This window comes from Falco punctatus (genome assembly GCF_963210335.1).
Source record: "Falco punctatus genome assembly, chromosome: 7".
NCBI classification, from domain to species: Eukaryota; Metazoa; Chordata; class Aves; order Falconiformes; family Falconidae; genus Falco; species Falco punctatus.
The window spans coordinates 24,980,772-25,052,860 of NC_137587.1; the positions used below are offsets into that span (position 1 = coordinate 24,980,772).

Sequence of the window (72,089 nt, forward strand, 5' to 3'; positions counted from 1 at the left end):
TTTTCCCCATTGTTGACATCTTCTGTAAATTAAGAGAATCTGAGAGTTTTGAATTCATAGAACAAACAGCACTGAAAGGGTATGTACCTGCAAGTGAAGCTTTTGTAAACAGGCATAAAATAACAATGCTGCATGAAGACAGTCATGCATCGGAAGGCAAACAAATTCTGACTGCAGACAGGTGCATCATGTAGTTACGCAGTCTATTGTTTAGCTTTTTGATTTTGAAGAGGTTTTAGAAAAATGGAGAGACTTTTATTCATGGTACTCTTTCAAATGTGCACTTTTAAAAAAAATGTTAATACTTGGTACAAATCCTTCAATAATTCATGGTAAATAATTTTCTTGTTCTGAAATTGTATAGACTGTAGTTTTTATACAATCACATTATGTATCTTATTTTGCTTGCTTTAAATCAAGGACTTTGTATTATGAATTGCCATGTTATGAAATTATGTGAACTATGTTAGAAGCTGTGATTCTGGTCTCTCGTATTTTTTTCCTCACAGGAATAATTCTATTCATTTTAAGCAAATCAGCTTTGACTTTTAGTTAGGTAGTTCAGAAAGATTCTAGATATTTACAGAATCCTAATTTCTGACTACACTGAGTTCTGTGCTTTGTCTCACTGCACAGCTTCAAAATTTAATTTTTTTTACTGTGTTACAGTTTCTTAATTCTTGAAACCTGTTTAAAATAAAATTCTTATAAATATTTAGGTTTCCAGCTTTGTATTTCTTGCCAGTTTTTTGACTATGCACATAATTTCATGGTAACAGTCTTACTTTTCATTCAAATTGTGGATGCTTTTCATATTTAGACCATTCTAACAGCCAGACAGCTGATCCAGCCCTGTTCTGGAAGTCAGTCAGTTAAACACAGATGAAGATTACTCTGTCAGTCCCAGCAATTCTTTCAGCACCTTTCCTCATAGGCAACTATTAGATAGAAAACTAAACTAATTTAAAAACAGTTTTATTTAGTCTGTAAATGGCTTTTGCTTCATTTTCAAATACCATCCCAGTGTTTGTTTAAAATCAGCCTTGCACTGCTACATCCATGCTTCTATGTTAAGCCTCTTTACTGGCGTCTAATTTTGGCTCCTTGTCATAGACTCAGCTGCAAAGATTAGTTCCCATCTACCTTTCAGTTCATGATTTGTAGCTTCCCTGTATTCCACTTCAGAAAATCTTTCTTTCTTCCTTGCAATGATATCTCAGGGTCAAAAGACTTATGTAAACCAACTGGTTTGGATGGAATTAATGATGAGCAAATTAAGCTACCTGATTTCCTTGTGCAATCAGGTAATTAGATATCTAATTTCTGGACTTTATATCACCAACTTAGTTCTTTCCTGTTGTAATATCCACCCTGACCTTGAATAAAAAATGATGGATGGGAAAAACAGAACTCATATAAAACAAAAATCCAAGCCCCAGAGAGTTTCCTGGTAAATTAGGATGATTTAACTCTTTTATTCATAAATCTATAATAACTGACTGGTTTTTACTTTCCGTGTAATCCCATTAGGATTGGGATCAGATGAAGACTAATGAGGCCTGTCACCGCTCGTCTTCAGAGTACTGTTTTTAGGTGACTGAATATGGCATAATTTTCAAACAGCTGACCAGCTGCAATTCCTAAGTGTGGGAGATTTTCTGCCTTCTGCATCAAGCTTAATATTGCCCATGATACAAAATGACACATTAGAGAGGATTTAATTAGCACTTTTTCTAGCAGCACTGGGAGAGAGGTCAAGAGGTATGTTTTCAGTGCCCAGCTCTTCGGCTGAAGATGGGCACCCTGAGCCAACGGACAAGGAAATACACAATAACTGCCACCTGAAGGAGGTCCTGCACACCTGCGGTAGTGGCCAGTGTCCTGTTCTTCCTGCATGTGTGTATTGAGAAATCAGACACTTTACAAGGTTATTATCTTGCTCTTTTTAAAGAAAAAATGGGCTTTGGTGTTACAAGTTTCAAAGGTCAAGTAAAGGCACCAAATTGGACTTAGATTTTCAGAGGCTGCTACTCAAGCCCTTCCCTGAAGTTAGCCTTGTTTGAAATGGTATAGGGTAGGAAATCAAATACTGAGGGAGCTATAGCCACCAATCATAAAAGAAAGAAGCCAGTCCTTCTGTCTTTAATAGATTGAGTTTAGCAGTAAATAACGTTACAGATTCCTTTTCAATCTGAATTCAATCTTTTCCTTTTGCTTTGGTCTCCCAGTTGCATTAATTTCCACTCCTTTCAATGGTCTATTGGTACAATGAGTCACTCTGAACTATGACACATGCTTTAGTGCTAACACTAAAGTTTTTGCTGTGCCTTTCCTGTAGATTAATCAGGTACTTCGGTGTCCAAGCACCTTTCAATACCAGTAAAATCCATATATTATTCTCGTAAAAGTTGATAATAACAAAATAGTGTTACTAAAACGTGGCTGGGAACCATGCTGCTGCTGCTTGTGGTTACAAAACACATAGGTCAGTTGGATACAGACACAATAGAGATTTACTTCTGCACTCAAATCTACTTCATTTTATCTTCTAATTCTAACCTGCCTGGGGAAGAAATATCTTGTATTGATTAGCTGGTTTTGAAGACAATCAATGCTCTAACAAGTACATGACTCAAAAGTGTCATCAGAAGTATCAAGGAATTAAGTACTTTCTGCAGTCTTGAATGCTATGTCAAGTGTCTTCTTTACAGGTTGATGTTGATATATCTCTTTATGTTCAAGTCCTCTGGAATATTATATTTAATGTTACTTATGACTTCCTCTCCCTGCAGTAACTACAGTCTCTGAGCTGTGATTTAACGCTGCTTGTACTGCCCTTCACTGCGGTGCTGGGACATGGTTTGACCAAGCAATTTCTCCCTCCTACTCAAATAAACCACACATGGAAAAAAACCCCACAGCTCAAACACGCAATACACTAATGTTATGGGCCTGATGAGGCATATCGTAAAGTCTGACTGTGAATTGCTTTTTTTCATAGCCACAGCCTTAAAGAACCACAACTCAGATAAGAGTTGGAAGGGGCTGCAATGTGTGCTTGTGCTTGCTATATGCTGAGCGTACCTGCTCACAGCTCCTAAGGGCTCAGGGAGTCACTGCAGCTGCATGAGTTGGTTCTGGGAATTCAGACATGCTCCCATCATACTGCAACCACAACACCAGCACCTGGGCCACCAGGCTTTATCACAGGCAAAATGTCACTTCTGCTAGGCAAGTGTGGAGCTCTCCCTTTGGAAAATGTTTCCATCCTTTTATTTGTCTGCACTAGCTGACTAATTTGTCACACAATGTGAGGACTAAGGATTTTGAGATAATGTCAGTAACTGGGAGAGGTAACAGGCAAAAACTTGGACTGGACATTGCCAAGGAGTTCAATAAATAATTGTGGGGAGTCTTTTGATGTTGTAAAATGGTGAAGGAATGAGGGGTGGAGTTTTTTTGTGTGAGTATATTGTTCCCCTTTGTTGGTCTTCTGATGATGTGGCTTTAATTTTGGTGTGGATTTTTTTTGTTGTTGTTGTAAATGAAGTCTATACAAGAGTATGTGATGAATGTATATTTTACTGACAATTCAGCTGAGTAAGACCTATGACTAACCTACAAAAGGGGGTGTTGACTATTGAATTTCACCAGTTTGAAGGGACTTTACATGGACATGATATTCATTTATTCCTTGGAAAAACATATAGCACTATATACTCTGAACTTACATAAAGTAGCATGACAAAGGAAACAGGAAGCTGGCATTGAAATCTATGAATTTATACCAGTATCAGACTGGTGAGAGGGGCGATATACTTCCCGTTTACAAGCTCTACCCAAACTGTAACCTTCCTCAGTACATGAAAAGGTTGGAAACAGAAAGTTTGCGTGGTTGCCCTTTACTTTCCTCTACTGTTGACTTGAGTTGCAAAGGTTTCAAGGGGAGTACTGTGCATACAGGTCTGTGTTGACAAGAATACTATGCTACACATGCTGCTTTGTAAAGTAGTGGCTGCTCAGGGTCTGCATAGTGATCAAATGGCTGACAGCTGCTCCTGGTTTTCTTTTTTATTCAGGGGTCCAGCATGAGAGCTGGACTGTGAATACTGCAGTATTATTGCTGGCTCACAACCGTTGAGCTGATGGTATTGATTTTTTGAAAATATGTTTGGAGCAGTAATAAAAATAAAAAATAAATTCAAGAATGATGAGGCTTTACAAATAGCCAATAAAAGAATCCACCAAAAAACTTAGTAAACTCTTGGGCCATTCAACCTTGACAATGTCCTTTTCAATCCGAATCCAATCTTCCCCGAATGCTCTGAGCAGCCAGCTGCGTTTGTTTCCACACTCACAATGCTCCACTGGCTCAATGAGTCACTTTGAGCTACAGCTTGCACTTTTAAGCTTTCATACTCTACACAGTCAGCCTGGGCAGAGCAGAGAAAGAAATGCATACTGGAGGACCTCAAGTAAATGAAAGTCCTGTTCATCAGAAGGAACTTCTTCTGAAGTGAATGGGAGGTCACAGTATGGGGTGGCTGTGAAGCTAGACCCCTTATCAGATTTCAGATGGACCTCCCAAGCACACATACTGTTCTTTCATTGACTTAGGGATTTGCAGTGTTTGATTTACCCCATGAGCAGGTGAAAAAGATGCAGTCATTTTTATTATTATAAATTTTATTAGCTTACTAGATTTTCAAAAATACAAACACAAAGCAGTTGTTGAGCACAGTAGTTTAAAAAAAGCAATTTGATTTTTGCTATGAGATGATGTTCCACAACTGTAGCCAAAACTGGCATATAATCATTCAATACCTCTCAAAATCAAAAATTAATTATCCAGAATTAAATGCTCCATATGTAAGCTTTCCATAATGGATGTCCCTGAAGAAAAATGACCCTCAGCGTCTGAATATTTCATTACTTCTGACACAAGGGATTTAAGCCACCACTTTCATTTAAAACCAGAATAATTAGTCTAATTTTATTTCATTACACAAACATAAAATTGGAGTAATGCAGCTATAAATTAGGCCAAATACTTCTAAAACTACTCAATAAGATAAAAAATTTAAATCGGTAATAGAATGTCCTTTATGGACAGATGCTAACAGCACTGAGTACATGGGATAATGTCTTATTCTACCAACAGTTCCATTAAACTCACTGGGGATAACTGGGGAGTAAGTTACAGCATAAAATACACCACACAATTACCAGTTACCATTGTTTGTACAATGTCCTCTGTGATGGGGTTCCTATCCAGATATCACAAAAATACACGAGACAAAATAAATTCATGAGCTTTGAAATCTAACTGAAATATTGAGATAATTGAAATGAATTAAATGAAAAGATCTCTTTGAGCTCCAATAATCCATTCTGCTTGAACCATTACTAGCTGTCTTTGAGACTGCATTTCCTCCCAGGTGAATACAAATCATCAGTGTAAATCTATTCAAACAATCTCCGAAGAAAGGACTTTTTTGTTGGCGTTGTTAACTTCATGGTTGTCTTTTTGCGCAATGGTTTCATGGGTTGCTTTTTCAGGTGCACCTTTTTGGGAGTTTGTAGCCCTTTATTAAGGTGAACATGCTCATTACAGAAGTACTTGACATTTGCTTCTGAAAGACGTAGGAGCATGCTCTCTGAGAGATCCATACATTGTGCGTGGACCCAGTGGCCAGTCCCACTGGAACACAGGATCATTGCCGGCTTGTTGAGCTCTGTCGAATAGAAAGGGACCCAGGTGTTAATGTCAATATTGCAACTGGCAGAGCAGGTGATCCAGTAGCCCGTTTCTGATTCATCTTCTTCATCATCTTCATTGTAAGTGTCAGTATCATCAACATCAAAGCTACTGGCTTCAGCACTAAAACAAAACTCTTCCGAATCTTCAAATGGAGTGGAGTCTCCAGGGTCTTCAGTCGATGTTTGACTGCAAATTTCTGTCGTCAGTTCTTCCTCCTTGTCATCTTCTGCTCCTTTGCATCTCAAAATGTAGAAGTAGTGAGCATCTGAGATTAACTGTTTGTTGGCCCCTGGAATGCCCAGCAATACAGACCCTTTGCCCATATCATAGCCAAACCACACCCTGCAGTGTTTAATATCTTGTGTCCAGTCTGGGCCCACCCTTTCAAGAATCTCTATCTTACTGTCTTCCAGAACTATTGTGTTACACGCCAACCGTTTCTGGCTGTCAGACTGGTAGCCCCCAACAAGGACAAATTCAGTATCACTCATTTGAGTCACTATAGCACTTGACACAGATATTCCCCCTGGCAAGATGGTGCAGGTAACAGCTGGGCTGCCCAGTGGGAGATCAACTTTCAGCTTGTACAAGCTGGGGGACCTGGTGTTATTTTGAAGTGAATGACCTCCCAAAATGTAGACTGTATCGTTTCTGGCAACAGAAACATGGAAAGCAAGTCCATCTTGAAGCTCTGGAAGTATGTATGATGTACAGCATCCAAATTCAAAATCAACGAGAAACACAGATGGCAAACAGTCAACTACACTGTTCCATTTTTCAGTGGTTCTTTGTGCAAGAGGAGTGTATGACCTCCCTCCAAATATAACACTCACGCTTTTTCCCCGGCTATGAACTACGTTAATTGTATGACCGTATCTAGCTTCAGGGACATCTCCACCCAGGTCTTTCTCAATGCATTGGAACATGGTTTTCTTGCTGTTTTTGCTTACCAGACTCATAACGTAAGCCTTATCAGAAATGTCATTATTAGGTGTTTTCCCACCATGGATGATATATTGGCAGTCATCAGACTCTGCATTGCCTCTGAGTGTGCAAAGAGCAGGGTAGCGGAGAGGGGGGAGGTAACAGGAGTCTTTAGAGAAGGTGGCTGGTTTCATTTTGAATTCATCCTGCTTTATATCGAGGAGGAAAACACCAGTGGGACAGGACCTCTTTGGCCATCCTTTCTGCCCAAAGAAGAAAACATGCCCATCAAAATTCAGGAGGGAGAAGCCTGGCTGAAGCAAGGATGAATTACTGGAGGCTGACACCACCTGCAGCAACATTTTGTCTGACTGGGCCATAGTGTGGTCAGTGCCTGAGAAAACAAGCGACAAAAGAAACAGATGAAACATGCTTTAGAGCCCACGAGCGTTGTTTAGGAGTACTTAAGACATTGTATTGAAGTTGTATTTCAGTTCGCACTTTGAGACCCCAAAAGAGACCCGCTTCTGCTACTCAAGACACGAATCAAGCCAGAGCTGTGTGTTCGGCGGGATTTTGTACCAGCTACGGCCTGTTAGCGCCTAACGCCCGTACGGCCCCCGGGCCGCTCCCCGCGGCGCTGCGCTGCTGCGGGCCCGGCCGCTGCCATGGGAACGGCGGCCCCGGCGCCTGCTGGGACCGGTAGTTCGCGCTTGGCGCCTCGGCCCGGCCTGGCCCGGCGCGGCGCCCGACCTCCCGGCCGTGGGGCCCCGGGGCGAAGGGGTTCGCGGGCACGGGCAGGCGGCGGGTGAGTGGGGCCGCAGGACCGGGGTCGCCGGCGGTCGGTCGGGGGGGGGTCGGGTGTCCCGGCGGCGGGATTCGGCGCCGGAGGTCCGAGGGCGGAGGGAGCAGCGGCGGGGATGACACAGAGCGGGCAGTTTCCTGCCGGTTTCTCGCCCCGGGGCTGCCGGGCTGGCCGGGCTGCAGCCGCCCGGTGCCGCAGGCCGCCTTAGCTGGCGGCGCGGGGTTTGCAGGGAAGGGCGGGGGTCGCACGGCCCCGGGCCCTGGGGTCAGCCGCGGGCGGGCCGGGCGCCTGCGCCCCCAGACGGCCCCGGGCCCGCCAGCCTGAGGGGCCCGCCTGCTCCCCGAGAGAGCACCCCGGTTGTGGTAAGAGTGGGGGGTCCCCTCCCTTCCAGGCCCCTGAGCCCGGCCCCTGGCCGGGGAATTGCCGTCGTGTCGCGGAGTCGGTGAGCTGAAGTAAGTGCGTACATAGGCGAATGCAAACTCCAGTTGAACATTTTGCAGGTTTACAAAGAAAACATCAAGATTTGTTGGAGACGCGTAGGAGCAGCCGGTGCCAGCTGTATTTCTAACCACGCAGGTATCATTGCAGTGGCAGAGGTGTAGAAGCTGTTAGTGCTGGGGTGAGTCTCGCACACTTGTGCCAGCTTGAGGTAGCTGTGTGGCTTGGGAGTCCAGCTGCCAGAGGTTTTCATACTGTGATCAAATTCTTCACCTCTGATGTTTGCTCATGCTTTCATGAGCAGGTTTCAAGAGGTATCTTTTGCTTTTTTCCCTGGTTTCTACAAAAATTTGAAAGTGTTGCTGTAGTCAGCCTGGATAGTAACACTGAGTGAGCTTTGGGGAGTGCAGACACCAGAAAGGGAAACTGACTGGTTCATTGGCACTGTCCTTGGTGACAGCAGAGCTGTGCCTTTTAGTAAACATGCAAGTTCTCTGTCCCAGACTTTGCCAAATCCCCAAAATGTAAAGGTGTGAACTAGCTTTCAAATACAATATTTGAAAAAACTCAAAACAAACAACCCCATAACCCCCAAACTTCTACATTTTAAAATGTAATTCCCTGTTTTGAAATCTTTAGGATTCATATTTTCCTTGCTCCTGCTTTTCATTTTGCTCTAACAACAAATATCAGACACACAGGGTTTCTTTTATAAAGAGGGATGGGTATCTTCTAGTCATGTGACATCAAAACCTGGGGGCTCTGAAACAGCATATGTACCTAATGAGAGTCACTGTAAAATTACGGGAACTGATGACACTGACTATATCAAATTACCATCTTTGCATGTTCTCATGCACCACAGGAACTGTTATGCCTCACTCCTGTACTGTCTGTGCAGAAACTGGTATGCAAACTGCTGTGCTAAAATGCACATCTGTCATTAAATGCTTTCAAAGGTAGGTAAGCTTGGTCAGATATGCTTAGGCCAGAGCACACAGACAGAGGAGGCATAACCCCTACTGACTCTGTTAAAAAAATAATCTGTGGAATAGCTGTCATGTCTTTTTGCATGTTGTGGAATCACCCAAAGATCATGATCAGGTTCTATTCACTGTGTAGCCAGTCCTTATCTCTCTGCTGTGAAGGTGCTGGTGGTTTTGCACATTTGGATTCCTTTTTGGAAGTACTGGGGTGCAGGTGAAGTTCAGTTATGAGTTAATTAAATTATAGAGAGCCCCATTCTGAGCATGTCAGTATACATAGCAGGTTTTGTTCGTATTATTTGCATGAAGAAAAAATTGCCAAGTTATTTACCTTCAGGCGACAGGCTAAACAGAAATCTCTGCTGCTTGTTTCTTACAACCATTCAAAAATGGTGGTGTTAGAGGAGCTTGTACTAAGTTGAGTTTACTGTGTTAGATTTCCTTTGTCTCTTTCATATTGTGTCGTTACTTAGCTTCTTGGTTTTCATAGGGTCTTCAGAAAAGTATGTCTTCCATACTGAAGATGCCACGGGCACATCTGTAAGTATTCTGTATTTTGTAACAATAGTGTTCTACATTTGTCTGCTGGTTTGCATTTTAAGTCTAACGAGAGTATTAAAAATGGGAAGGAATTTAGTTGAAATGCTGGCATTCAATTTTTATTCTTACATATACTTCAGGCATCTCCAAATGTGACAATTACTGTTGTCCACAATCTCACAAACTATTTCCCAAATATTGAGCAGTACTCAGTTCTGAAGAGTATACTATCTGCAGAGACTGTTGCAGATATAGAGTGGAGAAAAGATATAGAGTGGATGAAAATTATTAAAAGTGAGATTGATAAACACACAGAATTTACTGGTTAAACAAACATACTTAAACACACTTCCTCTGTGTCATTCCTTAATATTTATTGAACTTTACGTAAGCAAGCAGTTCAGTAAGTAACGGAGGGAATATTTATCCTAGATTCTCTGGCAGAAGTAGCTCCTGAGGCACTTGCTGGAATTGCTTTTTCTTTCCAGGTTGTTCATGCTAATTGTGGTGTGTTAATAGAGTGTGGTTGATCTTTGGCTATACTGGCCTCCACCTCTAACCTTCCAACACCACTGATTCCTTTGGGTCAATGCTCATCTGACCCTGAGCAGCTTCAGGGATCCCAAAAGGTAGCAATCTAACTTTATAACCAAAAATTTTAAGGTTTTTTTGTGGCTTTATGCTCAAAACCACGTCACTGTGGAGCTGGATTAGCATCAGTGTTAGTGCGGTGACAAATGCCTTTGTTGTGGGACAGCACAAGATAGAGGGGAAAAGACAGTACGAGAAGTGAAGATGGTTAAATAGAGAAGGGTGGAGTTACACAAACAATTACCAGTTATGGTGACTTGAGTCATACTTCATCATATTTAGCATTTTTTAAAAGATGAAGCTCCAAGGATTATACAAATAAGTGAATCTCAGCATTACTTTTATAACCCCTGTATTTGAGGAGCGAACTGGACAGATCTGACCTAGAAGCTAAACTAACAGAAAGAAGAAAACAAATATTTTCCCCTATTTTATTTTAAAATCAAACATTATTTTTAACTGTTTCCCCCCCCCCCCCCCCCCGTTATTAGTTGTATGTCAACAAGAGATTACAAGGAATTCAGATATAGATAGGTTCGTTGGGAGATGTATTTACAGAAGGATCATAAATGAAGAGAGAAGGTGCTTTCTAAAAGCACTAGCTAATGTAGTTTGAAATGTGCTTAGTATGGAAATAGATGGACATAGTTACAACTTGTATGTGGGGTATTATTTCAGAAACTATATAAAGTATATATCTATATCTATATATATATGAGAAGTATAGGATGAATGTGTTTTAGAAACAAGGGGTAGGATTCAGGTGCCTAAACATCAAGTGGCATTTCACATGCCTTTGGATGTTACTCTTCTCTTCTAGCTTCTGCATGGAAAGTGGCAAGTCTCCCATAGGTCCTTTGTCCTCATAGATCTGGGGTTTATACAATGTCACTAGATCACTGTGTTTAGGCACTGAGTCACTCACAAACACTGTTTACTACTTACTGTTCTCTTTGACCCTATGTAGTAATTGTTCACCTGTGTGCAGTGCCTCTTACTCAAATAGGCAACAAAAACATTTTAAGCAGGAGAACAATGAATAATCAGTACTGTTGTTTAGCATGACGTTTCATATTAATATTTGTCACCATTAAAAAATACCATATTAATAATAATTTCACAGTAATTTGAATGCTACCAAATAATGAATTATTTGATCTTATGAACTGTAGCAAACCCCAAGCACCTTTCATTTACACAAAGATAAGGTATTTGAACAGCATTAATTGGACACTGAGAGAATGGATTGCAGGATAGCATGGAGTCTTAGTTGGTAAGTGCTCATTCCTGACCATTAAATTCTGTCATTAGTTTGCAGCTACTTTTAACTTGGCATGAATACAGATATGCATGGTAGAATTAAATTTATTTTGCAATATTGTATATAGATTTTTTTCTCCGCCTGATCTGCAGAGTCTCCCTTTGCAAAATGAAAAAGCAGAACCCTGAAAAGCAAGTGCTGTTCCCAAATTCTTCACAATCAAGGTCATATCCAGACACCCACAGAGCTTTGAAGTCCTCTATAAACAGGCTTAAGGAAGGAAATTTTATATAATATTGCTCAAAACATTCGTTAAGTGTTTTGCTTTGGGCAAAACAATAAGTTAGACATACCTGGCTGATAGAGGGTTTTTGTGTCTTCCGAAATCTTTCTATGTAATTGGGATTCGAATGTGAGCACTTTGAGGAATCTTCTCTGACAGCACTGGGGGCTTGTGGCATGGAGAGACAGCCTGATGGAGGGGAATCTATCTGCGTAATTTGCAGATGTGCTTCTGAGTCTACTGTGGCTAACCGGCTGTGAAATGTTGTTTCCCCCCTACCCCCAGCCTTAGATGGCACAACAAGAAACCTGCCAGTCTCCAGAAGCTTTAACTCTTTGTAGTAGAACCAGACCAGAGTGACAGTAGATTCCTGTTAGGTTGATTGTAAATGTCTGTAGAATATGCTCCTTTATTTTTTTTACACTGCTAAACCTGCCAACCTCATGAACATTTTTTGGAATTTTTCAGTGCTATTGTAACAGAAAAATGTCATCTAGAGTAATTTTTGAGTTAAAATTAAAAGTAATTTTAATAGCTAGTAAAAGGAAACAGCTACTGCTGATTGGTGTACTACTGCTTTTCCCAGGAATGCTCTGCTGCAAGTAGGTAGTGACATTGAAACAGAGCAAAGGAAATGACAAATGTGTGCAACCCAGTGAGTGAGGGCTGACTAAAAGTCCAATTCAGAGTCCACTGAAGTAATTAGGAATGTCTTTTTTTCTACTTCACGGGCCCTCTGATCAGACCTTAAAAGACTAATAAAACTTTGCACCCTTTTGTGGCATTTTTCATCAGTTTCACAGTGCTTTTCTCCAACAAAGAAATAATTAGACTCTGGGAAGTCCTATGGGAACATATCCTTTCAACTGCTAGCAGTGCTAGGGCACAGAGGATGAGCCACTTGCATAGCATAGCACAGCAAATAAACATAAGAACCTGGGAAACAGTTCACTCTTTGTGGCTCCCTGCTTTTGTTTTGCCGGCCCTACCTTCACTCGCTCCTGAGTTACAATATCTGCAGCGCAGTATTTCAGAAATAGCTTGTCTCCCATTTGGAACTGCTGTGAGAATAGAAAGAGCTTGAAATGGAATTTGATCAGTACAGCAAAGCAAACATACCAAATGTTTGCAAAAACTGTCTTGAGACTTAGAGTAGCTGTAATGCAGATAGGATGTGGTGATGTTTCTCATCTGAAGTACAGCAGCTCTAAGGCACTGGGCCCAGTAGTGTCTATATGGCATATTCTCAACTGAAACAAAGGTAAAAGTAGACTCTACTACAGAATTCAATGCTGAAGAACTGATCTTATCCCAAATGTAAGGGCATTCAGATCACATTTATTTCTATTTTCGGTAGCGTCTAGATACTTGACAGCTTCTTACCCAAGTGCTTGACACAGGCTGACCCTTGTTTGGTTCTGTGATCAAAGATCTACAAAAGCTTAAGAGAAAAATCCAGCCCCCTCCCCGGATCTGTCTCATTTAATATTTTATATTCATTTTATTCTCCTTCTGCCACGTGACATGCCTTATTTTTAGAAATTATTTTCCCAATTATTGTGGCTGAGAAGATGGAAAAATTAAAGTTTGTTGACAACAGCTTGTCAGTGTTGGATGAAGATATGGTCTGTCCAAGCTGGTGTTCTGTAACTGTCAGTGACAAACTGCTTTGGAGGCACTGCAGGAAGTAGCTTCAGAATAATGTATCTACAGGGCAGGAAAATAATGTTCAGAACTGTCCGGGTCATAGCAAGAGCATCTAGGATTTGCATCCTGAATTTATTTGGCAGAGAACCCATGCAAAAATGAATAAATGGACTTTACCTTTGTAATTGCTATTCTTGACATAGGTAGTAGGTTTTCAGCAGATTGCTCACTGTTATGGAAATGTTTTGTTTCACTTGATTTTTTTCTTTTGCAATAAATTACTTAAAATAATATGTGGTTTATATCTTCTTAATCCCAAATCATTCCAAATGGCATTGAGAAATTTCCAGGCTTTTCAGCATATTTTCTGCCAGTAAAACACAATCATCTCTGAGCTGGTATGTAGCTGTCTCCTTGTGGGTTGCAGTAATGGACTCCAGCTCAGCAGGGAGAGGGAGGGCAACCTTACTCGTTTGTGTAGGGTTAGCCAGCCAGAATGCAAATATCCTGGATATTTAGCCAGGACTCACAGGCTGAAACCTATGGAAAAATGGCACAGGGAGTCTAGCATTCTACAGTCTTCAATTTTCTGTCTCATCTAAAACCATCAGTAAACAGTATTTAATGTGAGGGACAGGGCTTTATTTGGAGGCTTCATCTAAAATAGCTGATTGAATCCAGGTGTGCTTTGACTGTCGCATCTAGGATGATCACATTCCAGCGAACAGTAGCTACCGAGTTTTGGAGGGGTGCTTGGTGCACAGGGAATGTTACCTTTGTTGTAGGCCTCCAGGTGGTCTTTAAAGGGAGCAGTGCTCTTGAAGGCATTAGAAATTCATTAAAAAACCCTTCTGATCATGTACGAGACTGACATAATAGCACTGAAATCAAACAGGATCAATGTGCTTGCTTGCAATTAAAGCCCTTAGATATGTCCTTTAAAAGCTCACAGGTGCTGGGCATGAGAGGCATGTGTTTTTGACCATCCTGAAGGTCGCCTCTGAAGCTTAGTATTATGCAAGCAGATGCAGTTCCCATCCACACAAATTGCTGATGCATTAAGTGTGTGCCCTTAAGAACTCCTGCTGAAGGCAGTGGCAAACATCCAGCTGATTTAAACAGGATTAGCTGTTGCAGATCACACTGAATTGAGAGATGCTGCAAGGAACCTCATCTCAAAGTTTGCGTCCTTTGTAATTGAAGCTTTTTCTTTTAGTTTGTTCCCATAGTTCAGTTGACCTGCACCTGCTTGTGGCCAGAGCTTGCTGCTGTCGGGTTTACTCCAGGAACGTTGCTTCCCTGCAGGTGATGGGTAGCGGGGAGGAGGAGGGAGAAAAGTAGGGCAGGACAGTAGAGCAGGGAGGGCTTTCTTTTGCAACTGTAGCTTTACAGATATCTAGACAAGAAGGAAACAGTTGACTGCCTGCAGCCTTCCTGTGCTGCCCCACCAAAAACATTTTATGTCTTTCTCTGGTAGGAGTTCCTGGCATCACTCCTTTCACTTGGTCTGCTTTCAAAGTGCTGTCCTGGGATGCTGGTTAATGGATAGTGATCGCAGTCCATAGCTAACAGACATTTATTGAGGACAGGCTTGAGTTCCAGCTGTGCATGCCGCTTTGCACCATGGGGGCTGATGATCTGCACCCCTCTAGCGGTAGTGCGGGTATGACTTCCTTGGTAACATCTGCTTTTCTAGTGTGGAGGAAGCACAGCTTTCTGGGCCACTTGTGACTGGTGTTTCTGGTGAGGCTGTGCTTTCATGGTTGCATTAACAGCTATGACAGGCTGCCAGAAGGGGCAATCCTGCATGCTTCCCTTGCTCCCACTGCACGTTCCCACTGTCTGGTTGTGCAGGCACTCATGATTTAATGCCTGCAAGGCAGATCAGAAAACATGTATTTAAACAGAAAATAGGTATTTGCTGACTTTATTTTCAGGTTTTATATCAGTATTTTATTTTGTCTGGCCAAGAGATAGGCTGGAAAGAAAAGCAAAGGGGTGAAGAGGGAGAGTGGGTGTTGGTGGCATTTTTGGAAGCAGCCAGCATTTAGGTTTAAATTGATTCTGACTGTAGTCATCTGATACAGGCTTATTCCTTTTGCAAAGGTGTTACCTCATTCTTTATTGCTGTAATAATACTGCAAATCCATACTCCTCTAGAGTCTCCTTGAGTCTGTAAACAGTAGTAAGCAAGGAGTGGAAATCAAGATACTTTTCCTCCAAAAGTACTAATCCCTGCTCTTCAGATTGAGTTTACTTTAGTTGCTAACAATACAGGATCTAGGTTACTCATTTTGTGTGTAATTAAATCAGCTTCCTTTAGCAAGCTTTACACAAACATATATATTACATGGTGTGACTTCTACAGTACTGGTGTCTAGAGGGAAGATTGGGATGTTACCTTTTTTTTGTAAGAGACAGCATGTGTTACATAGCTCCTGGAACAGGTTTGAGAGGAGTCTCTAATGTCCTGAATCACAGTGTGCTTTCGCATTGTCCTTAGGAGGCAGGAAACAGCTTTGGTTCCGTACTTGATCCCTTGACAGCTTACCACACACTTCAGACTTGCATATATGCCTGTAGTATTGCCTAACTACATGAGTGGTCAACACGCAGAGATAATTTCTGTATTGCCTTTACCAGCACACCCCATTGCTAGTGACAGCTTTTATGCTGCCGAACTAGCCAGGCCAAGAGAGTCCCCAGAATCAAGGTCTTTAGTGCAGACTGACATGTAAAACCTTTATTGATGCTCAAGTTCAGTGTTGTGGGTTGTTAAGAGAGTAGCATTGCTTTTATGAGAAGGTAGTTAGATCTGAAGTATCAAAGATTCCTTTGAAAAAAGTTAGTTGTCACAGGTGCAGTTACTGTGCTTGTTCTATAGGGAAAAAAGATCAGGCATTGTCCAGTGGTAACAGAGTATAAGATGTAAAAATAATGTATTTGTGTTGTGATTTTAGCAGACATAGGTTATAAAATCTCTCAAACAGGTGTAATAGTGATGTTTACCATTAACCTATGAGTGATCTATAAATAAAAATTTCTGATTATCCTTTTTTTTTTTCATTAAGAATGACTTTTGGGAGAGCAAAGTGGTGTGGTGTGGAAAAGTCATGGTGTGGAAACCTGACTTTAACTTATGCCAGAAATGCTAGTGAAGTTGGTTTTTTTTTTTCCCCAGAAAAAATTGTGTAAAGTTTTTGTGAGTTTGTAGTGGGTGTACGTATTGCTCTTTCCATTTAAAAATTCAGAATCTTGGTTTTTTTTTCATTGTCTGTATTATATTTAGAAGAAACTTAATAAAGCACTCAAAAATGCAGCATAAAACAGGAAGCCTATATTCTACCACATTTTTTATTGTTTAGTAGAACTAATAACTGCATAATTGAAATCATGCTAATACTCACTTGACCTGCCTCTGTGATTGAATGCAGAGATTTCTGGTTTGACTTAAACAGGTGGGAAGAAGACTGCATTTTGAGAAATAAAATTGATTTTGCACAATCTACTGATGATCAGCAAGACTTAATGAATGATTGCCTCAAGAAACCTCATTACGCTAATTTGGATGGATAAGCAGGAGTGAAATGCCAAAAGAAGAAACTGTAGTTGCTGCTTGGATGCATCACTTTCTCATTTTTGATTCTAAAACTATCCAGAGCCAGTGTGGGGAAAGGATCAGATATTCTTGACTTACTTTCCTTGAAACCTCCAAGTTAGTTTGATGCCTTTTGGGAAAAAGAAGATAAGTTTTTTATTTCAGTAGTAGTTACCCACTAGCAGAACAATGCAGTCATTTCATTTGTAGATGTGTGATTGTAGCCAGTTCATAAATTTTGGGTGATTCCAATCCATTATTGTACATTATTTTTTCTTTTTCATGGCAGTTCAAAGGAGTCATTGCCTTGAGGCTGTGAACTGGATGATTGCTGAAGCCTTTCACCTATGTAGAATCTACTGGTTAGCTCCTTAGCAAAGGTGAGATTCTTCTGGTCAGCCTGTTTTCAGCTGTTCACATCACAAAATTTCTCTGCAGCTGATGCAGTATGGTGTTCATTTACAATAGACTTATGAATAAAGTAGGTGGGAAGCAGCAGAAAACCAAAGTGGAATGAAAATGAAAAATACAAAAACCTTGACAGGTTGAGGTAAGTTTCTGAACACCTCTATTGTACCATTGACCATAACCATATATGTTCAGTTTCAGGTGTAGTAGGTGTTATCCAGATACCATCCTCTGTGCTTGCTTTCATTTGGGGTGATGCAATAGCATCCTGCAGCTCTTCAAAATAATTGGAAACAGGGAGCAACAGGTAGTTCTAGCTGCCAGTCTCTCCTCTCTATTTTTTGAGTGAATGGCTGTTCTTCTGACAGAACCTAGGCTTTTATTAGGACCTAGCTGTTTTTTCCTCTCCACGAGGAGATGATTCTGTAGACGTAAGTAACAGCTGTGTAAGGGAAGATTAGGTCTATGTTCAACTGTCACCTCTGTAGTCCAGTTAGCATTTTATTTCTTGCTTTAGATTTTTGAAGCAAAACTGTGAAGTTCTTATAAAGAGCAGTGGAGGATGGATGCCAAAATGGCAAATAGGGTTTTCTCCCCTCTTTTCCAATTTTGGATTTATTAAAATATGAATAATTTAGTGAACTCATGTTCCAAAATATATTCTTTGGTTTTCCATTGAGAAGAAATAATAAGGAAATGTAGCATATGAATTACAATTTATTATATTTTCTTAACCCAAGATGAATACCTTTGACATAGTTAGTAGGAGATCTCCTATACTAATGCCTGTAATAACTATATTTGCTATGGGAGAGTACTCTGGATTTACTGCTTTGACTTGGGTAAAAATTTGATCCATTTTCTGGTGGAAAAAAAGCCGTTAGTCTTGAGAAAGTAGTCTTTTCCCATGCTTGGAATATCCAGGGAATTTTCTATGCTATATATTTTAAAAATAATACTTCAGTGTTTTGGTGATGTTTCTCCCAATGAATACATATTGAAGTGCATGCTCGATTAAAATACATAGGCTTACTGAAATATATGTTTAAAACTCTTAGGGATAAATTCTTAATCTCTGTATGTCAGGAGATTTCTGGTATTAAATGTTAGATTATATCCTAACAGCATCCAGTGCTTGCTTTTTCATGAGGCTGATGTTCAGGATTTTGCAGTCATTATTTGGCTAAAACTTGGTCAGGCTGAAGTCAGCACTACGTTTCCCAGCTAACTATAATGAGTCAAAACCTGGCGTCGATCCAAAGCCTTGTTGCGCTGTTGCTTCTCTACAGTTTAGGATGTTAAAATCTGAAGTGAAGTTTCCCAAGTTCTGTAGGAAGTAGAGGCTGTGCAGCAGAGTAGAAATGAGCTAAAGTGTTTTAGTAAGGCTTGGTCTGGATGCTTAATCTGCGGCTGATGACTTGGTAGCTGTAGAATATTCACTTAGAAAGCTGCCATTCAGCTTGGTTAGGGATACAACTATTCTCCCAAATTGTTTATTAATTTTCTAGCTTCCTAGAGCATTTTAGAGTAAAGGAATCTAAGCTTTACTGCCAGCCCTTCTCTGATTTGTTTGTAAGTCATTTAAACTCTTGGTGACTCAGTTTTTTGATCTGTTACTTGGAATAATATTAGTTTGCTCTTCTTCATGGGACTATTGTGAAGTTTATTTCATTAGTGTTTATAAAGGACTTGGAGATCCTTGACGCCAGATGCCAAAGAAAAACAAAAGGTAGTTATTACCATTTTCTTGATTAAATATATGCATTTTTTTCTTTGACTCTAGCCTTAAAAATCACCGCAGTCTTTCATAGAATGAAATTTACCTCAATTAATGGCTGTAATAACTGAACAGCAATGATGAGTAGAAGGCATTGCTTCCCTCTGAAACCACTGTAATTTGCATAAGCCACTCTGAGAGTCTGGTAAATTATATTTTGCTTGGCCAGTCCACAGGGAGATTAATACTGTTTTGTTTTTCGTAAAACATTAGAAAACTTAAAACTTTAGGTCATGTGGGTGTGCATGTGTTTTTATATCTTCAGAACATTAGTCTTATTTACAAGCTGGTAATCCAACAAAATTAGAGTTTTACATTAGAAATCATGCTTTATTTTCCTGCTGGGCTCTGAACAATTTTTGTTCGATCTTATTTAACTTTAAAATCAGGTTGCCAGCCTTTGCTTAGTGTAATTGATTTGAAGTTTTGCTGAAGAATTAAGCTTTCATTCCCAAAAGCCGTTTCTTCATGCTGTGGTAAATCAAGAGAAGCAGCACAGGAGCACATGAAAATCAAGCACTTAGTGTATAAGGCATTCTTGCATCTTTATCACATTTATGTATGTAAACTGATCATTTACACTTTTTAGTTAAGTTGCCACTGTGTGAGACAATGAGTCAGTTATGTGTGTCCACACTCTCAGGGGTGTTTTTCTGCTTCTAGTAGTCTGGTCCTATGTATATTAAAAATCAGTAACATTATTAACTATTTGGCATCACACAGCTGTTAAAGTGCCATTTACACAGCTTTTATAAGTGAGAGGCAAAGTTAAGTTCAGCATACTTCAATGAGAGATTTTTCAGGGCCATTACTTCCCTCAGAGTCTGGTGAAGTGATGAAGATGGGCTGGAAGGGTATTGCTGTGTGACTGAAGAGTGGAGATTTCAAGTCCAGAAAAGCCTCTGTTGGGTTTCTTCAGCTCTCAGCACTCTCACCCTTCTCAAGGTGTGGTCCCCGTTTTCCTATGTAGCTGCCCAGTTTCATCATACCTTCCCCATCCTGTGTGTTGTCTCAGCATACACACAGATGTCATCATGATTTAAACATGCTGTCCAAAATCTGGGTTTAGGGGATTTGATGGTACAGTGAGCAGTGTACCTGCAGAATGATGGATTCAGTCCGAATTTTGAATGTACAGGTGTCCCAGATGTTAAATCCAATACGCTAGTGAGTGGTGTCACTTTCTGAAAAGAAGGCAGGGGTTGTAAGACTGAGCAACTTAAAATGAGGGGGAATGAACACCAGCAAGAGAGTTGGACACTTCTGTGGCCCATATTACCCGAGGACATAGATTTCAGGCATAGATGATCACAGTCTCTCCATTTGCACTTAAGATTACTATGTCCACTTGAATTTTGGGGGAATTGTTGTCAGAAGTCCCACTGACAAGATCAGAATTTCACAAGGAGGGAAGAAAAATTTGATGTTCCGGTGTAAATCTATGTGAATTAGTGACTCCTCAGTTAATTTTTCTACAGTTTTCTACCTGCAGATACATGCGGCTCATTCTATTGCAGAAGCAGGCTACTAAAGCAGATACACCCGTTCGACTGTCAAGGTGTGGATCATGGGAGAACAACTGTTAAACAACAGCATCCTTGATCAATTTATTAATAGCCATGAGCAGTCGTATGAAGAATTTCTAAATACATTTACTTACCTTTTGAAAGGTACGTAACTTCCCACATCTCTCATTAGAAATTGCAGCCAGAAAGGAAGGTAAAAAGAGAAGCAGTAGTATTTAGTGTCGTTCTGCTACTCACTTGCTTTTTAACCTTAGGCAAATCATTCTGATGCTTTTTTTTCTCCTATCAGCAGTGGGATCCCTAAGGACAACTTTCCTTATCTTGCTCCACAGACTGCTAAGGTTGTTCTCTACAGGTGGTTAACCACTTTGTGCTTGCTTTAGGGAGGTGAGGGAGCGTGCACTATTTGGAAGGGTAGGCTTTTCCTAAGTATGGCCTGCATTGTTTTGCTGAAGTTTCCATAAAAGAAGTGCCTAAGTACTTAATAGTACAAGATAGCCTAAGATTAGAGGTGTGCAATTTGGATACTTACACAGGTTTACTAACACTAGCTTGCTGTGCTGTGCTGTTGTGTGTGCCAAGCCAACAGATAACTTGGATGAAGGCACATCAGGACATCAGATTAGGATGATTAGGCTGAAAAAGTCTCATGCTTTGCAGATGAAACAAAAGGTGGGGCTTAACCTTGATCTAAGTGTTGCTCAATTGCAGGCGGTTCAGATCTGAATCCAAATGCTGCAGCTCAGGTTCATTTCATTTGGCCATGTTAAGTCAGATGCCATAAAAATAAATGCGAGCTACATGTTACTCGCTTACAATTCTCTTTACCTCAGCTTTGCACTAAAAATGATGTCCTCATATTATTGGAGAAGCACTGTATTTTTCAATTACAGCATGTGGCATGCTCCATTGATTGGCACTCAGAAGTCTGTCCTGTCCTTGTCCTTCAGGCAGAACTAAGTGTCAGTCAGGCACGGAGCAGAAAACCAGTGGGGGAGTCGAAACTGCCATAGAAATAATCTTGTGGCAACCTTCTTTCTCTCCTTCCAGTAAAATATAGAAGAGAAAGGAGACACTGGGGGATGAGATAAGAGGATTGAAAATTAGGCTCTGGTCTTCTTTATGTATGATTGATACACTGGGGATAGCTCCTATCTTAGAAGCACGCAGCATATCATGATGATACTTGCAAAAAGCCTCAGCATGTACTTCAGTGACTTTCATTGTCACTATAGCATCTGCCACTAAAACTGTATAAAATGTAGAGCTTTAGCTGAATCAAATTCTTAGAAATGCTGTTTCCTATGCTGATATAAACAAAACTGCTCAGCTTGTTTTCATCCCACCTTCATTTTCCTTTAAAAATACCCAGAGGTGCTGGTTTGCATTCTAAGCTAGTGAGCTGCAAAAATTCCGTGTAAAGCACAAGGCATGTTACGATCAGAACAGTGCAAAATACTTTTTAAAATATCACATTCTTAGTTTCTTAATTTTGCATTTGAGAAAATGTCATTTGGCTTCAAATTTTTAGTTTTAATTAAAACTTTATTATTTTTTTTAAAAGCAACTGTGATAGTAAGATTGCTAGTAAGATAGGCTTCAGAAATTTTCACTTTTATGTATGAGTTCAGATGTTTACTGTGGGGATATATTTGTGGTTACTGTCAAGCAAAATCTGACAATTTTCAGATTACATTTCCGAATTTGGCCTGACAATGGTGGTGATCCATACACTAAATCTTTGTACAGTGAGAATTAATGTCAGAATTTGCAGTCCTGCTTAATAACCAAGCCCAGACAGTTGTGTGTGTAAATATATAGGAGCGCTTTAAAAATTCCTTGAAAAACATCACCATCTGCTAGATTTGGACTGTCATGACATCAGAAACAGAAGACACACATAGAAGTAATTGGATCCCACTGATTTCACAGGGTACCATATATATATAAGGTGATTTTCACTTTTGCATGAATGTATACTAGCTTTGTAGTTGGCATCGCAAGGATTTTTTCACCAGGAGTTTCTACATTATTCTTGAAAGCATCTCATAAGAAACTAATTTCTTAACTAATGTTGAATTTTTATTCGTTAGTTACATTTCCACACAGTGAAACTAAAAAGAGTATACCTTGAGTACAAAGACCCAAGCATCCTTGACTGTTCTGGCCTACCTAAAAAGAACTCTTTGAGGCTATAAATGTCAGCGTGGAGTAACCTCCTGTGAGCACATTAGGGTCTTCTGCTGACAGAATAGTTCCATTCTTGTAAATATGGGAAACAGTTTTAATGAATTTTTGCATTCCTGACTTTCAATGGCTTTTTAAAAATTGCTAGTATTCTAAACAAGAAAATCACAGTTTTATACTGTTGTCTTTTTGTATCTGAATGAGGGACAGAATGAGAGTTCATAGATTGACAAGTAAATCCTATAGTAAGGCTTTTACCTCACTTTTACCAGAGCTGGTGGGACATGGATAAACATACTTAAATGTCATTTTAAAACTCTGAACTCAGCATTTGTCACATATATACTCCAACAGAACATGACCTATGTATTTAAAATAGATAATATTTAAAAAGTGTGGGAGCACTCCCTCCATAATTGGATTTTTTTTTTAACCCTTTTTATCAATCCTGTAATGGATGGACACTTGAGGGGTGGTTTGAGATTCTAGTAAGTCTCTTACTTTTCCTACTTAGAACATCCACAGTGTATTTTTTGTCAAAAGGATAATATTAACAAGACAAATAGATAGGTGAAAAGACTGGTGAACCAATGGGAATATGATTTTGTAATTAGAGCACAGGTGCAGAAAGGTGAATTTTTTTATGCTTGTTGTAAAGCTGTGCAGAAGTTTTCAGCACCTGGTAAAAAATGACAACCTCTTGTGCAAATCCAAAGCAAAAATAGTGGTAAGAGAAATAATTGTATTAGTCATTTATTTTAATACATTAGTTTGTGCTGCTCTTAGAATCACTGAACCCTCTTATGCTTATGCCAAGTTACATGTTTAGCTTGTAAATATAAAAGCCAGTCTGATAATAAAACAGCTAACTGGCATTTGCTTTGAGATTGAACAACTCCAGTATGCTTTCTAAGTCCAGAATAAAATCTTAAGAATTTCTTGACTGTGCAGTTGAAGATGCCGCGGAAGAGTTTGATTTGCAAAGGAGTTGATGACACAGATTTCTGTGGATCTGGTCAATGAGTCATCTCTTCAGAACTAAACACTTCCTAGAACAACTTTGGACAAAATCTCATGGGAATATACCCAATCCCCACTTTTTAAAAAATTGCCACACAGGGCAAGAGGTCTTTCAAATCTTAGAAAAGAGTGTTTGAAATCTGGTGGAGAGAACTATGATGTCCAAACTTAGAAGGCAGCATCTGCTGATTTTTCTAAACTCAGAGGTGGACTGGGAAATTCAGTGGAGCATAAAGTTTCTCCTTTGACCTGCTAAAAAAAATACAGAAAAAAAAATGGTCCAAGCTTCAAATTTTTAATCTAGGTTTTACATTACTCCTCTCCCACTTCTAAAAGTATGGGATCCTGTATCAGTCAGCTGCATAGAAAAATGCCAAACCAAAGTTTAGATTCATATTTTTGCTATGGCCCTGGGCATTTGACTACTGGGATTAAATTCAGTCCATTCCTGCTGTTAGTTTTGCTGTGTTTCATATACCTCACACAGCCTGGCAGTACACTGAAGTCTGAGCGCTTTGATCAGACCAATCTCGAAGCAAATTCAACCTTGGATATATACTTCATAGCCTCAGTGCTGTTGTTTTGATGCTTCTGTGCCGAGCAAGCTGTCAAGCGGAGGAAGTTGGAAGTGGCTGACCACTTCTCTGCTTCCAGGTGGCATGTCCTATTCTGTGTTGTGATCAGATTAATTTAATTCCCCAGTGAAAGCTGAGTGATGTATTTGGTTCATGGTTCGTTTGACGGTAGTTGTCTGCTTCTTTTTTTTTTGTTAACCACATTTAGGAAAAACAACCACCTTAAACTTCCTATATAAATGTCAGTGGAGGAACTTTACAAATGTGAGTCTCAACAGCAGAAAGCATAGCAGAAAACTATATAAGAAATGACAGTAAATTCACTTTAATTTTAAAAATGGACCAGTAGGACAATGCTAACCCCAAGAGAAATTTGCAGCCTTCTTCCTATGAGTGGATTTGCCAATAAAAGCAACTAGACAGTTCAATAAAACTAATTAAATTAATCTGTCATCCCCAGGGAACTTAAACAGGGCATGAAATAGGGAAACAGCGTCAATTCAGAGCTTTTTATTGATGTGTTGTGCTGGATCATTGGAAGGAATGGGATAGGAGAAAAAATTTGCAATTTTCTATTGATCATAAATTCACTAGCTATCTCTATGTAACCTCCATTCAATACAGTATAAAATCAAATATCATACAGAGCCCCTAAATGTGGAAAAAACCCAGACATAGGGATGCAAACATCATAGATTATTTCTGAAATAATAATAGCTGATCTATTTTATGGATATTTGTTGTTCTTAGATCCCAGTTGTATTTGCTATGCAAAGTATTACATCTACATTTTATAGACAGAAAAAAATTAGGCATGAAGAAGGGAAATGACTCGTGTTTGATTGCATAGTAGCTCATTGGCAGCACCAGATAAGGACAGAGGCACCTGGACTTGTGGAAACTTTGACAGCCCTTGAACAATAGTGCTTCCCTGATAGCAATTTTTTGTTCTTTTCTGTGATACCTTTATTACCAAACGATTTCTAAAGATTGTTTCAGATGGAAAAACAAAAGTATTTTCATTCTGTTGCATAACTTCTATTTTCTAGAACGTAGAAAAGGGGAGTATTAGTAATCTTGCTGTTGATGCATTGATACACCGCTATAGGTGGAATCTGTATTGGCTATGGTTGAGCTCTGTAGTACTGTAAAAAGCGGTTACACAGAATGATCTCTTGCTTTAGCTCCTCACCTTGCCTTGAAAGGTATTGAAGTGTGCTAAATGCAGCTGTTGGCTACGTTTCATGTCATTGCAGTGAGGAAGGCCTCCTTTCCTGATGTGGAAATGACACAAAGCAAATAATGTCAGAGATCAGAACCATATCGTAGCTCAACAGGACAATCAGAAACAGAAATCAATTGACCTCACTTCCAGTTTAGTGCTGAACTCTTTGTAGAATTGTGTGCTTTCAGTGTCCCTTACAAAATCACATAGACATGCCTAATTTCAAGACAGTAGGTATTTGCCTTTAAAAGAAAAATCAGGCCTTTTGAAGATGCCTTAATGTCTTATCTATAATATCCAAAATTAAGCATTTTTAGAACTCTTGGGCTCTCTGACATTTTATTCATTTGGTCCCACCTACTGTAATCTTTTTATAATATTATTTGTTAGGAAAGGAATACTTTGTATGGAGGTGCCAGATGCTTTTAGTTATGTACAATTCACTTTTTTCTTACAGTGCTTATTTAGTTACGTGCCTAGCTCTGGATTCTTCTAGAATGCATACACAGGAGGTTTCCAAAATCAATTCTGTCCTGCTTTATTAGTATATCACTTGCTCTTTTAAAAGTGCTACCAACATGTGTATTTAATGTAGTTTCCTTGTACTGAGGGTGAACTTAAGCACATTTGTGGTTGCTTTGACTGTAAAAAAGAAAATAAACCCAAGTGTTAAAAACACAGTGCTTATTTAAGTAATAAGTTCAAATACATTCTCTTTCTTTTAGCTAAGGTTCAAAGTATGGCTTAATGTAGCCAAGACTTACGAAGAAGTGTGTAGTTCCTGTAGACTGAACTAATACTCTCCCATTAGTTACTATCTAATTTAAAGCTCTCCCTGAACTATCCCTCAAACACAACTTCTGAGATGTAACACTTTTTACATCCTGCAAAGGACAGTATAGAATTTCTGAAGCCATAACAAGTAGGCCTACCTTTATCAACTTCTGGAAGAAGTCTCCCAGCTTTTATATCCTGATACGCTCTCAAATTATAATTGCAAAATACTATCAGTTGTACAGCCTGCCTTTATGAAGCTGTTTTTTGCCCCCACTGCAAAACCACTATTGTTGGAATTAGAAATCTGATCTAGGATGGTGGCATTGCTTGGTAGTGATAGATATCACTTGAGTGCTGGTAGATATTACGAGGTGTAGCTCTCATAACAGGACTGTGCTGGTTAATATCAGCTGAGGATCTGCTCTAAGATTTCTGTCATGTCATTTTTTAAAGATAATTTTTTATCATCATCTGTTGGAAGAAGCAGGATTTTGCTCATGCAGGCTGCTGAAATGGTCAAGTGTACATTTACCTTGTTATTTAACTGACTGCATTATAGTACTCAAATGGGGAAGGTATCCAACAACAGCACTGTTGAACTGTGGAAGAGTAATAATTTTTTTTTAATGATTAGCTGGGGTGAATGTGATATAAACAGGAAATATTACCCCTTTTCTAACACTGACACTATGTAAAGCACAACAGAGATACAGATAAATGCCACATAAAACCAGAATATATAGGTTCCATTAAAGGAAAAAGGGTGAGATACTGATACAGTAAAGAACAGTTAAACTTTTGAAAATTAAGAGGTGAGTTAGTTTTGGAGAAGTATTGCTGTACATTAAGCTAAAGCAGGTATGTGAGATTGACTGAAACGTACTTGAGAGCAGCAGTCATTTGTCTTTCCCCAGAAGGAGCATATACAAGAAAAGGTCCTTTCCTGTCTGGTTTTCAAACATGCTACAGTAAGGGGAGTATCAAAAAATGTCAGTCAGAAGCAGTAATAGGTACTTAAGAATTTACACTTTTAAATCAGGTAGTCCCACTGAAGTTACTTGTCCCAGTCCATGGAATAATGTATTTATCTTAGCTGAGGACATGGTATGGTGAAATTTGCTTAGGAAATTGGCATTACTGAGAAAAGAATCAAACCCATACTACCGATTATAGTAAAAGTTGACCTTTTTTGAAGGAAAAAAAAAAAAAAGGTAAACTACTTTTTGCTGATTATTTGTAATTTAATTGGGGTAAGATCAAAGATGGTAGGGGAAAAGGCTGCACCTGCTGAATCTCTGTTCTGGTGAAAAGAGCAACGAATTCCATAGGCATGAGTGAGTTACATTGGAAAGAGGATTCAGCAGCAAGAATGCCCTTGTTAATTGGAGGTGAAGTACAGAAAGAGAAGACCACAATTTTTGACATATTGGACTTTCAAGAGATGTTAAAAATATTAATTTGCACACTTAGGCAGATAAGTTGTTATTTTCTCTGCTGTATAGATTGTTAATTGGACAGAAGAGTTCTGTTTGCTCGGTGCTACTGTGAGTTCAGCGTTGTTGAAATTAGTGAGGGTTTTTATTGAGTAAGATTAGAATGGGACTCTAGGAATTCAGATATCTAGGGGACAGGCAATTCAGATGCTGTGGGTTGGCAGATATGGTATGGTATATGTAGAACATCCACTGCCTTTTTGAGTGGCAACAGGAGGCTAGGCAGGATGCCCTAAGACTCTTAAAACAGCATGATGAAGTTTAGGGGCCTGAATTATGCCTGGATTGCTCTTACTTACAGACAGGCGTATAGGACCCTGACACTGAAATCCCCCAGCTATGGCTGTATGGGATACTTGGGCTTTTTGTCATGAAAAGGTGGACAAACTGCATTGATTTACAGAGATTTATTCGTTTAAACACATGGAAGCAGGAAGATAGCTTGAGAATGTTAATCAGAGAAGGTTTTGTAGGCTAAGTAACTTTAAAACACTACGTTCTGTTCTCAGCTGGGCAATATACAAGCAGAAGGAGACTGCAAGTTTTGATTGGGGTTACTGCAGAAAATCTGGGAGATGGTTTGATTGAATTATCAAAAAGAAATGAAGGCTTTAAAAATTACCTTCTCAACAGATTTGCTTTTTGGCCTTGAAATTTTTTTTCCCCTGTTACAGCTTGGCATTTAGGGTAAATGAACTCAGCACCATACAATGGTTTACATGTTTGCAAATAAGTAAATACAGGTACTCTACAGTCTGTTACTGATATTTTATGGAAACATTTCAGTGACAGGGTTTGGTCTTGTTTTAAAGTGTGGCTGTTGTGATGATGTGTTTGAAGAATGGAGATAGTGAATGAACATGAAATTCGTACTCATGACCTCTGTACAAGGCGGTTATTGTGCTACTATAAGTAAAATTACTTTCTGTTCAAGAGTCCTGCACAAAGTCACTGTATTATTTGAGTCCCAGGTTTTCCATCAAAACATAACTTGGAAGTGATTTAAGGGATTCACAGGCCTTCTGCTGGCCCTCAGTCCAGCGTTCTGAGGACGAAGAAGTACATTGGAACTTATAATAGTAGCTTTGCTGTGTTTTTTCTTTTGTTGTTTTTTTGGTTTTTTTTAATAGTTAAAGGGGCCCCTTTCTCATTTTTGTTTTTGGAATGAATTCATTCAGTTGAAAAAAGGTGGGAAATACCTGGTAGTTGGTATTGTTTTGTCCAGTGTATTATCCCATGCCAGGTTTTCTACAGTATGTTACTGATTGCTGTGTCTGGTCTGACTTTGAAATGTTTCACACCATGAGACTTTTGTCATTCTTCTGGGGCTACTATTTCATTTTAACAGATTTCTCTGACAGGAAGTTTTTCCTGATAATCCTGGTAGCTCTCCTCTCTGGCTTTGTGATAAGTGATTCCATTATTCTTTGAAATATACAGGGTGATCGGTGGACATTTCCAAAAGATTCCCTTCCAAACTGGAAGACAAAGATAATTTTAAGCAATAGATAGTGAGAGAGAGAAAAAAAAATTATCAAGGTGGATATACTTTCTGATAGAAATATGTTTCTGAAGTCTGCAACATACTTTTCAGTGACACACAATTATGATAGATACTACTCTTGAGAGACTCAGATTTACTTCTCTAGAGACCTAAGCTGGCTTGTTATTTCATTGTTAAGGTATAGACAATGGAATTTCTAAAAAGTTAGACTGAAAAACTGTCTGCAGAGTGAATATGTGAATCTTTCCATCATTTCAGCCTTCTTCTTCTGCTACTTTTTGTTGTGTTTGTACCCCTTATTTTGGACTTTGGTCACATATTGTAATGGCCAGTGTTGTACGTCTGGGTCTTGGCAGGTTGAGAACTGTGACTGTGAATAATGAGTCAATTATCACTTAGTCAGGGGGAAGGCAGAGCTATCCTCTTAGAAGCATATAGTAGCTTGAGTTGGAAGGAACCCATAAGGGTCATCGAGTCCAACTCCCTGCTCCTCACAGGACTACCTAAAACAGTATGTGGTAGATGATCATCTGTCATCCCAGGAAAGAAGAGTTCCATTTTTTGCAGTCTTGCTGGCTTGAATGTGAGCCTTCCTCCTTCCCCATCTCTTTCAAAAGCAAGGACATAAATGGTTGAATTTCAGAACACTGTCAAAGGAATACAGCTGTGATATTTCTCTGCAGATTGTAGTTTCTTTAAATTTAGAACAATTTATGTGTGTTGTTTTTAATATTTTTTAAGATCATGACTGCTACTGCTTCAAGAGAGCCAGTTATGTGATGCATGCATTGAGAAACTATAGGTGTCAGTAGTTATTTTGGACATCTGAAGGTGTATTTTACTGGCCTTGAGGGACTGTGCTTGAAGCGAGAAATGTAATGTTTGATTCACCTCCCTCCCTCCAATTATGTGGCATAGCCTCATTATGCACCTGGTTGCATAGCTGATACTCTGTCTGCAGCATGCATTTCACAGCTGCTTTAGGTTGCTTAGACTTTTTTCTTTTCCTTCTGAATTTTTCACTTGTCACGAATATAGTATCACATTGCAGTTGTGAATGTTTCATCAAGTGTAAGGTTTAGGATTCTATAACCAGTAACTCTGCAATGGTCTTAACCAGGAAAAATTTTCTGACAGAAGTTTATGACTGATCTCTTAGGAGATGGGATAGTGCTTCTTGCTGTAGACTGGGCTTGGTGAATGACACATAAATACTCATTTAATCTATCTAGCTTTTTAACTGTGACAACAGCTCAGCTGTCCAGAAAATAAATAACCTAATAAAATAGGTACAGTACAGTTTGTATGTACTGTTTAATTGTAATTGCCTAACTAGGTGTCATAGGTCTTTTGATGCTAAAAGTGATATTGTTTTGTTTGGAGAATTCAGAACCTGTATTTTGGAGATGATCTGGTATGCATCCCAGAGGAATGACCACAGTGGTATCCAAGATAGGCATGGGCTTGCTCACGAATATCATGTTTATTCAGAGCCTATCAGCTGTATGAATTATGTTGCTGATCATTCCAGTTCATGACACCTTTTGTCTCTCTGTTGATCAGGCTGAGAAAAACGTATGGCTTCCAGAAGCTTTTTCTCAGTTCTCAAAAGGCTTCTGATGTGCACAGGGAGGATACTGGGCCCTGAATCCCTGTTGTTACTCTATAGGTCTGTACATGTTTGGCTGAATAATTTCCTAATACGCACATACCCTAAAATACATTAATATCCTTCATGACTTGTCAGTCTTTAGCATAAAACTTGTAAATTCTTAGTATACAACAGGAAGTCCATCCTGTTTTACCACTGCAGTAACAAAAGATTGAAGCTTTTTGAGCTAGTCATCTAGTTCTTCCTAAAAAGTAGGGTGACAGTAAGAATATCTTCAGATAGTAGGTGACAGTTTTGCCTGTCAAGAGTTTAAGAGGGGGTTTCTTGTGCAGTAGTCCTTCATTTCCATGGCTTGAAAAAGTGTGTAGGAAGAAGAGATTGCCCATATGTACTTCTGTTTCCAAATGTTGCTTTAGGAAAGTATTTGCTAAAAAAGCAGGGAGAAGACACATGTATCAAGAGGCCTGGGATTTAGGAATTATTCAGAGGATCCATCTGTGGTCTGAGCATTAAAATGTTTGCTATATCGGTCTGTTTTGGTGCAATTTACTTTCTATGATCCTTGACTCTTATGAGTGTGGACTTCAGGTTATGTCCAGACTGCCAGCCCTTTCTGTGTGTCATAGTAACTGCAGCACAGAACTGTCCCTGGGGATTAATAACTCTTCGGTGGATGGCTCAATGTAGTAACCCCAAGGGCATCATTAAAACTCTCCACAAGAATTACTTCAATGCTTGTAACGTATAATTATGCTTTAGAAATGCATGACAGCTTTTCTTATTGTCACAACGCAGATTTTTCAAACTAAACCCAAGAAATTCTGTTAAATGAGCATTTATTTTTCATGAAGAACATGTGATGTGAAGTTCATTTGAATTGATTATCCTATAGCTGCTCCATATTTGATAATGGGACTTTTAAAATAAGAAGTCCTGGATTTTTATTTTGGCTATGATTTGCCTATTTTTTGCCGTGTTATAGGAAAAAACCTATTCAACATGGGTCAAAAATCCATACTTCCGTGCACATATTGTCCTGTTCTGTTATCAGCTCCTAGATCCAGTTTGTACTGTTGAGATTTCATTTGATGATCACCTAGCTGTACCCTAATTCTTCTGGCTGCTCTGTGCTCCATGGACCTGGCTGGTAGGACAGTCAGAAGCACTAATAGTTGTCTTTGCTCTTGTTGTCTGAGGAGTTGTTAAAGGTCTGAAAGATGTCACAAGCTATCATTGAAAGATTCAGTTCTGTTTCTGAATACTTCCCTGTTTTCAGTGAGGGCACAATTGGCCATGTCTGATGTATAAAATAAACATGAGAGAAGTTATTCCAATCTTCTGTCAATCCACTGGCAAAATATTTTTCCAATCCGTCTTTCAAGAGCAAAGGAACCCCCTAAGAGAACAACCCTTCTTGAACATTTGTATTTAATTTTTAATCTCAGGACCTAAAATTCTGGCAATTAAATATCACTGGCATACTTCTGTTTATTAGTCTGATCCCAATAAAAAATTATTTACTCACAAAATTTTCTCACCCAGTCAGATTGCTGATACAGGGAGGAAATCAAATTGGTAATAAGCTAAGTCAAGAGCATACTGTAGTTGTTAAACACTGAAAGCAGCAGTACCTAAAGAAATTAGCTCAAATGAGTTTTATTAACTAAAGATACAGGGGCTAGGTTATAGGACCTGTCAGCGCATTTCATCACGTAGTCCTGGACTGGTGGAGATTCTGACTGTGATGCCCTTGGAGATCCAAGAGCTTTGTGGGTGCTGGCCCTGGGCAGATTCGCAGCCACAGTATCAATACCAGTTCTGACAAGAACTACCAAGGCTTACTTCTATACTAGACAACATGGACATTTGCTCTAATGGTTGTGAGGTTCACACATGGGGCACATGTTTGGGCTGATAGTATAAACAGGGTGATACCAAGATACTGAGTTAGAAAATACAAGAATTACTTCAGTTTTGGACCAGATTGTTGCTGTACTATGATCAAAATCAGAGTCCTTCCTTGTGCTTGATAAGAAGGCACAGCATCAGATATGTATGTGAAGGAATATGTGCACTTGAAGTGCTTAAGATAGCAAGCGATTTTGTGAGCACAGATCCCGCATAAGCATAGTTGCTGAACTTTTAAAACTAGACATGCAAGTGTTGGGAGCGTGTGTTAGTGTGTTAGGGAATGTTTTTTTTTTGTTGTTTTAATTCTAAAACTGTACATCTAAAATAGCTCAACTGAGTGCATGCAGTTGCTATGGGTTTATAGTGTGCCACAAAGAAGAGACTCTCTTCATATGTGCAGGTGTTTTCAGTGCCAGATGAAGGCATGGGCACAAATGTGCCATTTTGTGCAGAATTCAGAGAGCATTTAAACAGTTTTAAAATAAAAACTAAGGTGTAATCTCACTTACTGTATTGCTTTATTGGGGTATTTTCACCTCTCAGGTTATTTTATCAAATTTTCTGTATATTGCATAGGCTTTTGAGACAATTAATTCTTCAGTATTGAGGAATAGGTGCACTTAAAGTTCAAACTGCATATTCAGTTTTATGATAAAGATTGCAGTACATGATGTATTATTCATGTATGTCTATGTATATTCATGTATTTCTATGGAGTACATGGAAATGCTGAGCATGAGAGGAAAAGTGAATGTGTAAAATAAGTCAATATTAGATCTAATGAATTTTGCGGTTTTCTTTTTCTTGGATAGTGCATTATGTTATCTGTTCTCCTTGCAGAGGAAGAAGGGAAGACAATTCAAGGAAGTAAAGTGGACTCCTTAAGAAATACTTTTTCTACTCCTGAATTATCAAATGGAAATAAACAAGATGGCCCACCTGAAAGGAGCAAAGACATTTGTGTGTCTCTTCCACCACAGATGCAAAATGAGAATGGGGTAATGAGTTAACATTTGTCCATGTGGACAAGCACCACATTTAAACAGATGAAAATATTGGGCAGTACACTATCCAAATGTTAGAGGCTAGTGGTATTTATCCCATCCAAGGCAAATATTTAAAATACTACCTAAGTGTGTAATGCTTACAGAGGCAACTGCAGGGATCACGTTTGGCAGTAGCATTTACTCTACTGAAGACCTGCCATAATCTGACCGATAAGTAAGGTGCCCTGCAAGGAAAGACCTTTGTAATGCTTTCACTAAAAACTGCAGTCAACAGCAGAGGTTGGCAAAAGGGAAAAAATCTTGAGAGAATGGAAGCCAGTATGCACATGTTTATTTTGTTTCTTGGGGATTTTAGCAAGTACTGAGTTCCGTGTTACTGAAGCTAGATTGGTTCAGCTATTTAAAGTAAACAGTAGGAAGGCTGGAGGGATTTTTAATCTTCTGAAACAGAGGAGATTAGGGATTTAATGTATTGGGACATTAATGTGGACATCATGTGGAGAGCGCGAGATGGAAATCTGAATCCATGTGTTAAGAACTTCCACCCTCCTGCCTGAATAACAGATAGCAAAGCTGTGGTCTAGCCTGTACTCAAAAATTCCCTTCATTAAACTTCTTATTAAAAAAGAAGTAGCAGGTCATTTTGTGTAATGCACAGAGCAGCAAACTGAAGTGCCTTCAAATGGCGGGCCTGCCGGGCCTCAGCCAAAGAGCACAAGTTGTCATTTTCCTCCCTGCTACCACGTACCTTTGAGGTGGAATCAAGCAAGGCTTTTAAAACAATCACATTCTGTCTGTCAATTGTGTAATAATAATGACAAGAATCTTTTTGCCGTTTTTCTCATGAATAATATGGTTGCCTCATTGGGGTAGGTTGCCTTTGGGCCTCTTACTTTAGCCACTTTGAATTGGCTTTCTGCCCCATAAAGCAATGTGCAATTTACATTATCGTTTGTTTAATGGAACATTTTAATACTTTGTTGCTACAGAAAAAAATGTTTCAAGCATAGCTGCACTGTTTTGTCACATTAGCAGTTTAAGAAACAAATACTGTAATAGTAGAATGCATCAGAGAAATGGCTAGTGTAGTAGCAGGAGGAGGCTGTAATGCAGTAAGTTGGCCACTATAACCTTAAACCTGCCCTGAGGAAAGAGGGAAAAAACTGCTATCAAAAACAGTGCTTCTGTTCTAAATGCTGCTTTTTAGACATGTTATGATTATTTGCTACTGTTGTTCCAGTTGGTTCAGTCTGGTTCTGTGTAGGATTTCAGCCGATTACCTGGATACATTCTGTTTTCAGGAGCATTGCATTCACTTTTTAAAAAAAAATTAATACACTGTAAAGGATCTGTATGTGTAAATCAGTAGGAGCTTTGATTGTGATTTTGGTTCTATTTCATGCATATAAGTATTTCTGCCTATATATCTACAGACAGTGGTGAATGAGAGTGGGAAAGCTGGTGGCTCTGATGGAAATAATTTCAGTCTGTCTGAAAGAGCGAAGGTGAGGTTTCGTTTGATTTTCTTCAGAGTGGGCATTGTGAGTGGAACATGACTGATTTTTGCTTTATTCATTTACAGAGTACTTGCAATTTGTTGATGTATTTGTTTCCCATCTGTGGGAAAGAAAGATGAGAGCATCACCATCCAAATTTTTTCCAAATGTTAATGAGTATGTACTTTTAAAGTGTAAGGGTTATGTAAGTGTTGATGAGAACGGGGTCAAATCATGTTGGAAAAATCATCTAAGTGTATCTCTAATAACTTTGTGGAAACACAGAGTACTACCTAGTGCATACAGTAAATCCTCCATGGTAACACTCTTTGCACATAGGCTGGAAAAGGCCTTTTACTCTCACCCTATTCACCTATTCAGAGGGCTACGTGAAACAAGAAATGTCTTTCCTTGTGGTGTGTTTTAGATAGTTTAGACCATTTTCAAGGGGTATTAGCCTGAAAAAACAGTAGTGCAGCGTCCCAGATGAAGTACCAAAAATTTAATAATTCTTGGCTTTTTTATTTCCCATTCAGTTTACCATTAGTATCAAAACAGAAGGATCAGGCTCTGCATAGCCCACAGCATTTATTGTCTCTGTGCCATATGCAGTGAGCCTGCAAGAATGCGGAGTAGCGTATCATTTAACTTCTTCTATGAGAATATTTTACTTCTCCATTTTGCCACCAAGTTCCTGAAAAAGTTGCCATATACCTTGAGCTTCTTTTCCATCACTGTAGTTGATATGCAGCAATTTTCACAGCAATTCTTTGCTTATATGTACAAGATTTTCCTTTGAGTTACACATTTCAAAGAAAATTCATATGATTTCTTGGAAAAATGCAGGAGACAATGGTAAAGGTGAAGCAGACAGTGCTTTTTTGTGTTTCTCTGGATTTTATTATAAGGAATGGAATTAATACATTTTAATCTGTTTTCTAAATTGTGTTTTTTATGGCAGGTGGACAAGTACTTAGATTTGGAAGATATAGACACAGGTGAAAAGACATGCTGTGGTAGGTTCCCCCACCCCTGCCTTCATATTCACTATCGTTGTCGGTCTTTGGTTGCAAGTGTATGGGCATTGTTTAAAGAACTGTTTCTCCTCTAAAAAAATGTTCTTCTTCAGTTCTATTGCTAGAAAATTCTCAAATTTCCCAAATTCTCCAAATTACTCATTTCCTCACTCTAAAAGGTAATGAGATAATAAATTATAAGGAATATTTATTATACTGTGTCCTGGTGAGTAGTTATTTTCTTTCAAGATTTTTTCAGAATTGCAGAACACTTCTTGTTAGCAACGTTTCTACATTTTTTTGCACTTTTATTTTGTACTGAAATTATTTTGATTACAAAAGTTTCTCCACAAAGTAACGTGAGTGCTAAGAGAGAGTTTGTTGTGGTTTAACCCCAGCTGGCAACTAAGAACCACACAGCTGCTTGCTTGCTCCCCCTGCCTCCCCAGGTGAGATGAGGAGGAAAAAGGTAAAACTTGAGGGTTGAGATAAGAACAATTTAATAATTGATATAAAATGAAATACAATAAAAATAACAACAACAATTGTAATGAAAAGGAGAGAGGGAGAGAGGAATATAATCCAAAAGGAAAAAAAGCCCAAAACACAACAAGTGATGCACACACGTGTGTTTTAACACACACGATTGCTCGGTACCAGCCAGTCCCCGAGCAGTGATCACAAAGCCCTGGCCAACTCCCTCCAGTATACATACTCAGCATGATGTTCTATGGTGTGGAATATCCCTTTGGCTGGTTTGGGTCAGCTGTCCTGGCTGCATCCCCTCCCAGACTTTTGTGTCCCTCCAGTCTTCTCTCTGGAAGGGCCTAAGAAACTGAAGAGTCCTTGGCTTGGTATAAACATTACCTAGCAACAGCTAAAAACATCAGTGTGTTATCAACATTATTGTCATACTAAATCCAAAATGCAGCATTGTACCAGCTACTGCAAAGAAAATTAACTCTATCCCAGCTGAAACCAGGACAGAGTTCTATAAAGTGGAAATATTTAATGAAAATTTTGTCCCTACCTGTTAAAATGACTTCATCCTGGGCTTTAAATAGGTGAGACTAGTTTTGAATTCACAGTGAAGTTCTTTAAGAATTCAAATGATGAGCATTTTGAATTGTGTTGAACTGTTCCATACTCTCCCACCTCTAAAAAGTAAATAGAAACCTAGTGTCTGTATTTGTCTATCATAGCTGCTTGTGTCGTCATTATTACCACCAGAATTGATGACCTTTTAGTGATTAATTTCATTTTCCTCATCTATACCTGTGACTGCACAAAGAAACTAAGCCACAAATTTCAAGGGATTTGTCTAAGGTCACTGAAAGAAGCTGTTACAGAGCAGGACTTTGGTCCTTCGTTCCTTGGTTATTTCCATTTGATTAATCTGTTAAAGATTTGATTAGTCTTTCCTTTCTATATGTGCAGAATTCCTGTGAAGTCAGAGGGCTTAGGGACTTCCAGTTGATTTAATATTTGGAGCTTGGCTGTTAACTGACAATAAAATAATAAACCAACGTAAGTCAGGTTTACAGCAAATATTCTTTCTCCAACCTGGGATTTTCAGGAAGGAGGTAGTAAGGTAGCAGTCCTGTATCAAGCACAGACATCAAAGATTTCTTTTGAGTGCAGTGTTCACGTGTGCCCATTTTTCCCTTTGTAGGACATTGTTCTGTGTTTATGTCTTTTAATATATATTAAAAAAAAAAGTGGGGCTTACCGGTGGAAGCCTAAGCACACATTTCACTTGTACCATAATGAAATGAGAGTTGTCTCTGTCTAGTTCATGGATGCAGTATTAGATATCTCTAGTTCAAAACAGGCCACAAATTGGATGATGAGAAATAAGCTCGACACTAAAATACCAAGCAGGGCTGTGAGGGAAGAAGAGCTCTGCCAGAGCCTGGAGATAGCTTACCACTTTCTGGACCATGCCAGACGTTGTCTTTCTCCAGGCTTTTCAGTCATTTCTCTGCAGTTGTGTGTGTGCAAGTGTAAATGTTAATCACATATGTTTAGAAACCTCTAGTAAAACAGACTGCATTTGAACAAGATAATTACAAAAATGATCATCTGCTTGTACTGTCTGCATAGCACTTTATCCAAGCCACATTGGGAAAACCTTTCAGTTAGTTCTTTTATTGGTGATTATAAAAATAATAAATATAACATTATACCATCACCACTGTAGATTATCAGTGTTCTGACTACTTGCTTTTTATGTGACATTTGATTTGGCTTTCAATCTCTGCTGTCCTCAGCACTTCCCATGAGACAGCATCCCCTGCACAAACTCCCTGCACAGTCTGCCTAAATGCAGAAAGAAGCCGTATCAACTCTGAAGCAATCAACAGCAATCAACAGTGCTCACTGACATTAAGCATTTTGATTGTATTGTATAACATCAAAACACTTCATAGCCAGAAGCTGATTATTACTTGTAAACCCTGTAAGGAAAGTGAACAGCTTCCAAATTTCTATCTGCGCTATCCACAGCCTGGGTCTGGCCCAGGGCTTCTTCAGTGGAGGTAGTTGTTGAGTCAAGATGAAGAATTTCCCTTTGACTCCTAAGTGCAGAAAATAGGACTTACAGTTTGATAGTGTCTTACGTGTCAAAATCCACTTGATAAGCTTCATAATAAGGGAGGTAAAATCTTACTCCTGTGAAAACCATAGCAACAAAATGCAAAATAAAATATAAAATGGTATTGTTTCCATTGTTTGTAATAATAAAATAATATAAAACAATATCCTTATTGAACACCTTAATAAAGGATTATTTCTGAAGAATTCCAGTTATTTTTTAAGAGAGGCAAAGTGTTACACAAATTTGAAAGACAATCTGCTGCTGGCCTTTTAAAATGCTGCCACTTGTATGTCAGAACAGATAGATTTAAGACTTTGTATTGGCAAAATAAGCTAGGACACCCACTAAAAAATACTATTCCTTGCTAGTATAACTACAAGCAGCTTTTATCTCTACTTGTTACTGGCAACAGTTCAGTATATCTGTACTTCATTTAGCTTTAAAGGGCAGATCAGTTAGCTGAGTTAGCAACGGTACATTAATACAATAAATATTCACACTTAAGGGGAAGTGGCTCAAAGCTGAGAGTGTGAGAAGTGTGACAGAAAATAGGCATTAAAACTTCCCATCTGAACCAGTGCTTCTTGGGAGATGTCCTGGAAGAATCATTCTAGTTTATTTTTTTCCAATTTATTTTTCTAAGTCCAATGTATTTTAAGGTGTGAATGAATACAGCTGCTTACAAAAAAGCCCAAAAAGCAGCCCGTAGATTTGGCCAGTATGCAAATTTCATTGTAGCTGTTTTCATTAGACAGCACTGGGCTGAAAGTCTGAAACCAGGGCAGTGTTTTGCGTTGTGGGAGTTTGGCACAGTAAACCATGATTGGCAAAGTAAAATTGCTGCCTTAAACCATACCTTTAATGCATCGTGTAGAGACAGCATGTGTATGGTGGACAGTTTAATCGTTCTTTCTCACTGAATTCAATCTGTAACTGTAAGTAGCTTAAGGCAACAATAGAGATGATCAGGCTTTCTCCAGGGGTGGAGGGAGGATGCCTACTACCTAAGTTTTGGCAACAGAATTCCTTCCAGGACTGGTGACAAATCACTTGCTGCAGGGCTCGAAGGATAGTTAGGTAATAATAGGTAATATTTGTATGAAGTTCAAAATATGTAAAAAGCATGTCTAGAGACCTTGAGTATGCTATTTTTTAAATACAAGAGAAAATTAAAATAGGACTAATTAAATGTATGTGTGAGGCTGCGTAAGCAAGGATATCAGAGTGTCATCCTAATCCAGCTTGGAGCCCTGATGCACCATAAACTTGTCTTTTCAAGGTCTCAGTTCTCTGTAACCCCACAGAGGCTGTGGAGAACCCAGGTGACTCAGTTACTTTGAAGCTGGGGCCAAGCATAACTATTGGATTATTTAAATAATTCTTTAGGCAAATTGTATCAATATTTATCATTTTCCATAATCTATGCCTTTGCATTCATATTTATATTTTGAGCCTATATTTACACCCAGAAAAATCAGGTTGAGGAATAGGATTCAGAGTTAAATTATGTGGATTTTTTCAAGTATGGGGCTCTCCTCAACTGGTGAATCTCTTTTTCTCTCCTCCAGTCTCTGCAATCCATTTAACACTGCCTCGAGATGATTTCACACTAGGCAGCTCTTCGGAGCTAACAGTTTGAAAATCAGAGGAGCCAGCAAAATTAAGCTTTTAAACTTTTTTTTCATTGTCACTACCTCCTTCCTCAGCTCCCCATCAACAGCGTTTTTTTGTGAAATGTAGTGTCTGAAAGTGGTAAAACCTGTGTTAGTGTATGTATAGCTGGGCATCATTTGGCTACAGTAAAGCTAAAGATTTAGACAAGACTCTGAATTTCTTCACTTTTAAAAGTTCAAATCAGGTTTGTGTCAATAGATTATTTTTTCTTTTTTTCTATACTTCTAATTAATATGCATGGAATGAGCAAGAAACCCCAACTCAGCAGTGTTCACCGATTTATTAATCACTTTCTGTGGGTCTGTCATGGCAGGGTGTGTGTATGTGGATGGACAGGACTAAAAAGAAGAGAATTGCTCAGGTTCCAAATATGCCCTCATTAAAGTATGCTGGACATGAGTAAAAGCATTTGAGTTCGCTGCTGTATCATCCAGGAAGTTGATTCATCATGGTCTAAGAGATGCATTTCAAAATCTCTTCTCAGATTTTTTTATGTTATTGCCTGCTTAGTTGTCGCTATATGTGGTGCCGTTGGCAGTATCCAAGGCTTTCCTGTTGCTAATTAATCACCTCCACAGAGAACATAATTAGCAGCTTAATTAGGATCATCATCCACGAGTGCTGTAGCATCAGCCTAAACCAGCTGTGAGGTACTGGCTAGAGCTTACAATAGCCTACAGTTCCTTTGGGAGCTCCCACTGAGAAGGAGGACTGTCAAAACTCCCTAATTTTTCTCTCTGAAGCATTTTCTTGATTAAACATTATCAGGGAAAGCAGCATTTACCGATTAGACTTTCATGTGCTGTCACACAGCCAGGATAGAGAGACAAAGCTCATTTCTGGCATGTCTACTGGCAAACAAAGGTTGATTACCACTTTCTTATGGGATGATTGAAGAGAATTTGAAACATTGTTTGCATTACTAATGAGCCTTAAAATAGTGGAACTGACATTCTGAATATGACAAACACTTCTTGCTAAAAGCAAAAATAAATTTCCTTCTGTTGTCCTAATTTTTAAGAGTTGTCTTCCTGAGCCATTGCCAGACTGTTGCGTAACAGTGCTTCCTCCTCATCTTCTCTCTGTGGATTGGTCTGTAGCAGGGGGTAGGAAGGTCTTAGTACGGAAATAATCAGTGTTTATACCAGTAGGTGATACAAACCTCCTGATGCCCAGGCTTTCCTTCCTTCAGTGTGGGTATATATTTAGGGTGCAAATTTGAAACAATAGCAGATGCTTGCTGTTGGCTTTAAATGAACTTTCACATCTTCCTTCTGTCCTACAAATAGTTTTGACCCAAGTTATGAAAGATCAAAAAAAGCAGTTGCAGAGCACGTGAAGGCAGGCATAGCATATATACCTGTGGACTGCACTGTTCTTTTCAGAAAGTTTTTGCGTATAACTGATGCAGAATAAGATCAGGTGCTATGCTGAGAACGAGTACTGAAAATGCATAGATGACTAGAGACAGGTATAACCAACCAAGAGAATACAGATGAAAGTGAAACCACTTACATGTGAATCATGAACCAAAAGACAAAAATCCAGGATTGAGATACCCAAGGGAATGATACCCATCTCTTTTTTAAAGAACATTCTACTTTACAAGTCCAAAGCCCTGTTGGCTTTGAAATAGTACACAATTCCCAGAAAAAAACTAAATGAAGAATTTGATTATGGATTTTTTACAAAGGCCTAGCTAGGAAATCATTATTGTCAAATGCAGATTTACAGGAGAATGAGAGGTCATTAACTCCATTACTGTGGTAAAAATGTGCAGGAAGAGATAAATATCCACTTCTTCCTTCTCACCCTGGATCTATGTACCCTTTTATTGGTTCTGTTAACTAACATTTAAGCAATGCTAAGAAAATTTCTTCTGAGATTTCAAGAAGAAATCAAGGTACTAAAATGTAGTATAAAGCTGTAAAGAAACTTGTGTATCAGCTAGAAAATACAGTAGGTAGATTTACATAATCCTTCCACTAAATTACAAGACATATGGTCCCCTTAAGTTCCTTCATAAAAACATCACGGGGACAAGATGGACACATCTGTGCTGTAGCAGAGCCAAGACTGATTCATGTTAAAAGATATTTCTAAATCTAAGGCATATCCTTCTGAGCTGTCACAGAGAACAAATCCAGTATGAATGTTTTGCTTAAGCATGTAAAGCAAAAGTGATTCAGAAAGTCTGTGCATTTGTGAACTGTGGACCAAATCCTGCCTGTGTCAAAAGGTTACATGTTGCTGTGTCCTGGATATAGGGAAGTCCTTTCAGGTACCTCTTTTTGGAAAGCTCAGGGAGGAACAAACACCTGTAAAATATCCATGGACAAGAGAGTTGTCTGGCACATTAGTGGGGAATATTAGTACTTCTACCAGGTATTTTTACCTAATGTTTCATGTTAAGATGCTTTGCAAATATTATTTATGCCCAACGTACAAGTGGTGAAACTAAACTAGTAAAAGAGAGCTGAATGAGACTGCCCAGCTAATCAGTGTCAAGACCAGTATTCAGTCTGGTGTTTTATAACTTGTACTGCAGAAATCTCTGCTCAGGACCTTCTTTCTTTGTTATGAAAGACATTAATCACAGGTGTTCTCTTGAGTTTAGGAGCGTATACATCCAGATTTTTAATTCAGAGTCCTCAAGAAAGCAGAGCTACCTGTCTGTTTTCAACCAAGTTTGATTTTTCCTTAGTATAGTACATTTTATTATCTAGATTTTAGCTCAGGACTGTATGGGTGTTTTAAAGATAGCTGCCTGTATTATATGTTATGCAACAACAAGTACAGCACACTTTGACTAACAAGCTTCTGCCTGTGTCTGAGCACTACAGAATTTTACATGGGATTTTGCTAATTTATACATTGAATGAAAGGTTAAAGTTGGCTATTTTTTATTCAGCAGAGTCATTAGTTCTCCCAGGGGAGGTGGAAGAGACAGTGACTTACTGTACACCCTTTTTTGATAAGCCTATTCAACCAAAGTTCAGAACCTTGTCAGTTCCACAGCTGTCGGACAGCAAAGGCCAAGAGGTATGAGGTCAGATTTATTTATTTAAACACTTGGGGTTGGGGTGGGTTTTTTTCACCTGTTGGCTTCTAATGTTGTTACAACAAGAACAGAAAGGTATGGATGGAGTGTGTGGATCTTCTATGAGTTAACTAGTCACATTATTCATTTTTAAATTAATAATGAGTTCTTAAGGACATTAAGACTTGAGATAAACACTCTAACAGAAAGGTACTATTTTGTCTTGCACGCTGCTACTATATAATCTACATTTTCAAAATGTGTACTTCAATACTTAAAAATGTGTGTGAGCTTTTTCATATTTAATTGGTGTAACTCACAGAATGTTCAGGTAAACTCTTGCGCTTCCTGACCTTTTAACAAGTTGTTACTCGGGCCATTTAATTTCCTAGTGATCTCATGATCTTACAACATCCTGCAGTTCTCATTGGGCTGAATATAGGAACCATCTTCTGCAACAAGGAGGTAGGGAATGATCCCTTTAACTTGATATTTAAAAGAAAAAAAGGTTTTAGAATGTATTGTGATCAGAATTGGGATTTTTCCTCTTGGAAATTAGTAGTAGCTAGATGCTGCTGAGGATCTGCATTGTCTAAGTCTGGTGTAGAGAGGTTTGCACTATACAGTCTGAGTCTTTTAATCAGACTCAATCAATAGAGGCTTTAATTTAGAATTGCCATTTTCCCCCAGAATTTCTGTTCTTTTCAAACTGGAACAGAAGGTGTGGATTGCTCACAGGCTTATTTTAAGTCATTAAGCTTCCTATCCAAATAGTCAGTGTGAGCATTAACTTTTGGGGATGTTTCTATTACAGAGAATTCTTCGCCACTTTTTTTCCCCTGCTTGATCATTGTAATAGAGGCTGAAGTTGGCTTCCAGCTAAAATGGGCCGGTTTTGATAGTTTCATGTGCTTATTGATGTCCCATGAGACTTAAATCAAGTTTATAAATGATGCGTGACCAATGAAGGTTTGATATTATAGCAGTGCATATGGTGCCTCCTTTCCTGAGCTCAATTGTGTTTAGTTCTTTGCAATAAACTCTTTACTATAAGGAACAAGTCTGCTTTGGGAAAAAGTAAATGTTCTAAAATGACCTTTCAAGCTTTAATACCCACCATTCTGTGAATAACAATACTCACACTTTTCCCTAAGGATTGACATAATTTGAGGTTTTTGCCTTGAGAAATATCCATTGGCACACACACAAAAAAAACCTAGAATGAGCTTTTATGGTTTTCTCATTTGGTAACTTCTGTATAAAACTAAAGAAGGAGAGTTGCAGCAGCCTGCAGTGTTCCTAAAGGATTGCATATGACTCTTTAAACTATAATTCATGAAAAATAGATGAAGAACCTACTGCATGCAGAATTGATTTCCATTTCAGGAAAAGTTGGGTTTTGAAAGAGAAACTGTGTATTATTATGTTGGTTAAGGGTTGCTGCATTTTTCAAAAAAAAAAAAGGCTTACGATTTTTAGAGCTGTTTGCTTGGTGCCAGGTTACTCAGGATGAAGGCAGTCTTTCCCCCAAGTTATACACGTATTTGTGCCTTCATTTAGATAATGTAACTGGCCTGATTTTTAGAACTGTCAAGACTGAGCAGGTCCATTTTAAAATCCCTCAGTGCTTCAGATTGTCATTGCCTTGAAAATTAAGTCTTGCATTGCTTATGGAGGACTAGTTTAAAAAAAAGATTTTCCCTGGAGACATCCCTGCTTTGAAGTGAGACTGTTCTCTGTCCATCAAAACAAATCTGTTAGAGAAGGGCAACTTAATGTGGCTGCCTAATCGCTTTTTCATAGAGAATGGAAAACCATTCCTTATGAAAAAATAAAGAAGTTTAATAGTGCAATGTAAGATGTCAAATGTCTATGCTATGGGCATATTTTTGAAGGACTTTAGGGGAAGGTGTGTATCTCTGAATGTATTGCTAGGGAACGTTTGAAAAAAGAAGCTCTGCAAAGACCCAGTATATAACTTGGCTAACTGTTAAAGAACAACTTGTCTCCCTGAAAATATTTTTTGGTCAAAAGCTGTTGATAAGAGGCTAAGTAAATGACACAGAAAATTATTTATGTTGTCCATCAGTGTTGCTTCATCTTTCTTTCCTGGGTTTAGACATAAATATATTCCTGGATTTCAATATCAACAGTGCAGCATACATGACCCCCCTCAGGCCACTGCAAATTGAAACAACATTCATTCCATGGCTGAAGTACATTATCATAGAACATTCACCTTCCCTACCCATATATTTATTCTTTCCTTTATTTCTACTTAATGCTTTCTTTCATAAAAGACATCATAGTTTTTTTAATTAACAATATGTCCTAATGTCTGTTTCGTAGGGTCTTTACTTGTTCTTATTTCTCCCCTTGCATACATATGAGTACATCTGAATGATTATTTTCCATCCACTCAACTATAAACATGCATTCAAAGTGGGGTTCATCTCACCTAACTTCAGCTTTAAATGTAGTCTAATTTAATAGAATTCATCAAGAAAGGGAGATAAACACTTCCAGAAAGTGATTCGTCCCACTTGCTGTAAGCATTTTTCCTAAGTTGTGGTGTGTATCCATCCATAGGCTTACTTTTGGGCTGGGTCTTTTTTAGCTAATTGACTATCTTAATCTAGAAGCCCAGTTTTTACATGGTTGGGATCAGGAAAGATGAATTCTGCCCTTCTATTCTCCTTTGTTTGTCCTTAGTTTGAGCATTCAAATAACTGTTTACCATGCCTATCATTTTATCTTTATCTGTGGAATGGCAGCATCTGTCACCTAAAATACCGCTTCCATTGAGTTCCTTTGATTTAAGGTTTTACTGATGGGCCTTTGCTAAGTGCTGTGCATAATTGCAATAAGAACAAGGAAGAACTTAAAGACAGGTTTGACTGAGTGAAAGAAGGTGAAAGAATTACATCTTCTCAGAGGCCAGTAAAGACACAAAGATTGAGTGACTTGTCCAGAATGATGAAGCAGAAGTGGAAAATTGGTCAAGATTTATTGGCTCCCACTCCAGTGCCCCAAACTCAAGACTAACTTTTTTTTTCTCCCAAGTACCCCAGTATATATTAAGCTTGTATGAGATAATAGCATATATTCCTCCCCCTCCTCCCTTTTTTACTTATTGTTATTGAACTATTATATTGAAGTAGTAAGTTTTCCCTTCAGTATACAATGAAATCATTGGTGAGTGTATGTGCATCTTTTTCATAATTTGAATGAGTGGAATCATGGAGTGCCATAATTACACAGAAATAAAGGTTTTAGAAGGGCAGAGACAAGCTATTCAGTTAACTGTAACTTCACATGGATTAATAAAAAGAACTAAGTTGCCAATTATTAATAGACTTGAAAGTCTCAAATTTAAGGTATTTTATTTGCAACATTACTTTGTAAAGCAGCCTCTAGCAAAATGCTTCAGTTATTAATACGAATATTACATTCTTTTCCCCTTTAATTTGGACATGGAGGAACTGTAAATGAAAATGATTTTTTTCTTCAGAGAGTAAATCACAGGAGCAATCTTAAGCAAACTGGCAGTTTTCTAATAGAGCAAAATTCTGTTCCCAGAGAGCTCTCAAAAAGATTTCAATTAGATGTTAAATTAGACACCTGAAATTCACGTATTTCTCTCAGCTCCTTAGGCAAAAATAACAAGATAATAACTTGATCAGCTCAGAGGATTCAGTGTTCTATAGCAAAATGTCTCCCTTTTGAAATAGATCAAAATTGCAGTTTGCAGTATAAAAATTTTAGATTGCTTTGTCTGGAAGGTTGAAGTGGATGGCTTCTTGGGATAAGGAGCAAAAAAAAAAAGAATCCCTAGTGCTTTGAGTACTTGTTGAGAGATGAAGCACGCTGATAAATATACAATAACAATATGAATATACTTTTCAAATGTGCAACGAGTGGGTACCAGAAAAATTGTTAACAGTATAGTTAGGTATGTTCTATTCTGGCATCTAATTTCAGTTAGCATTTTGGGATCAAGTGTTTTAAATTAAAATTTTTCAGGTATTTCTCTGCATCTGCGTAAAATGTTCCCGGAATGACATGAAGGTCAGCACAAGGGCATAGTGAATGTGTGTATACTTTCCATAACAGTTGACAGAGGAAGAAGAGGTTTGTTTTTGTAGAATCCCTCTGAAGGCTTACTGTAATTTAAACTCTTCTTAGCTTAGTTACCTACAGATGTGGTAACAAATATTGTTACAACTAAACTAACTGAAAAATATTTGCACCTTGCATCATATTTTAGAAGAGCGTTTTGGATTTCTGCAAAGGAAAGACAGGTAGTAATGAACCCTGGTTACTGGTGCCAGTTGTTACCCAGTTGCTGGTACCCTTACTGGTGTGGAATTTTAGGAGACTTTCCCTGGGGAAAAGATGAAAGTGGATGTGAATATGGTGAGGAGGTCAAGGAGTTGACCTTAGCCGTAATGGAAAAGAGAGCTTGTGTGCAGGCTTTGTCTCATGTAAACGTTTCTTGAATGCACTGTCTATAAAAGTTAATGATGGTTTACCTGGGATAGTCTATGGACATAAGCAAGATAATCTTTGCATGCAGAATGAATACCATTTTCTAAACCACCTCTAGTTTTCTTATATATAAATGTCTATTGTCTACAGGTCAGCATCTAGGATGATTTATATGCTTCAACATCTGTTGAAGCCAGTGTAAGCCAGATCCCTTGAACATTAAGCAATACAGATGACTAATGTTACAAAACCAGAAAAAATATTTCCTGATGAATCAGGCAATATTACAGTTTATTAATAAAAGATGTAGATACTGGCAAGATGCTGGCTGCCATGTCTGTTGGGTACCTGGCCACTGGAGAGGAATCCAGCTACCACTTCTCTGACTTATCATTGGATGGCATTACCTGTGTCAATGCAACTTCTTACAAAATGTTACCAGAACTTGTGTGGGATACTGTGCCTCCTAAACTAAGTGGTGACCATAAGATACTAAGTGTTCTTCCTCCCTTTCAGCAAAACAAATTCTTCAAATATGTCCATAGTCATTGGCTTCATTGAGGTTTCATCAGAAGTTTGGAAAAATAAGCATGTATTTAGTTTTATTGATTTGATACTGAAGTACTTACATCTTTGAAACTCAGAGCACTTGTGGAGATGTGCTGTTTGTCATAGTTGAAATTTCTAGGCGTTTTATGTTAACTTCTCAAAGGATAGGAGGCATTCCTGTACAGTTTGGGCAGTGAGGATGTGTCTCCTGTATAGCTCTGGAATTAATTTTATGTAACTGCTTACCATAAACCTTTTGTGTCATGGTCCCCTGCAGTTCCTTATCAGTGTGCAGCCTGCCATAGTTGCTTGTTTTCATTATTTTATTTAATAGGCAGAGTGTTCTAAGGTATTTTACCAAGAAGCAATATAGAAATGCTGTACACTGTGTCAACAAAGCAAATATTGGCAAATGCTGTAAGACTTTTATGTTCATCATGCAAGAAATCCAAACCAGCCAATTGTGTATTTCTGTGATGGTGAGAAGAAATTATTAGAATCTCAAAATTGATTATGTGTCATTTTTCTCATTCCAGGAATTTCCTTTGCTGGAACTGTGTTCTGGGAAGCATGTTACATTAGTATCAGATGCATGTGCGCTGAAGTTTTATGTGATACTAGCCCAGATTTTAAGGATATGGAATCTGTCTTTGAAATTTAACGTAGCTGTACATAACTTGTCCGTATTCCCACAATCCTGCCACTACAAGTGGCAGGAATGTAATAGATGTGTGCAAGGGTGGTTTTTAGATTCCTTGCCTTGAGCAAAATTAGCTAATGATATTCATTCAGATACAGTACAGTACAAATGGGGCACATTAAATGGCTTAAATTAGGTCAAATTGAATAATTGAATTTATTCTCTTACTTAAAAAGAGCTTAATCAGCTGAGAGTGCTAGAGTCAGAAAAATTAGTTTAATTAAATATTAATTAGAAGTTTGTATTTTGGGCTCCCTTATCATCACTTGCAGCAGTATTATTTATGTGTCTGTTTTTCCTTACTACAGCTACTAGGGGATGATGTTCAACCATTCTCACTGGATGAAGAATTTGATTATGATGATGTGGCACTGACCCCTAAGTTCTCTGAAGCTGAGCTGAAGGCCATTGTAGAATTGTCTGAAGAGAAGAAAATGGGGACAGTTGTGAAGTCAGCATGAGCTGAAGACTGAGTCAAAGGCATTCTTTGCAGTGCTGTTGAGATAATATTTTTAGGGGGTAAATCTGTCTCTTCATTGTACCCTTATTTACTGTTTTTATCTGTGTCGTCTGTAAATGACATCCTCGAGATTTACTTGTTCTACCAAGGTGCCTCAGAGCCTGAGATTGCCTTTCCCTGTACCTCCTCTGAGTCCTGATGAAAACACAGAATAGGAAGATGGTGCTTGCCCAAAGTTGCTTGTATAGTAGCCCTTCAGCCAGAGAGGAAGTATTTCCATTCTTTTTATATGTTATTACACTGACCTGCTTAGGCATTCAGGTTGGCTAAGGAGGTCTGTATTTGTCCCCAAACCCGACGGGATTTTTTTATAGGTCAGTCACCAGATTTTTAGGCCCCAGTGCTCAGCTACTTTGCTGTTTTTTAGGTGAAACAAGGCAGTTGGAAGGATGTCTCAAATGACAGCCATAAATTCCCTTTTGTGGAAAAATCCTTGAGTGGACCGTATCCTGTATTGGCTCAGGCTAAGTATGCTGGAGTAATTGGCTCCATAGGACCAAAACAAGCTGGTGGAATTCAGAACAGCGCTATGGCTACTCTTGCTTATATCTGGTACTGACAGTTTCTGACTAGTGCAGAGCTAGTCCTAAACTGCCTTTTACTTAGTTCTTTCTGTAATGAAGATAAGAGCTTCTTGCAGCTGACAAGTCTATAAACTCTTCTCCTATCACTGTAAGACTTAAATATACAGAGTTATATGAGTGAATCAATCTGGGAGTATTGGGATTTTTTCTCTGTCTTTTGAGTTACTTCACTTCTGCAGAGGAATAAATATTCCTGTTTCCAATAAGCTTTTTGGGGTGATCAAAATTGGTGTGGTGCAACTCCTAACAATTAAAACACGAACTGCTACAAAAAGCCTTCCGCACAGAGGAAAAAATAGTGATCTCATCCATTTAAGGAACTGACGTTGAAAGGCTGTCAGATTATTGGGCTTTTTGCAGGTTATGGCTTACACTTAGCATCACTGAAATGCAGCAAACTCTGAAGTTGAGTAAAGGTCAGGTAGTATGGGTGGGAGAGTGCATCTTTGATATAAGGTAGTATGTACTCTTGCTACGAGGTGTTTGGAATTAATTTTTTTCAGCTTACTGTAGAAGCTTTGCTATTGAGGCTTGGTTTAACATAATAACACTGAATTGTATTGTTGGTCATTTTCTGGTACAACTGCATTAGCTCAAGTTTATTGTCCAACATTTTGTTGTTGGCCTATCTCCATTATTTCTGAAGTGGGTGATTAACATGATGAATATGGTAAGAGTGCCTGAGCAGACAGACTATAGGCCAAACCACTAGTTGTTTAAAGGCTCTGGATGAAATCCCTGTGGCCAGTTGGCTGCTCCATTGTCACCAGTTTATAGAAGCAAAATAGGTGCTTTGATGCTCCAAAGGAAATTTACTGGATCAATAATTTTGTAGACCATAATCACATGCCACTAAAATCTGAATAGTGTTTGTTTTGAGGAATAGTATTTACCTCAGTTAAGGGGATATAATTTAAAAATGAGATTAACAAGAACCAGAAAAGAAAGTGGTCTCAGGCAAGATGTTTAAGGAAAGTGATACAAAACTACAAGTATATTTAGAAAAACTGGTCTGTATAGGACCTTGTTGGTAGAAGGTAATGAGAAATTTATATTTAACATTGCACTCCGAAGGATGCCTGTGCTGTACTTAAAACAGTTTTGATGCAATTGGCTGTATAGCAGATACTGTTGTTTGGGAAACTTTTTTTTTTCTCTTTTATAAATGGGAATTAATTTAAATGTGAATTTTAATTAATTAAAATAATAAATTAATTCATTTAAATAGTGAAGTGTTTTGTTGAACCCAAGATATTTTGAATTAAGTTTCAGATCCAACTGGTATTTTGCAATGAAACGTACAGCTAAAAATTCCTGAGCAGATCTAATTATTAATTCATCTTCTTCTGGAAGACACAGATGATGTGTATAAATGGGAGGGATAAGAAGTATGTTCTGGAACAGATCCATGAGTAAATCTGGGAGGAAGAAATCGAGAACTTCTCTACAAAGATAGCAAGGTCAGCTTTTAAAAGCCTCAACAGAAAAATAAGGGAGACGACTTCACTAACTTATGTATGTATAGGAAAGATAAAGTAAGGAACCTTCAGTCTAAGAGAACCTTTGTGTAAGAGTTTGCTGTCCTGCACACAAAGAGTCAACTGTAAATGTGAACTTTTGAGGGTTTCTGAAATGATGAATTTGGCACTTTTTTGGTGTGCTTTTTTAGAAAGGTATGAGACACCCAAACTGTTGGAATCCTGTTGCCAGTAGAGTTAATAAAAAAACTTGAAGTTCATAATGATCTTCAGGCCAAATCAGCTCCAGAATCTCTTAAGTGCATTTTCTATTCATTTCATTATCAATTTTTCCTGGTACATCAGGGATACATCCAGCACTCAGTTTCTTCTCTCACAGGCAGGTGATTCTCTTACCAAATGTTCAGAGTACCTATTATGCTCCATAAGTGTCATTCAGTATAGTCATTACATGGTTCTGTTTGATATAAAGGAACACTTTGCTGCAGAATACCCAACAAAACTGGAAGTCTAGAGACATCCATCTTATGCAGAGAAATGGGGATAATTCACGTACATTTACACCACTTATGAGTTAGATTTTTGCTCTTTGTTAACAGAAATGGGTATCACAGTGGAGATTAGGCAGTGTAGTCTACATTTTCTGAATATGACATTTTATTGGCCTGCCCCTTTGGTTGTTTTTGGCTTCTACCTTTCATTTGATTATCCTTCACAGAGGAGGCGTATTTTCTTCTTTGCCATTACGAGGTTGTCATTTTTAAGAACATACTTTATGTGTTTGTTAAATTTGATACATGTACATAGAGTTAGTTATTGAAATTGTTTCAGTGTTTGTCAGGTGGTTTGGAGTCTGATTAATATATCTTTTCTTCTTGTAACTTGTATTCTCTTTAATATTTAATATTGTCAGCAGGGGTTGGTGAGGGACCTTCTCTTTTCTATTTATGGTATTTTCTAAACATTTTTCCTCTTTTCCTAAAAAAGTAAAGGCAAAAGTCATGCATAGAACAGGAAACTTCAAGGGCTACTTGGTTTTGACTTAGGGGCTGCTGGAGTAGGGAATATGATTTTCTCCCTACCACACTGACAATAATTTTGAACTGCAAAATCTCTGATATTGGGTGAACCCATTGGAGGTGAAGGTCGTGTGGTGCATCTCTCCAATCCCTTTGTATTCATGACTTCACTGATGTCTAAAGTGCAATGGAGTTATGCATCCGTACTGGTCAGTGAGCTTGTTGTTTACTCTGTTTTAAACTTGTTGTTTACTTGGGTGTTAACAGAAGGATACTGACTGTTTCTTTACACAGTCTTGATGGAGCCTGAGTTATGGGGAGGAACTCCTTGAGTTTATGGGAAGTGTAGTAGTCCTTCCACTGAGGCAGGAATCTGAAGGGTTGTTTCCTTGGCTGGTGTGGTGCAAGCTTGGATATTAATGCTCAGAGTTACTCCTTGTGGGTGTAAAAGGAAGAGTAATTATTTGCCGAGATAATGGTTGTGAAAGAATAAGATAAAAATTGAAGAAATGAAAAGAGATGCAGACAACTCTGACTCAGACATTGTTAGTGTTCTAAATGTATTTTTGTTTATGCACAAAGGTATCATTATGTACACTTGTATACAGATAGTGCCTCTGAAAGAAAATAATTTTAGTATGAAGAGTACTTACTAGATAATTCAGAACCTTTTGAAGAAGATGGCATGGAAACAAATCCCTGCTCTTATGGAAAAGACCCTTTGATCCTCTGGCCTTGATTTTCTGCTGCTATAAACTGGCAGAACTCCACTGAGGCCATTTTTATTCATACAGAGCAGACAGGACCCTGGTATTTACAGTCTTAGCTGAAAGAATATGGAGCCAAATCAATTTCTGATTTAACTTTACTTAATATATAGCTATGTATATGACCCATTATCATTATGGGAAAATATTTAAATGAAGAGCCAGTGCACATGAAATGTAAAAAACATATCTTCAACTGTTCACATACTAATTCTACAGAGGTTGTTTTGGAGTTTTTGTAGTGGTGTGTGCTTAGAACATTGCTTTTTGCTTTAACAAAAATATCACATACATTTTCAAGTCCTGTTCAAATCATGAAACTTGATTACATACATGACTACTAAAGATTCCCACCTCAAGGTGTTTTTTTTCCCCTCTGCATCTTGGCAAGATTTGAAAGTGGACTTTGCTTTGTCTTGGAATTGTTTTAAAAAGGTCTGACATTCTTTGTGAAAACATACACTTACAAATGTGGACTCTCAGTGATGCAACACTAAATGCAGAAATAAAAACACGACCAAATTCTTAGTTATTCAGCAACTCATGTACGTCATGGAGTAGCTAAACTGCAACTTAGTATCAAAGTCCCTGTTTGATAGCAGGCTGATTTGTAGCCTGTTGTCCTCTACCTTCAGTTTTAGTCTGGAGTCTAAGCAGTAGCATGGTCCTACCTGGGTATGAGTTTTTACATCCCAGTTGGAAGAGACTGCAGGACAATGAATTTCCGCTGACCAAAGAAGCTGAACCAACAGACTTGTATCTGAGCTCCATGCACACTCCAACGTGCTGAATAATTCAGCCGAGTGTGGCTGTTCACCTCTGTTCAGCAGATTTGTGTTATAACCATTGTGAATGTGATAGTCCTGAAGACGTGCAATAGAAAAGTGGTGGCTGACAGTGGTTGGGGCTGGGATTCATTGGAACCTGTTCACTTTCTGGGGCCACGCTGACCAGGTGGCTGACTGCTCCTTTGCAGGCGGGGCTTCTGCCTTGGTGTGTTCAGTGTAAGTGAGGAACCCTGTGACAAGGGTTTCTCGCTGGCCTCAAGAGGTGAGCTCCCTGCGCTGCCGAGCAGAGTGCTTGCGATAGCGGAGGGCATTCCCACCACAGTTGCTTTCTTGTGGCAAGGCATCAGTTAGCACAGGTGGCTGTGAGGTGCCACGTGTGCCCTGGGTGCCTCTTGGAGGGATGCGCTCTCTCACTGAGCGGCTGCTGCCTTTGCTGGTCTTGGGCACATGTAGTTCTCCCAGGTGCTAAATGTCTGCCCATCCCTTGGAAAAACAAGACAAGATGGTTTGCTGTGAAATGGTGTGAAGTTGTAGAACATCTCAAAAGATGATGAGTTTGGTAAAATTGTGATTGCTGGCTGTTGCAAGTGACACCTTGTGTTTTGCTGGCAAGGTACTGTAAGCCAGCATTGCAGGTGCATGAGCTGTGAGATGCCACAGAATTAGACTGGAGATAGTTTTAGTGCTTGTTTATGACAAGTTTGCAAGAAGAAAAGCAAGTGTTAAAAGGTACTGTCATTTTTATAGACAGGTTACTTTATTTGCAATTGCAGTGCCCTGCAGTTACAATGGAAATCAATTTTAATGCCTTATGAAAATGCAGAAATACTTGTCTCATTTACAGCACTTCCAAAAAGGATAGATAATAAAATTCCCCTGATTAACAGTCTATAATTTTATGTTCTCTGTGGTGTCTTGTTTGGTATATCTAGCCACATAAATGTTTCAAAATAATAAGCAAAGACAGATCTGAACAAAATCCCTAAATCTAACTTCACGCTGAATTTCAGGTTGTAGAAACTCTCTCTATATATTCAAAGACCTCTTTGATCTGAATATTCCCAAACTTTGGGAAAGTAGATACTCTACTCTAAAAGTCTCTAACCAAAAATGTCTCAAGCAACCATTTATTACCCATCTGGACTTACAAAAAACCAAAGCAGTCAGGGTCCTGCCTATATAAAAAGAGCCTATGGAGGATAACAATTGGAATAACTTCACTCTATTAGAAGATAACAGATAAAAGGATTCTAAAGGTAGAATTAAAGGCAGAATCATATTCTTCTGGAGAATGAACCATACTAAAATATTCTGTTGACTTCATACAATTCTTGAGAACCTTTGAATGCCCGACTGAAAAATTAGTGTAATCATTTTGTAATTCATGTGGATTTACAACACAGTTATCTCTTGAGCCATTAAAATGAGATTAAAAATTGTGTGGGATTCTTCAGTGTATTTTGTGGCAGTGCTAATACTCTAAATTACGGCTTTAGCCTCATTCTATCATACGTTACAACAGAGTTTGTTCTTTTGTGGCTCTTGTGGTTGAGGACGGGTGGCACTCTTTCTGGAGTGCAGGTGGTACCTGTGGCAAGTAAGCAAGTAAATTTAATAAGTTTTCTTGAATCCATCTACTTTTCTATCTCTATGTATAAAATGGTGTAATATGCGATATGATATGCGTAATTCTTAGAAAGAGACAAGTGTCATTTATTATCTTGCTTATGCTCTTCAGAATAAGGTAGCTAGAGGAAAAATTCTACCAATTACTTGGAAGTGTTGATTCTGCCATTTAGGTTTGCTGCAGATTGCACATTTGTTCTTTGAAAGAGAAATGTTGAAATGCATTTTTTCATCCTCTTTTTCTTATTTTTGTTTTTGTCTTTCCTATGTCAGATTTGCAACTAGCTTTCCTAAACTTGACAAGACACTAAATTAATCCTATGAGCTACTTTCCTGCTGGATAAAATTTTAAAGTAAAAAAGATGGAAGGCTGGTGTCTGGGCCAGGAAACATCAAAGCACCGTTAGCATTTCATGCACAAGCTTAGCATTTGCAAAGCTTTCAAAAACAAACAATCAGGAAAATACAAATAATGGTCAGCCTGCTTACTGAATGAAAATTTAATTCCAGATTGCCTTTGTTTAAGTCAGCTGCTTACACTTTTGCTCCTCTGCCCACCAAGGATTCTGTTAACTAACGTATTTCAAAATCCAGACTGTCAAAAATCCTGACAGCTTGCACTAGCTGAATAGCATTTCCTGCAACAAAACTGTGATACATTTAAGGCTCTTTGTTTCGGGTTGTGAAACACTTCCTGAATTCTACAGATTTATTTGCCACTCATGAACATTAATAAAGTAAACTGTACTAAAAATAATGGCCCAGTGGATATCTTTCTGCTGAGAGCAGGAAGAAGGGAGCTAGTGGGAAGACAGGTTGGCTGAGCAGCCACGTATTACTGCCTGTGCTCTGAATGTGATGCTTGATGTCATGCTTTTGATTCTATTGACTATTTGTACGAGAATCTTGGTTGTCAAAAGAGCTAGCTGAGTAACACCCCTCCTCATCCCACCCCCAAACCCACATGTATGAATGTGCTGGCAGGCAAGCTATCCAAATCCAATTGGCTATTGTTCCAAGGGTAGTAGTATTCATTACAGAGTGTGTTTTACAAGGTGCTTGCAACTGAGAGCATTTACTAATTGACAGGATTGGGCTCTGTTCACAAATGTTCAAATGAGTGTTTATCTGCTACTGCTTATAATCCTATACTTCCCAAAATTTCATTTTTGGAATGTATATTCTTTTGATACTTTTCACTCACTGCCCCAGAAGCAACAGATTAAAGTCATCCTTCAAGGATGATACTGAAAACACATAACTTGGAGTGCACTGAACAGAAGTGATGAAAATAAGAATGAAATAAAATGATGTAATATTTAATTTAGGAAAAACAACTTGCTGAAATTTAGATATGCTAGACTCCACAAGTACTACAAAGGGAAGTTGGTGGAACTGATTTGCTAAGGTCAGTTAAAAGCAAGCTGAAAAATACTGGAGAATATGCTATAGGAACAAATCACTGCATCAGCCAGGAGTTGGATCTAATTAATATTTTCCCTCGTAAGACTAAGGTACATGAAAATGAATGATTGAAGTCGGAAGAATTTTAGTTGTTAAGATTGTTATTATCTTGGGATTTCCAATTCTGATAATGGAAAAAGGGATGGTGCGGTTTAGTGATGCAGGTTCAGTCTGACTGTTTTAGTTCCAGAGCATCTCTACAGATTTGATTTGTACACAGGCTGGCAACCCATTTATGAAGCATTGCAGCCAGCATTTGCAAAAATGAGAAATGATGTATTATTTAAATAATGTGCTTTTTCTGAACAGCCTAGTTGCATTACAATTGCACAGTAAGATAGGAGAGATGGTGCTTTTTTTCTGCTCTTAAAAAATCAGTTTAGTTTATAATTTTGAAGTGGAATGTTGGATCAGAACCACATTAGGGCTTTGAGAGGTCTGGTGTCTGTATGTAGATCTGTGGCTCATGACTTCATGGTTCAGCCTTGTTCTCTTTACCTAAGTAAATGAAACCACATTTGATCTTACTTTGGAATATGTGAAGTTATTTTTTTTCCAGAATCCAAAACCACTGTTAAATTTGTATTTGCAGAGCATGCTGCTTTTACTGCTTTTTTCTCCTTGCTTTTATTGGTCTTAACTGTCATGCTATATCGCAATCAATATAATATAATGTAATATACAAACAACAGGCATTGCTACATTTTTCAACACAAAAAGGGAACCTTATCTGTACTGAGAGCTGAAGAGGACTTTGAAACCCTTTGGTTGTCTGCACGTCAATTTGAATAGATGTGCATTGTATTAAGCCTCTATTTTTATGAAGCGTTTGTATTACCCAGATCAGGGAGGTGCTACTGGTTGAAATAATTCAGAACAAAACTCAGTTTAGTCAACTACAGAAGAGTCTGCCTTTTGGTCACTAGAAATTCCTCTTGATACTCCCCTCCCACTGTAGCTCTATCAGAATCAACGTACCAAACACACGGACTCTCACTGCCGTCTCTTGTAGCTGGGCTCATGTATAAGGCTGCCAGTTCTCTGGGACACTTCCAGGGAGCTGCAGTTTACCAGGAGGCTCCCTAGAGGAGAATGTAATCTTTACTCATTTTCTGTTCCAAAACATGCCTCCATATAATCCTACCTCGTCCTGTCCTCCCCAGAGGAATGGCTGGGGTAGAATACCAACACCTAGACTGATTACCACTTGTTGGTTTAACTGAGTGTTCAATTTTGCTTCTGAGTTCACCTTCCCTCACCTTTATTTTCCAGATGGAATTTTACTTGTGGTGTCAAGCACTGAGGAAACAAAAATGCGTTTCTTCAAACCACCCCCCATCTTATTAACATTCAGAAGGATGTTTGCTGATGTATTCAATGGGAGAGGAAACTGATTGCTACCTCACAGTAAAGTTTCTCTGTTTTAAATGTTAATTGTTTCAAACACTCTGGAGTTTTCTGTGACCCCTAGGTCATTTTTTTTTAATGATGGTTGATGCAATCTCTCAGAAGAAGGGGAGAAAAAAAGTACTTTGCTGGCCTAGTTTCAGGTAACCGCTAAAAGTTCAAGTGGACCAATTACACATAAAAGAACAACAACTTTTGTAAAGCTTCATTTGACTCCCAGAGGGGAAAAATGATAGAAAATCAATTAACTTTCCACATGAAAAAATAGCTTGTATTGCTAAGGTTTCCTTGCATAGTTTCTTGATTATGTTTGGAAGCAAATTGCCTTGATTATACCTTTGATAGGAAGGAAGGCCTTTTAATTAATTTAATACATGCTATAGCAGTGCTAAATTGTATCACAGAACAATTAAGTGGGCCTACACCAATATTTTTGCCCTGTTGAAAATGGATATTGCTCACTTAGTGAGTCATGCTCTTGCTGGGTTGACGCAATTATCTGTTCATTTGCAGTGTGTGTGACACAAAAGTTATTGGGGCCTTTTGTATAGAAGCCAGGCTAAATGGAGTAAACAAAAAGCCAATTTCAGTGAAGAGTCTGAAATGTCTCCTCCTGCCAAAAATTTGGAGAAATCTGAGCTAAACTTCAGACCCTGTACCCACACTGGGGACTGAATAAGACCCTCGAACCCTAAGGCGGCCTCTACGTTCGGCATATTCAGGTTTCAGATCTTTTCTGTTGTTCCTGAATGGAAATGAGGAGTGGAAATGATCCTCTGTCGTGAACTTATGATCCTCAAACTCCTGTGCAGCTGTGAACTATTGATAGCAAAATTGTAGTAGCATCATCTACAGTAGGTGCTACTAGCTGCTTCTTAAACCAGTTTTTGCCTGAAGCTCTCAGCTGAAAACAATTACATTTCTTGTGTTGGCTGAGAATAGGGTTTTTAAATGACACTTTTAATTCAAATCTTCTAAATATAACAAGAAACAACTTTTTTTTTTTTTTTTTTTTTTTTACAAATAATGTGTGTTCTTGTATCATCAGTGATGTTACGTGATATTGTTGAAAGAATAGAATATTAAGATTCTTCTTGATCTGTCTCTGATGATAGTCTATTTTCTTGTCTTTCTAAACTAGTACAATTGGGTCACATCACTTTCTCTGATAAATCTTGCCTGTTCAGAATGTATTCACCAGCACTGTGCTTTTCTTACTGAGGTCTGCCTGGTCTTTTCTGGCGAGTTATAGAATCAAGTATCCAAAAGCTGAATAATAAAAGAAAGGGTCCACCATTAGAGAATCTCTCATGAATTCATTCACTCATAGCTGTCTAAACTCAGATAAAATACTATCACATATTTTTCTAATATCCCAAGACCATAAACAATGAAAAATAAAAACCTGTACAAGTGAGGAACAATACACATGCTTTCTGTTTCTTCTGATTTCTTAGAGAAGAACCAATTGGTGAGGGATTTGTTTATAAAAGGAAGATAGTAACTATAATTAGGGAAAGACTTGAGATGGGAGAGGAAGCTTTCTCACATCAACGTGAAGGCAAATCTGAACTAGAAATGAATTTCAGAGGTGCAGAATCATGGCTGTGAGTGCTGTACCACAGGACTGGTATGTTCTGAGCTAGTGTGTTCTGTATTATTTAGAGATTTAATTTAATTAGAAATCTTAGATTTAATAACTAACAATTTGAATTGTGAAAAAATTGGGCTGGAAAATATCAGTATGTAAGGAGCACTGTCAGAAGCACTCTCTAGGCTTGAGTACCAGTAAAAATACTTGGCATTGACCTGGGTGGCAAAGTCAGTAACCAGAATGGCTGCATGACGTTGCCTGGCATTAGAAAGAGAGGTGCAATTTGCACCACTTAATTCAGTAAAGAGTGACTGTCTTGAGGATAGGTGTCAAATGTGCTTATGGCTCCCTAAGAGAGCCAGTACAATGAAAGGGCTAATGCAGTACCTGGTCCTTCCTGCACCCAGCTGGTTGCTTCCAGTCTTTTGGAGCAACTGGGGACTGTAGCTTCAGTGACCTTGACTGTGATGATCAGGCTTAGTTGAGTTCAGTTGGTAAATGTATCTAAAAACAAATATATTTGTTTTCCACGCTGCTGGTACGTACACATACTTGCTTTTTGCATCTGTGGCATGAGTGTTCCAATGCAGCCCTCTACCTTCCCATCAATCGGGATTATACAAAACCTCCACCTTTTTTGTTATTTAAATTTGTCTTTCTTATCATCACAGATGCCATACATTTATATACTTTTTTAGTTCCTTCAAGTGAAGAACAGCAAAAATATAATATGCATTCACACTGCCGTATTTTGATTGTACTAAGGTTCTGTTTGTAATGTTTAGCTTTCTTCATCAAGAGGAAAAAAAATATATTCTCGTTCAACATCAAAAGTAGATGGTTTGGGCACTCTGTTAGTGCTGGGATCAGCATCACAGTTAGCCAAGACCTAATCCCTGTGAAAGACAGAGGAATGTGTCAAAGATGATTGAAAATATCACTGATGCATAAAGGCAATCATGTATGGCTACTCATTCCCAGTCTAACTGGAATGTGATTTTCATTGGGTTACTTGAGGAAACATGCTGCTTGAAAGTTTCAGCAATAATATTAAAGAAAGACAGTATTTTCTAGAAAAAAACCTCCTCATCTATTTCAGTTCTTGAATTTTCCACTTAGGCCTGGGATCATTAATTCCTAACTCAAGTTGTGCTCCATGAGAACAGACCAATAAGAGACTCCCAAGTGTGCTGCTAGCTGGCTGACTCTCTTAAGAGACTAATGGATGATGGGAAACGTTTAAGGGAAAGCTGAAAAAGGGAGAGAAGAAAGGTCACTAACTAAAAAGTTTTGGATTTTTTTTTTCTGTCTTGGACAAGAAAGATTAAAGGGATAAGACCAAGTATGTGATTCATTTTGGGAAATGGGATTAGAAGATCAATGCAGGGCTTGCTGAGCATCACATAAGAGTTCCAGAATGCTCTGAGAACTGTTTCCTAGTACCTAAGTCCACCATAAAAAATATTTTGTTGGGGAGAAATTACTTAGTTACCCTTGATTTTATTTTTATTCATGAAAAGGAGAGTATTGATACTGTAAAACCAGTTCTTGGTGCAGAACACATGGTGGCAATATTGCACCACTCCTGAACGACTGTCATGCGGCACTTCCCCAGCCAATATTCATTTACTGCGCAATAAATAGGTAGATGCAGTAGAATGCTGCTTTACTCAGGGAGCATTATACTTGTACATGGTAGCACTGGTTTTGTTTTCTATTAAAATAGAGAGTAAAGTATAGGAAAAATGCTTCCCCCCCTCCCCCCCCCTTCTTTTTAGCACTTGTTATTTACATGCATTCTAAGCACTGATACAGTTTAAGTTTTGCAGAAATAACGTAGCTGGTATTGGAAAAATATATGACTAATTTGTTTCATTCCATGAAACCAAATACGCCTGCCTTAGAGGAGCACTTAGGATAATAAAAACCTCTACCCATCAGGCACACAGAGAAATTGGGAACTGTGAAGGTTTCTCCCTCTTAAAAGAAAGCTTTACTGCTCAAACAAGCTAGGCATGAACTCTCACTTTCAGAGAGATTTCTAGCCTAAATATAAGCTTACCTAAATGTCTACAAAGAAATTACAGCATTGCAGAAGAACTTAGCAGGAAAAGTTTTAGGCACACGTAAGGGTGAGTTTCTGGGTTCCGCGGCCATGGAGGGTTCTCGGCACAGAACCCCTTTGGGTCTTTCATATTTGTCCTGCTTTTGGTGTGCTGTTGCAGCTCCACCAGCCCAGTTCCCAAGCCACAGTCTTCCCTGGCTTTTTTTATGCCTTTGTTGAGCTCTGTGCCCTGACAGACAAACCCTCTTCTACACTTCTGTCACGGCTCAGCTGATTTCCATTTCACCAACACAAAATTAATCAGTATTTTTCATTCTGTTTTTCAGGCTCTTAGGCCTAGATGTGTTATCAGCCGCTACTGGGTTATTCCAATTTTCCTTAGCTCTAAGAGTCTGGATTCAACTCTGGATCTCAGTGGCAGGTAGGAGCAGTGCACTCAGCAGGTATCCCCGGACTGCCCTCCACAGCGCTACCTTACCTGCCGAGTGGGAGAGTAAGGAGCAAAGTGGGAGCAAAGTGGGAGCGAGGGTAAAGCTGCCAAGGGCTCAAGATACCCTCTTATAGTGCAAGAAGGAAAAGGCAGTTTTTTTTAGCTAACAAGCAATACTGTGCTGTCTTTGTTCCCTTCTCCCCATTCTACCAGACACAAACGTGAACTAAAATGTAAAAAATTAAATCCCAAAGCATGAAAGCAAGTACTCCAAGTAAGCCACACTCAACCAACTGCTTAGATTCATGCTTGTGAGCTCAGTACTTTCAAACCGGTTGGTATAGGTTGATTTTTGTGAACAACACATACACTCACAGGCCAGCAAAAAATAAATATTAGCAATTAAACAAGTATTTGGATCATGTTGCTGGTAAGGTTACTGTAAATAAAAGCCATCTGAAACTACTGAAAATGGGTTAAAGTAGTCGGTACAGCAAAAACAGGGAAATTAAGTGGTTTTTTTTTCAATGCCTAAAGTCCTTTTTAGGGGTATGTTTCCATGATGAAGATCAGGAGCCCTACAATTCCACATCTTCTTTATTGATTCACAGGAGGCTTAGCTTAAGTGGTAGTGGAAAAAATTGGAATGGAAATTTGCCAACAGCTGCTGGTCAGAAATTTGGTGTCTCAGTAGTTCCTACGTCTCCCTGCATCCAACAACCAAGACCAAGGCCTTAAAAAATGTATTAAGGGAGGAAACATAAGTGCCATACAATTCCTTTTTAGGTGCGTAACATAATCTACATGTTATGATCATTATTTCTACTGCCAGTAATTTTTAACAAGATAAATTAATAATAAGAAGTGGACATGGTAGTGAGTTTTCTTGAAATATGTTGTCCTTGAGCAATTCAGCTAGAACTGTAGAGACCTCTGACCCTGCACACGAGCCAGCAGACATGCCTCCCACGCCACCGTCTCCTTGGGGCAGACTGACATGGCTACTAATCTTTTAGTCCTATTACCCACCCTAAGAACAGCCTCTTTGTGTGGCCTGTGAAGCTCCTTCCATCTTGCCATCTTCCTGCCTCAGAAACGCTATGATAGCTTCCATAACCCTTCAGCCAGTGCTTTTTTCTTTCATTTCTCCCTATTCAGCCTCTGCCAAGTTCCCACTTGCCCAACATCTTTGTCAATAGTGCATTGGGTTTGTGTTACTACTGTGATTTTCTGCACTCTTTGCTTGACAAGCCACAGTGCTGGAGATTAACAATCCAGATTAATTTCATCAGGAGCCCTTGGCCCATCTGCCTACACTCACAAGACCAAGAAATTCACCACCCTGTATGCCTAAGCGACTTGCTTCTCCTGCATCATTCTGGTTCTATTTTAAGTGTGAGCTTGAACGGACAAGAAACAGACTCAAATACTACTAGTAAGAAAAAGATAAATCCCTTTTGTAAATAATATTATCTGTGAAGTGCAGAAAAATAGTTAAGCTAAACATTTTTAATGTAGAAAGAAGGAAATTAAAAAGATCCATTCCATAACACACACCTTAAAAAAAATCCCCGCTGGCTTTTGCTTGTTTTCTCCCCTCACACATAAGTAACATACTAGTTCCCTAGTCTCAAACAAGTGCTAACCCCCCCCCCCCCAACATTTATCAGTTGCTCTATTACTGCTTAGGCTAAAAAATTATGCTTTTGGCACTTTGTATTAATGGCACAATGATCTTCTGCAGCATCTTCTGCCAATCTTTTTTAAAGGACAGTAAGAGTGTCATTTTTGTAGTTGAAGCATTAAGTCTCCAGGATGCCCAGCAAGGCCTCCTTGGTGTGCAGATTTATTTCCACTGAGCAGTTAGAAGTATTTCAATGAGGGAAAGATACTGAAGAGAAATACAGTAGCTACAGGTAGTAAAGGCAGATGCTGTAGAGTACTGATTGACAGCTAGAAAGTTACAGAGATTGTGATGTTTAACACTCATCACTAGTTCACAGCTGATGTACCTTTACTCTCCTACTCTGCTAATATTTTACTTGGTCGAGGTTTAATGGTAACAAACCACAAAATCCCTAGTACATAATATATTTTCTCTTTCATGGGAAAGCCACACAGAAGAAGTGTGAACTTCACATACAGATGCTGGATTAACAATCCTGTTTTCATGAAGTACATAGAAAGGATTTATTGGGTGGGTTTCAGACATAAAATAAGCTCTTTCAGAGGCAGAGGGTGAGATTCCCCGTTCACTTCTGTGGGTGTGGACGGAATAAAACACAAGTTGCTCAGAGAGGACTCTGGAAACACAATTGACCAACCTGTATCACAATTAAAACCAGTTTGTCCTCATATGTAGTGACATAGGCTAGAAAACAACTAGTGGAGAAAATGGCTGTGTTATCCTGATTATCTTTCTCTATTCTTCTCTACTACCCTGTCATCACTGGGCAATCTGTTTTCTTGCAAACTTTATTTGAAGTTGCACTCTTTATTACTTCCCAGTGGAAACTGCTTGCCTTGGGTGGTCTGGACATCTGCAGCAGTAGAAGAGACCTCCAACAAGATGCTTAAAACATATTCCAACATTTTTCATGCTATACTGTGACAGATGTTTTGTCCAGTCATATTAATCTATTGTCTTGAAAATTAGTTCCTATTAAAGAAAATGCAGACCTAATTTTCCTTCCTTTTCCTTGCTTCAAATATCTGGTCTAGTGCTTTGTTGAGATCGGAGTAGTGGACCAGCAGTAGTGTGCATTGATTTTTACCCTCTCCATAAAGATATTATCTTTCTCTTCCCAGTCATATAATGTTTTCAAAATTGAAAATTTATTAAAAGTCTTACTACTCAACTTGTGACTCAGTCTGTTGGGTTTTTTGCAGTTCTGGATGAAGTGTATCTGGTTCACTGTATTGAGATCACTGGGGGTTTGCTTCTTCCACAGAAGCCTGTTGAGACTCAGTTCCATTAGCAATCATGCTTTTGTCTTCGCATTCAGCGCTGTTGCTGCTACTGAAAACAAAGACTGGATCTGTGTTTGTGGGCTATAAAGAGAGTGGTTTTGATCTCCCTGCCATAATCTTTGCTGACTGCATGATGATGCTATTTCTTCTTTCTTCAATATCTGTGATACAAAAATGATGTGTCTGCTAATAAGATTTACTAGTGGCAATGTTGGGAAGAGCTTTCAATATAGAAAAGGGCCAGATCACCACTCAGGGGGCAATGGTTTCCCTTGAGAGTGGAAGCTATGTGAATTAGATGGAATTCAGTAATATAAAGTGAAAAGAAATTCATGTGAGAAGGGATTTGCCAATAACCAGCCCCCCTGGGAACTCACCAGACTTCCAGTAACATGCGAGGGAAGGAGACTTTGATGTTATCAATATAAGAGAAACTCAACCCAGCTTCAAGTCCAGTCTTCTATCCTGGCCCTTTAAAATCTAGGCTTCCTTAGCAATTAACATCTTGGACAATAAGAAGGAATTAATGTATTTTCCCCCCATGATATGATGAAAGCATGTATCTGTTAATTTAATTTATTAATGGTTCATTGGTGTCAGCAACAGAAAATTTTTGAACATTCGAAAGACAGAGGGAAAGAAAAGTCTGTTGTCTAAGTTTTTGTTTTCTTTAAATGTTATCCCTGAAGGCACATGTATTTGCTTTAAAATAATTGCAAATGTCACAGCTCTGATTTCAGCTTATGTGTTGCCTGACTTTCAGGGATAAGGGCACTTAAGTTGCTGGTAAACTCCAGCCTAGAAATACTCTGGCCTTTTCAGTTTCTAAAACATTTCATAAGCAGCATTTCCCATCTAGCCTGAAGCAACAAGATTTGACATTTATATATTGCCCCACACATACATCAAATAATGTTGCCAGATTCTTTATGATTAACTGATGTAATTGACTTATGAGATAAAAAGAAATTTATGTGGGACAATCTACAGAATAAAACAAAGTTTCGATTTTATTCTAGAGTTGAACTAAGAGAAGGAGGAAATAGATCTTTCCTGAGGACAGCCATTCCTTCAGGAAAGCAAGCATAGGAAAAGCCATTGCATCAATACTGGTGAGAAGCAAGGGCATGCCAAATTTATTCCACACCTGGGCAGTATGTCAGATCAATGTATCAGAAAGAATGCAGGAAAATACGGAACAAACATCAAGTAAGTCAGAGTAGATAAGTAGCACTGTCCAATTTTGCAGCAACTCTTCTGCCCTCAGGAAGGACTGACACACACTTACTTTTTTTGACTAAACTTTCAGTGCTCAAGTATTAAGCTTACTGGTATCATTCCATGCCACATCTGTCTAAATACACCTGCCTTGCATCTACGTGTATTCCTGGTATTAAAAAAAAAAAAAAAAAAAAGGACTTGAAAATGTACAGTAGATGTGACCACCACCAAACTTGCACTGAAATTGTAGAACAGGGGGTCTCACATGACATTCTTTTACTACCTGATGTGTTGAGTGGGTTTTTGTTACTGTTACTAGGGACATTCCACAATTAAAGCATTGAGCACCACTCCTAGCAAACATTTATAATGTACTTTGAAACCATTTTGAGCACCTCTGTGCTCACAACTGCAGATTTCTGCAAGAGCTATATTAATTCAACAACATTTTGGTCGGAATTCAACAACATGGGAAACAGCTGCAGCAACCTTCAGACGGCAGTGTAAGCGTAACATACGAGAAGTCAGACAGGAGAGTAATCATTTGAACATTAGGAATATTTCAGATCTCATTGTGACTATGAGAAGAAAAGGCTTTGTTGGTGTCCTGAAGGCTTTACATCTTTGCTTGTCTTTCACCACTGTGTGCCTGGATAAAAGACTATAAGGATGAATATAATTTTCCATTTTCTTGATTAATAAAGGGTGTCAAATTAGTCAGACTGATAGGAAAATGGCTTTTGTTGATTTCTTTCTTTTTCCCATTGGAACACAGTTCAATTCTAAAAAAAATTAGTTCCCTGTTGAGGGAAAACGGTGAGATCCCAGAACTCCAGAGGGATGATCAGTGACACTGGGATAATTTGTATCCAGGGAGTGGTGTGCTGTGCCCACTATTTGAAGAGCTGAGTTAGTCTATCTAACTTTTCTCACTGCATATACTAAGAGCTCCTTGTTTTGTTTCATATGGCGGCAACCAGTCGCAAAGAATGACGGACACTGTATGAAGCCCCAGCTAGTTAATTTTTCACTACAGAACTGAACTTCAGCAAAGGAAAATAAAAAAAAAATGCTTCAAGACCTAACGAAACCTGTTGTTCTTGTGTTAATAAAAGAAAATTGAACAAAGGAAGGAATAAGACAGAGAAGATTAAGTGACTCCTTATCTCGTAGCACAGTGACATTTTCTTATCCTTCTTAGAATTTGTGGCCAGCTCTAGTAGTTGTGTTAGTAAACTTGTACATTAAAATTCAAACTACTTGCTGAACTTTAAAATACTTTCCCTAATGGCCGTTAGTTTGAAAAGAAATCTTCATTATTTCTCTATTTGTGAATGGCTTCCTTCTGTCAACGTTATTTTGTGAGTCTCCAGTAACTGATGCATTGCTTTACCTTTATATAGAGTGCTTAGAAATACAGTGATACATACTATGAAGTAAGTAATAATTTATGACAAGGTGTGCAGTATGCAAAATGTCATATAGTTTGGAGAGATTAATGCATGAGCCAAGTGCAAATACATTGACTTAACCAACTACCTGGAAAGCAAGATTAATGAAAGAGGGAAATGAATGCAACAAAGGAAGAAAAAGGCATTGTAGTGACAGAAAACTGTATATAGTATATGTATTTAATATAGGGACCTCTATGAATTAATAGCTCGTCTCCAAGTTCAAGTAAACAGATACTTGTCCCCAGTAAGGATGGTCATATAATTCAGCGTGGGCCTGTTATGCCAGACAATCATAAACTGCGCACTGGAGGCTGAGTTTAGCAAATCTTAAGTCTGTTGCAGGATGTCACATGTCAAGGTATAGCATTTCAAAGTTTGTTTCTACAATATTTTAAAGCAAATATCTGTGTCTCATTCTGCTAAGTGCCATTTCAGCAATACAGATTAGTAGGAAAGATAGGACAACTCCATGTCTTCAAGTCGTTGCATTTCTAATGAACTGCTGCATGTTGAGATCTTTTGGAAAGACCTGCTTATACCCTCAGGAACACATGTAAAACCGTGAATGCAAATTTTTGAGTATGTGTCTGTGGTTCATCCTCAAGTCAGCTTCAAAAGACTCTAGGTTTCTTGGTTAAATTCTAAACCTGGCGTATTTTCTGTGATAACGCCAGAGTTTACACTGTAAAGCTCCTGACCTTCACATCAAGCATTTTTCCCTGGAGTCTTCTGTGTTGACACTACCCGTCTTACTATTTACTATGCTTGGTACATGCTAATTTCAGCCTTTACAGACACCAGAAAGCTTATGCTTAATGAAGGCCATCAGAATCTCAAAACCCCCACCATCAGAAATGCAGACCTGCCATCTTACTCTCTCTTCCTGTAGTGCCTGACTGTTTTCCCTCCAAACTTCTGGCCTCAAGCGCTATACCTTGTTAGGCTGCAGAAGAAGCCAGTCTGTATTTCAGTAACTGCACACAGTTATAGACCCACGACACTGGACTTCTATGTGAAAGAAGCAGAGATGTGAATGAAAATGAGCCTGAAGAAACAGGTTGAGAGAAGCATCCATTCTGGTTGATGCCCTTCTTCTGTCCTAGAAGCTCTGGCAGTCCCTTCCTGTGTACCCTGAGGGCTCTGCTGGTATGGCTTCTGAAGCTCATTACAAATTGCCATAGGTGATACAGATGACTAGCTATGTATTTACTCCTGCATTGTGGGCTACAGTGTGAAATTTAAGAGCCCCTCAATATACAGAAAGTCCAACTAGATGATTGAATGGGCCTTTCTAGCACCATGAATCTCTGTCTCTAGATATATAACCATTAGGATCCTGTTTTCTGTAGACTGCACCATTAAATTTATGGGACTTGGCAGTCTGCAGAGGTAGCTGCCATTCTGTGAGACAGAACAGATGCTGCCTGCTACACTGAAACACACAATACCTTGTTCTGAAAGTCTTTGTCATTTATATTAATCTAAAACAAATCAAATACATTGAAAACATTCCCTAACTTTAGGAGCAAGGACAAATTAATATAATCTTGTTTGACTGACTTCTCTCTATTTGCAATATGGAGAAGAAATCATAAAACTATAATCAGAGATGTCCATCAGAAATTAAGATACCCTCCCATGGTATTTTGTCTTTGCTTATAGTTTTATTTCCACAGTTGCTCTTTAGAGTGAAATCTTATACTTAGCTATTCAGATACAGTCTCTCTTGGCAGATAATGTTCTCAAAAACCCCTTATGGAAAACGCTATCACAATGGCTGTGATAATATTAAGACATTGTTAACTTGAATACATAAAATAAACTATTAAATCTTACTAATCACTAATACAGTGATTATCCACGTTTCAGGAAAATACAGTTTTAAAATTGTATATGCATAATTAAAAAAAAGACACTAAGGAATGGAAATAATTCCTATTTTAATTTCTGATTTTAACTGAAAATAAGTAGAACTCTTGACAACAGAAACTGTTTTTCCATATCACTAACAGAAGAGTAGGTATTATATATGAAATAGAAGTGTATTATAGACTGGAAATTGTATCTTTTTAGCAAAACATACCTTGGAAACCGTTAACTGTAATTACTTATTTCTCAGTCCCTGAAAATATGTGTGGTCTGTCTTTTAACTAGCTTATTCATAATTTACCTAAATAGTTTCTTGATTAATATGGTAAAAGAAAGAAGACATTCTAGTTCCTTTTTTAGCCTTTCAAACCACATGTCTATAACACACATTTAATTTTGAAACTACATAGTAAAAAGCTTTTGTGTGTGTGTGTAGGCATGACTCAAAAATGGTGAAAAAAAGAAAAACACATACAAAAGAGCCATGTCTTCTGCTCTGTCTTTGCTTCACCGACTTTGATGACATCAGTAAGGAGCAACAGTAGTCACTAAACTGATTTGCATGTGAACAGGAACAGAAGTCATCTTGTCTAACATCAAACAGTGAGTCTGGAGTTTATAATCAGCCCATTTCTGGGCTGAAGATTCAAGGAACTCTCTTCAGTGAAAGTAATTTACAGATTTCTTTTCTCCCCACATTAAAGAATTCTATATTCACAGCTGTCACTAAGCTAATGTATCTCAAAAGTTTGTGTGCATGTTAGAGAAAAAGATAGATCATACTCCTCTTAAATATGCTCTGAAAGCTACCTCTTGCCTCGCTGTTATAAAATTCATTAACTGGCTTTTTCTTAACAATGCATTCTCTCCCACCTTTTGTTGTGTACACTGGCTGTTTCGATTGTATCTAATCATAATTTTCAAGCGTTGTTCAACCCACGAGGGAGAAACTGTACTGACAATAGTGCTAAGCATTGTTTGCTTCCGGCAATCTGGAGAGATTTGTTGGTTCATTTCTTTTCCCTGCAGTAACCTCATGATATCCATGCTGCCTGATAGTTCTCAAAAGAAAAGCATTTTAAAATACCTACTTTTTAACTTGAACTCAGGCCTGTTTATCTCGTTATTTCTTTTCATATCCTTCTCCTTGAAATAACTCTCAAACCAGCTTTAAACTATTGTCAGTTATTATTGTTTATGTTTAGGATATGGAAGGCTGTTCAAGGAATCTGCTCCTGATTCACACCAGGAAAAACGTATCATAGAATCATGGAATGGTTTGAGTTGGAAGGGACCTTAAAGGTAGTCTACTTCCAGCCCCACTGCTGTGGGCAGGGACACCTTCCACTGGACCAGTTGCTTAAAGCCCCATCCAGCCTGGCCTGGAACACTGCCAGGGATGGGGCATCCAGAGTTTT

General features: G+C 38.6%; 2 protein-coding genes across 23 annotated transcripts; one reads left to right on the top strand and one right to left on the bottom strand.

The window, feature by feature from the left end:
* Positions 1-5,450: 5,450 nt before the first annotated feature.
* RAG2 (recombination activating 2) lies at positions 5,451-17,117 on the bottom strand. The gene is made up of 2 exons (XM_080397504.1): positions 11,660-17,117; positions 5,451-7,079 (listed from the first exon to the last, which is right to left on the bottom strand). Exon 2 carries the CDS (start codon positions 7,063-7,065, stop codon positions 5,464-5,466), a length of 1,602 nt encoding a protein of 533 aa, XP_080253630.1. The 5' UTR covers positions 7,066-7,079; positions 11,660-17,117; the 3' UTR covers positions 5,451-5,463.
* On the top strand, positions 7,359-56,010 carry IFTAP (intraflagellar transport associated protein). Of its 22 annotated transcripts, none has more exons than XM_080397532.1 (13): positions 7,361-7,493; positions 7,991-8,109; positions 9,405-9,454; positions 17,124-17,214; positions 17,303-17,384; positions 18,905-18,971; positions 19,823-19,964; positions 20,498-20,689; positions 33,690-33,847; positions 35,290-35,361; positions 36,314-36,368; positions 43,550-43,680; positions 49,724-56,010. In XM_080397532.1, exons 8-13 carry the CDS (start codon positions 20,587-20,589, stop codon positions 49,874-49,876), a joined length of 672 nt encoding a protein of 223 aa, XP_080253658.1. In that variant the 5' UTR covers positions 7,361-7,493; positions 7,991-8,109; positions 9,405-9,454; positions 17,124-17,214; positions 17,303-17,384; positions 18,905-18,971; positions 19,823-19,964; positions 20,498-20,586; the 3' UTR covers positions 49,877-56,010. The 22 variants fall into 22 exon arrangements, with proteins under 22 accessions (XP_080253653.1, XP_080253658.1, XP_080253657.1 ...); XM_080397531.1 differs by having other exon boundaries at positions 17,317-17,384; XM_080397519.1 differs by lacking the exon at positions 19,823-19,964 and having other exon boundaries at positions 17,317-17,384.
* The last annotated feature ends 16,079 nt before the right edge of the window (positions 56,011-72,089 follow it).

What these genes read in the sequence shown, in the direction of transcription:
- RAG2 (XM_080397504.1), bottom strand. Translation starts at nt 7,065, where the DNA reads ATGGCCCAGTCAGACAAAATGTTGCTGCAGGTGGTGTCAGCCTCCAGT.
- IFTAP (XM_080397532.1), top strand. Translation starts at nt 20,587, where the DNA reads ATGGGAGAACAACTGTTAAACAACAGCATCCTTGATCAATTTATTAAT. An exon ending in AGATGCAAAATGAGAATGGG is followed by an intron (nt 33,848 to 35,289) that starts GTAATGAGTTAA and finishes ATATATCTACAG; the next exon opens with ACAGTGGTGAATGAGAGTGG. An exon ending in GTCTGTCTGAAAGAGCGAAG is followed by an intron (nt 35,362 to 36,313) that starts GTGAGGTTTCGT and finishes TTTTTATGGCAG; the next exon opens with GTGGACAAGTACTTAGATTT.